At 43.1% G+C, this 72,089-nt stretch overlaps 3 long non-coding RNA genes across 5 annotated transcripts; 1 reads left to right on the top strand and 2 right to left on the bottom strand.

The window, feature by feature from the left end:
• Positions 1 to 18,768: 18,768 nt before the first annotated feature.
• LOC117519869 lies at positions 18,769 to 19,454 on the bottom strand. The gene is made up of 3 exons (XR_004563466.1): positions 19,323 to 19,454; positions 18,957 to 19,292; positions 18,769 to 18,916 (listed from the first exon to the last, which is right to left on the bottom strand). It is a non-coding gene; the product is annotated as an uncharacterized LOC117519869 (long non-coding RNA).
• Positions 19,455 to 27,760: 8,306 nt separating this feature from the next.
• LOC117519853 lies at positions 27,761 to 50,268 on the top strand. 3 transcript variants are annotated; one of them, XR_004563458.1, is made up of 4 exons: positions 34,845 to 34,855; positions 35,504 to 35,506; positions 41,357 to 41,372; positions 50,172 to 50,268. It is a non-coding gene; the product is annotated as an uncharacterized LOC117519853 (long non-coding RNA). The 3 variants fall into 3 exon arrangements; XR_004563463.1 differs by lacking the exons at positions 34,845 to 34,855; positions 35,504 to 35,506; positions 41,357 to 41,372 and adding an exon at positions 27,761 to 27,787; XR_004563460.1 differs by lacking the exons at positions 34,845 to 34,855; positions 35,504 to 35,506; positions 41,357 to 41,372 and adding an exon at positions 46,761 to 46,775.
• A 1,864-nt stretch (positions 50,269 to 52,132) lies between these two features.
• On the bottom strand, positions 52,133 to 52,627 carry LOC117512359. The gene is made up of 2 exons (XR_004561285.1): positions 52,470 to 52,627; positions 52,133 to 52,439 (listed from the first exon to the last, which is right to left on the bottom strand). It is a non-coding gene; the product is annotated as an uncharacterized LOC117512359 (long non-coding RNA).
• Between the last annotated feature and the right edge of the window lie 19,462 nt (positions 52,628 to 72,089).

Below are 72,089 nucleotides of genomic sequence, written 5' to 3'. Positions count from 1 at the left end.
CTCCGTGAGCACACTCCTGTTGAAGCTCGACACTCAGGCCAGCCTGGACCAAGCTATAGGTAGCACCAGTCTCTCTCCGCCTAAAATGCCGACCGTCTTTCCGGCTCCCATACCTGACGCCACCATTTGCACTCAGCTGTCCCGACCTGAGCATTTCTCCGGAGAGACTGGAGATGTTCTAACATTTATCTTACAGTGTGAGCTGCACTACGAGCTAATGTCATCTATGTTTCCGGATGAAGATAGCATACGAGTTTGCACTTCTCTGGTCGGACTGCAGCGTGGGCCATGGGGAGTGGAGCCATCAGTCGGCATCTTGCTCCTCCCTCCAAGCATTGACTACAGCTCTCCAGCAGGTGTTCCAGCACACTTCTCTGTGATGCAAGGTGGCGCACTCCCTTCTGATGTTGAAACAGGGTACTCACTGGGTGGCAGATTACGCCGTGGACTTCTGCATTCTTGCTACCAAGAGCAAGTGGAATTCAGCCGCCCTCCATGATGTCTTCTTCGAAGGGCTGGCCGCCAACGTCCAGGACCAGCTGATCGCTGTTGAGCTTCCCGAAGATTTGGACGAGATGATCGCCCTGGCAGTCCAGATCGACCAGCGCCTATCAGAACATCCATGCCGAGAGACGCGCTACCTGCCGCAACGCGCCTCCATTCCCAACCAGGGCGGAGCTTCATCTCACCACACCCAGGTTATCTCCACACACCATGGATCAAAAGAATCGCTTCGGCTGGGCCGCTCACACCTGTCACGAGAAGAACGACCCTGCAGACGGGATGACGGACTTTGTTTTTATTGTGGACAATCAGGTCACTTGATCTCCTGTTGCCCGGTCAGGGGTGCCTCGGCACAGCGTCAATCCTCAGTACTGGTGACTAGGGATGTCCCGATCAGGTTTTTTTGGCCCCGATCCGATTCCGAGTCATCTGATTTTGAATATCTGCCATTACCAAGGCCCGATCCGATACTTTAAAAAACTGAATGAACAATGAACAAATGCTAAATATATAATATTTTAATTTTAATCACCTTATTTTATTATTTATCACTTAAACAGTGCACTTCTCCTTGAGGTAGCTTGAACAATCAAGTAATAATCTACCAGGCTTAAAAAATGTACAAATTTCCATGTTATTTTATTCGTCTAAAAATAAATGTCCAAGGTTCCTTATGTTAAACACGAAATTATCTAATCTGAAATAACAGGTGGTTTTAATTTACAGATGAAAGGTTTCTAAAGAACCATTTATTAATTTAGCTATTTTAATTACAAGTGTTCTAAACTTTTTTTTTAACAGTAATCAGAAATTTTGAGGTAACAAACAACAACAAAAAACATTTCCAAGGATTTTTCTTCAGAAAACTGCTCTATAAATGAGCAGTCCTGTGACACGTTTCTGTTTTGTACAGATCAGTGGTTTCTGCACCGATCTGTTTTGTAGAGATCAGTGGTTTCTGCCACTAGTCTTCCGTGTTTTGGCCCAACACATCGTTCCTATTGGACAGCGCTAACCTACATCACAGCTCAGAGCGGCGAAATTTGGATTGGGTTGAACTTTAACCGCGTCAGCCTGCCGACAAGCGGCAATGCACGCTCCCGTCAGAAGTGTCGCTTTAGCTCGGCTTTTGACGCGACGCTTCTGACGCCTCTAAAAAACAACGCATCTCATTGAAAATAATGCTTTTTAGACCAATTCCTGATGGCTCTGACGCTTCCGACACACGAAAGGCCCATTAATCTGCAATAATGAGCTTGAAATAGCGTGGATCAAAATAATGAAGATAAAATCTATATCAGATTCCTGATCAGGATGCAACAATCAAGTCTGAAACCATGTGATCAGGCCCGATTTCCGATCACATGATCGGATCGGGACATTCCTACTGGTGACTCAAAGCTCAGTTTCTTCCTCGGCTTCTCAGAATTTTCTTTCTGCTAAATTGGAATCTGATCAGTACACTGAGCCAGTGCACGCATTTGTGGATTCTGGTTCTGACACTAATTTTATACTACCACCTCTTGCCAGGTCCTTGCACCTTAGATTATTTTGCCTCCCACACCTCCTGGTGGTTAGAGCGGTGGATGGCCACGAATTGGGACAAATCTCTCATGAAACTCAGTCCGTCTGTTGTTGCTGTTGACTATCAATGAGAACCATATGGAATCAATTAGTTTCTTTGTTTTTGACAAGATGACTCACCCTGTTATTGTGGGGCACCCCTGGCTGCAACAGCACATCCCAGATTTCAACTGGATCAATGGGACAATAAGCAAGTGGAGATCATCTTGCTCTGGGAAGTGTTTGATCAGGTCCAATTCTCTACCGCTTTCCGTTCCTTCTGATCTCACGGGGGTACCACCCTGTTTTCATGATTTAGCACCAGTGTTTAGCAAGGCTAAGGCTAAGTTGCTTCCGCTTCATCGAGTTTATGACTGCCATAGATCTCTTGCCTGGGGCAAGTCTGCCTCGTGGAAAACTGTATTCTCTGTCGGGTCCTGAACGCACAGCTATGTAGGAATATATTCAGGAGTCTCATGACACCGTGTTGATTCGGCCCTCTCCATCGCCTGCAGGAGCAGGGTTTTTCTTTGTTGAAAAGAAAGATGAAACACTTTGTTGTTGCATAGATTATCACGGGTTAAATGATATCATTGTGGAAAAAACGCGACCCATTACCTTTGATTTCTTCCGCATTTGAGTCACGAGAGGGTGCCAAAGTATTTTCTGCTTGCCTCTACTGGTGGTTGGCTCTCACTGCGGTATTGTATCACTTCCTGTTCCGGAGCACAGCGGTGTTTTTCTGTATCTGTTAGCTGTTTAATCTGCGCAGTTAGATTGATCTAGTTATCTAGATTACGATTTGTTTCCCAGTGTAATCTTTACGTGCCTTAACTAAAGCACTCCTTCTGCTGAATCACCTCTAAATTATTTACACATTATTCACTTTGCGTGTTTTTAGGAATCCGCTAGCTTAGCGTAGCTACTAGCTCTTAGCCGATTTAGCATGGCGGCTTCTCCTGTCTCTCCCGCACTTTTCTGCTCTGGGTGTGAAATGTTTAGTTATTCCTCGGCCTCCTTTAGCAGTAATGGTACTTGTAATAAGTGTAGCTTATTCGTAGCTTTGGAGGCCAGGCTGGGCGAATTGGAGACTCGGCTCCGCACCGTGGAAAATTCTACAGCTAGCCAAGCCCCTGTAGTCGGTGCGGACCAAGGTAGCTTAGCCGCCGTTAGTTACCCCCTGGCAGATCCCGAGCAGCCGGGAAAGCAGGCTGACTGGGTGACTGTGAGGAGGAAGCGTAGTCCTAAACAGAAGCCCCGTGTACACCGCCAACCCGTTCACATCTCTAACCGTTTTCGCCACTCGACGACACACCCGCCGAGGATCAAACTCTGGTTATTGGCGACTCTGTTTTGAGAAATGTGAAGTTAGCGACACCAGCAACCATAGTCAATTGTCTTCCGGGGGCCAGAGCAGGCGACATTGAAGGAAATTTGAAACTGCTGGCTAAGGCTAAGCGTAAATTTGGTAAGATTGTAATTCACGTCGGCAGTAATGACACCCGGTTACGCCAATCGGAGGTCACTAAAATTAACATTGAATCGGTGTGTAACTTTGCAAAAACAATGTCGGACTCTGTAGTTTTCTCTGGGCCCCTCCCCAATCAGACCGGGAGTGACATGTTTAGCCGCATGTTCTCCTTGAATTGCTGGCTGTCTGAGTGGTGTCCAAAAAATGAGGTGGGCTTCATAGATAATTGGCAAAGCTTCTGGGGAAAACCTGGTCTTGTTAGGAGAGACGGCATCCATCCCACTTTGGATGGAGCAGCTCATTTCTAGAAATCTGGCCAATTTTCTTAAATCCTCCAAACCGTGACTATCCAGGGTTGGGACCAGGAAGCAGAGTTGTAGTCTTACACACCTCTCTGCAGCTTCTCTCCCCCTGCCATCCCCTCATTACCCCATCCCCGTAGAGACGGTGCCTGCTCCCAGACTACCAATAACCAGCAAAAATCTATTTAAGCATAAAAATTCAAAAAGAAAAAATAATATAGCACCTTCAACTGCACCACAGACTAAAACAGTTAAATGTGGTCTATTAAACAGGTCTCTCTCTTCTAAGTCCCTGTTGGTAAATGATATAATAATTGATCAACATATTGATTTATTCTGCCTTACAGAAACCTGGTTACAGCAGGATGAATATGTTAGTTTAAATGAGTCAACACCCCCGAGTCACACTAACTGTCAGAATGCTCGTAGCACGGGCCGGGGCGGAGGATTAGCAGCAATCTTCCATTCAAGCTTATTAATTAATCAAAAACCCAGACAGAGCTTTAATTCATTTGAAAGCTTGACTCTTAGTCTTGTCCATCCAAATTGGAAGTCCCAAAAACCAGTTTTATTTGTTATTATCTATCGTCCACCTGGTCGTTACTGTGAGTTTCTCTGTGAATTTTCAGACCTTTTGTCTGACTTAGTGCTTAGCTCAGATAAGATAATTATAGTGGGCGATTTTAACATCCACACAGATGCTGAGAATGACAGCCTCAACACTGCATTTAATCTATTATTAGACTCTATTGGCTTTGCTCAAAAAGTAAATGAGTCCACCCACCACTTTAATCATATCTTAGATCTTGTTCTGACTTATGGTATGGAAATTGAAGACTTAACAGTATTCCCTGAAAACTCCCTTCTGTCTGATCATTTCTTAATAACATTTACATTTACTCTGATGGACTACCCAGCAGTGGGGAATAAGTTTCATTACACTAGAAGTCTTTCAGAAAGCGCTGTAACTAGGTTTAAGGATATGATTCCTTCTTTATGTTCTCTAATGCCATATACCAACACAGTGCAGAGTAGCTACCTAAACTCTGTAAGTGAGATAGAGTATCTCGTCAATAGTTTTACATCCTCATTGAAGACAACTTTGGATGCTGTAGCTCCTCTAAAAAAGAGAGCTTTAAATCAGAAGTGCCTGACTCCGTGGTATAACTCACAAACTCGTAGCTTAAAGCAGATAACCCGTAAGTTGGAGAGGAAATGGCGTCTCACTAATTTAGAAGATCTTCACTTAGCCTGGAAAAAGAGTCTGTTGCTCTATAAAAAAGCCCTCCGTAAAGCTAGGACATCTTTCTACTCATCACTAATTGAAGAAAATAAGAACAACCCCAGGTTTCTTTTCAGCACTGTAGCCAGGCTGACAAAGAGTCAGAGCTCTATTGAGCTGAGTATTCCATTAACTTTAACTAGTAATGACTTCATGACTTTCTTTGCTAACAAAATTTTAACTATTAGAGAAAAAATTACTCATAACCATCCCAAAGACGTATCGTTATCTTTGGCTGCTTTCAGTTATGCCGGTATTTGGTTAGACTCTTTCTCTCCGATTGTTCTGTCTGAGTTATTTTCATTAGTTACTTCATCCAAACCATCAACATGTTTATTAGTCCCCATTCCTACCAGGCTGCTCAAGGAAGCCCTACCATTATTTAATGCTTCGATCTTAAATATGATCAATCTATCTTTGTTAGTTGGCTATGTACCACAGGCTTTTAAGGTGGCAGTAATTAAACCATTACTTAAAAAGCCATCACTTGACCCAGCTATCTTAGCTAATTATAGGCCAATCTCCAACCTTCCTTTTCTCTAGGGTAGTTGTAAAACGGCTAACTGATCATCTGCAGAGGAATGGTCTATTTGAAGAGTTTCAGTCAGGTTTTAGAATTCATCATAGTACAGAAACAGCATTAGTGAAGGTTACAAATGATCTTCTTATGGCTTCGGACAGTGGACTCATCTCTGTGCTTGTTCTGTTAGACCTCAGTGCTGCTTTTGATACAGTTGACCATAAAATTTTATTACAGAGATTAGAGCATGCCATAGGTATTAAAGGCACTGTGCTGCGGTGGTTTGAATCATATTTGTCTAATAGATTACAATTTGTTCATGTAAATGGGGAATCTTCTTCACAGACTAAAGTTAATTATGGAGTTCCACAAGGTTCTGTGCTAGGACCAATTTTATTCATTTTATACATGCTTCCCTTAGGCAGTATTATTAGACGGTATTGCTTAAATTTTCATTGTTATGCAGATGATACCCAGCTTTATCTATCCATGAAGCCAGAGGACACACACCAATTAGCTAAACTGCAGGATTGTCTTACAGACATAAAGACATGGATGACCTCTAATTTCCTGCTTTTAAACTCAGATAAAACTGAAGTTATTGTATTTGGCCCCATAAATCTTAGAAACATGGTGTCTAACCAGATCCTTACTCTGGATGGCATTACCCTGACCTCTAGTAATACTGTGAGAAATCTTGGAGTCATTTTTGATCAGGATATGTCATTCAAAGCGCATATTAAACAAATATGTAGGACTGCTTTTTTGCATTTACGCAATATCTCTAAAATCAGAAAGGTCTTGTCTCAGAGTGATGCTGAAAAACTAATTAATGCATTTATTTCCTCTAGGCTGGACTATTGTAATTCATTATTATCAGGTTGTCCTAAAAGTTCCCTAAAAAGCCTTCAGTTAATTCAAAATGCTGCAGCTAGAGTACTGACGGGGACTAGAAGGAGAGAGCATATCTCACCCATATTGGCCTCTCTTCATTGGCTTCCTGTTAATTCTAGAATAGAATTTAAAATTCTTCTTCTTACTTATAAGGTTTTGAATAATCAGGTCCCATCTTATCTTAGGGACCTCGTAGTACCATATCACCCCAATAGAGCGCTTCACTCTCAGACTGCAGGCTTACTTGTAGTTCCTAGGGTTTGTAAGAGTAGAATGGGAGGCAGAGCCTTCAGCTTTCAGGCTCCTCTCCTGTGGAACCAGCTCCCAATTCAGATCAGGGAGACAGACACCCTCTCTACTTTTAAGATTAGGCTTAAAACTTTCCTTTTTGCTAAAGCTTATAGTTAGGGCTGGATCAGGTGACCCTGAACCATCCCTTAGTTATGCTGCTATAGACGTAGACTGCTGGGGGGTTCCCATGATGCACTGTTTCTTTCTCTTTTTGCTCTGTATGCACCACTCTGCATTTAATCATTAGTGATCGATCTCTGCTCCCCTCCACAGCATGTCTTTTTCCTGGTTCTCTCCCTCAGCCCCAACCAGTCCCAGCAGAAGACTGCCCCTCCCTGAGCCTGGTTCTGCTGGAGGTTTCTTCCTGTTAAAAGGGAGTTTTTCCTTCCCACTGTAGCCAAGTGCTTGCTCACAGGGGGTCGTTTTGACCGTTGGGGTTTTACATAATTATTGTATGGCCTTGCCTTGCAATATAAAGCGCCTTGGGGCAACTGTTTGTTGTGATTTGGCGCTATATAAAAAAATTGATTGATTGATTAAGTTGGATTTCCGGAATGCATATCACTTAGTCAGGGTTAAGCAAGGAGATGAGTGGTAGACGGCATTTAATACACCTATGGGGCATTATGAGTACCTGGTGATGCCATTTGGCCTTATGAACGCACCAGTCATCTTCCAAAATCTCGTGAACGATGTCTTACGTGAATATTTGAACAAATTCATCTTTGTTTATTTAGACGACATTCTGATTTTCTCTTCTGATCTTGAGACCCACATCCAGCATGTAAGGTCTGTGTTATGCATTCTGCTGACGAACGATTTGTACGTTAAAGCCAAAAAGTGTGAATTCCATAGAGCCACTGTGTCTTTTCTGGGGTTCATTATTGTAGAGGGGAGGATCCAGATGAACCCAGATAAGGTAGCGGCAGTACGCGAGTGGGTGGTACCCAGCAGGCATAAGGAAGTGCAGAGGTTACTGGGGTTTGCTAATTTCTATTGTAAATTCATCCATAATTTCAGCTCGGTAGCTGCTCTACTCTACCATGTGACCTCGTCACTTTGAGCGTTCAAGTGGACACTGGAGTGTGATGAGGCATTTGGGGTCCTAAAACAATGCTTTAAGGCAGTACTCGGCTACATGCAACACTGTGTAAATACCGTCACTGTGGACAGACACATCCAGGTGTTTCCCAACCAGAAGCCCTGGATGAACACGGAGGTCGAGGAACTGCTCAGGGAGAGAAACATCGCTTTCAGGTCCAGGGACAGGGACATGTACAGCTGCGCTTGTGCTGCTCTGAAGGAAGGCTTCAGGAATGCAAAGGCAAACTACAAGCAGAGGATTGAAGAGGACTTCAGTAGTAACAACAGCCGGCAGGTGTGGCAGGGGCTCCAGCACATTACCAACTTCAGATCCACCAACACCATGGCATCGTCCAGGGATACTGGGGGAGGAGCTTAACCACTTCTTTGCCTTTTTCGAGGCTGAATCACTATCAAAGTCCACACTGCAGCCCTCATCCCTCCACAGTCAGTCAGTCTTTCACTGTGCAGGTAGAAGAAGTGAGGAGAACCTTGAGGGCAGTGAACCCCCGGAAAGCGGCAGGAAACTGACGGTGTGATGGGGAGGGTATTGAGGAACTGTGCTGACCAGCTAGCTGGGATCGTCACCAGCATCTTTAACCAGTCCCTCAACCAGTGCTCCATCCCACCCTGCTCTTTATCCCACTGCCAAAAAAAGAATAATATAAAGGGTCTCAATAAATACAGGCCAGTAGCACTTACCCCCATCATTATGTATTGCTTCGAAAAATAGTTTGTGGTCATATTACTTCATGTTTGCCCCCCACACTTGACCCCCACCGGTTTGCATACAGAGCAAATCGGTCTATGGAGGACGCCATCGCCACCGCTCTGCACACCACTCTAACACACGTGGAGCAGCAAGAGAGCTATGCGAGGCTTCTCTTCCTGGATGTCAGCTCAGCCTTTAATACCATTTTCCCGAGCAGACTGGTGAGTGAGCTGGGGGACCTGGGTCTCTCCCATAACATCTGCTGCTGGATTATGGAGTTTCTGACAGACCGCCATCAGAGGGTGAGAGGAGGATCCCACCTGTCCTCAGCAATGAGCACTAGCACGGGCTCTCCACAGGGCTGTGTGCTAAGCCCTCTGCTCCACACCCTCTACACCCACAAATGTACCCCCATCCAACTGAACAATATCATCATAAAGTTTGCGGATGACAACATGATGGTGGGTCTCATATCCTCCGGAGATGAAACTGCCTACAGAATGGAGGTGGAGCAACTGGTTTTCCACCAACAATCTCATCCTTAATACACATCTAAAGAACTGACTGCGATCTTTAGGAGGTGTAAATCAGATATACAGCCCATCACAATAAATGGGGACAAGGTGGAGATGGTGTCAGACTTCAGGTTCCTGGGCACCTACATCGGTGAAGATCTGACCTGGACTGTAAACTCCACCTCAATCCTGAAGAAGGCACAGCAGAGACTTTACTTCCTGAGGGTGCTCAGGAAGAACAGCCTGAGAACTAAGCTCTTGGAGTCCTTCTACCGCTGCTCGGTGGAGTCGGTGCTGAGTCACGGCATTTCTCTGTGGTTCTCCAGCTGCACTGCAGCAGAGAGGAAGCAGCTCCAGAGGGTTATAAACACTGCCAAGAGACTGACTGGCTGCTCTCTTCCATCTCTGGAGGAGATCTACAAGACACGCTGCCTTTGGAGAGCCCATAGTATCATCAGGGACCCCTCACATCTCGGTCACCACCTATTTGAACTTTTACCCTCAGGGAGGCATTTCAGGGCAACAAAGAGCAGAACAAACAGACTAAAGAACAGTTTTTATCCTTGAGCTGTTGCTGCCCTGAATGTGCAATATGTTTTTATCAGTCTTTTTCTAATTGTTTTTATCTGTTTTATGGATTTACTGCACATTGATCTTTGCACTGTGTTCGAGGGCTGTCATTTTTTAATTTCGCTGTACTTCTTGTGCAATGACAATAAAAGAATTCAATTCAATTCAGTAATTTGAAAATGGTGAGTGACTGGATTATTAGGTATGAATATACATTTGGTCTCTGGTTTAGTAACTTTTGTTTATTTTTGTTTGTTTATTGCTGAAGGTAAGTACCATGACATTAGTCTAAGGCTTCCAAAAGAAATGGTCTATGCATTTTCTAAAAGGAATAAAAGGTAAAGTGAAATCAGTTATTATTTATTAACATGAGATATGGTTAGCGACAGGGAATAGAATTAAATAAAGTCACTCTGTTAATCTCTGACACCACATCCCGGTCTTACTTGGATGTGCTGTGCAGCTGGTCTCCGTGAGGTCAGATGCTGGCAGCCGTCTCATTTTCAGTCAGTGAACCGTCCGTCTGCACAGCTGTTTCTGGTCCCTTGGCAAAGAGACTCTGCCGGTCACCGCACCCGGTTTTGTTGGTTACCAGGGGCGCTTTCAGTTGTGATCGCTGTGACTTGTGTCGGGGGTTCACTCGCTGTTGCGGCTCAGCTGACTTGGATGTTTTTATCTCTGCAGCGCTTGCCATCTGGGATCGTCAGAATAAAGGCTTGAGTGTCTTTATTTTCTATTCGCCAAAACAAAAATTTGTCTTTCGTCGTCGTCTTTGGAAGCCAGATCAAATCAAAAATTCAATACAAAAATAGCTGACTTTGTAAGAAAAATGTTCACGCGATGAATTTGGAATTCAAGGAGAAAAAGGTTTTACTTTGAAAAATTGTCAAAGGAAGTTAAATGCACCTGCGCGTTTAACTTGACAAAAGTGGAGAAAAAGGTATTTGTAGAAAAAAGTGAAAAAGTAATTTCTCGCTTTGTGCGCACAAGCAAGAAATAAGTTAGACAACACATGGTTGCAGGAACAAAAGCTCATAAAATTTTGGACGGCTAAGGCAGCATCTTGAGACCCAAGTGTAAGAGTCGGCGCGTAAGAGCGAAAAAGAGCAGAAGAGTAGAAGCGTAAGAGTAAGAGAGCGATTCCCCGGGGGCGCATGCTTTTAAAGGGTTAAATGCTCCACCCCCAAGAATTCTGGGTACTGTAGTTTTTCTCTGTGTTTCTTTGTCTAGTTTTATAATGAATCAGTGTCTGCTTTCTTAAATTCCCGCTTAAAACCAATCAAGTCCTGTATTACAAAACTCTAGTACACACTTTCCTTAGAAATATCACACAATACAGTTATATCTGGATAAAGCACACATTTGACAAACTCTCTACAATCTATGATTGGAGTAAAATACAGGATATATAGAAATTTCATGTGTGAGGTAAAACGATCACAGGTTCGTTCCTTTTTCTTTCCTTTTTCTTGGTTTTCTGGTTACAGTAACAAGAGTATGACTTAAAAAAAAATGTGAATTTCAACTTATAACACTCACACGTTAGTTACATGCGCTTCCAGAATTTGCCCAAAAGGCATCACTCTTGCTCCACGGACTGGGAGAGGCTGGTTTTTGGATTTCATCATAAAATGTGAAATCTGTCAATCTGGTATCGATTTTAACCAGACAAACTGTGTTGTGACCACCAAGTTGAGGGTAATCCTTCTGTTGTATGGTCTTATTGGAATTGTGCTGTGAAGGCACAGTTTTTGGACTTTGGGGAAAGTAGGCCTTTCTGCGGTCTGATTTTTAGATGAAAAACCATCTGGTTTTGGGATCTGATAAGGGGTTCACAGCTCCATGAGGAATGCACTTTAAAGAGTCTTAAATCCTGTTAGTGGTGGGGGTTGATGATAGTTGGCTATCCTGTGCTGGACACTTAGATATATTCATGACCTTGAGCTGTAATGGGTTTCCTTTTGAGAAACTTCCTACTTTTAAACTCTGATAAGACTGAAATGATGGTTCTTGGTCCAGTGAGACATCGGCATCAATTTGACCAGTTAACGCTTAGCCGAGGCTTGTGTGTGATACATCACACTGACAAAGTAAGGAACCTTGGGGTAATTTTTGATCCTACATTGTCCTTTGACCCCCCACATTAGAAATATTACAAGGACTGCTTTCTTCCACCTGCGAAATATACCGAAGATTCATCCCATCCTGTCTATGGCTGATGCTGAGACCCTGATCCATGTGTTGATCACTTCTACATTGGACTACTGCAATGTTCTATTTTCTGGTTTACCACAGTCCAGCATTAGGGCTCTCCAAATGGTTCAAAATGCTGCAGCCAGACTTTTGACATGAAGCAGAAAGTTCGACCACATTACACCCATTTTGGCATCCCTTCACTGGCTTCCTGTCCCAGTGAGATCAGATTTTAAGGTTCTGCTACTAGGCCATAAAATTGTTCACTGACTGGCACCTCCCTACCTAGCTGACCTAATTAAACCTTACGTACCGGCCCAGGCTTTGCGTTCTCAGGGTGCAGGACTACTTTGCAGGACTACTTTGTGTCCCTAGGGTGAATAAGAGCTCTGTAGGTCATAGAGCTTTCTCTTATCGTGTCCCTGTTCTGTGGAATAATCTCCCTGCGTCAATAAAATAGTCAGATTCTGTACAGACTTTCAAGTCCATATGGCTGGCATACTGGCGATACTGCGATTTTTACTTTTAATTCATTTTATTAGTAAACGGAGCATGCCACAGCCTCAACTTTACCTAAATTCTGGTTCTTTTAGTGAAGCTTAGGGCTAGTGGCTGGCGATCACCTTTGTATCCTGTTTTTCTTGTTGTCTAGTGCTGGCAAATTATACTGTATTTCTTGTCTTTCTGATGCCTGATTCTGTTTTTCTCTCTGTTTAAGGTGCAGCTCCATCCAGAGATGGGTGTGGTATTTGTGCTGAAAACCCTCCTGTCCTGTGCACCAACAGCATTTCTTGTATATTCGTTTTGTGAATTGTTCTGTAATTTATGTCTGTAGCATGGCCCAAGCAGAGGGTCATCCCTTTGAGTCTGGTCTGCTTGAGGTTTTTTCTTCAGAGGGAGTTTTTCCTTACCACTGCTGTTCTGGGGGTTAGTAAGGTTAGACCTTACTTGTGTGAAGCACCTTGAGGCAACTCTGTTGTGATTTGGCGCTATATAAATGAAAATAAATTGAAAAAAATTGAATTGAAATTGAAATTGCTGATGTGGAGAGAGCAAATCGGGAAGTGCAAGACATTAGTATGGATGAAGTGGCGGCAGCTATGAAGAAGATGAAGGGTGGAAAGGCATTTGGCCCAGATGGCATTCCAGTGGAGGCATGGGAATGTCTAGGAGAGATGGCAGTGGAGTTTATAACCAGATTGTTTAACAAAATCTTGGAAAGTGAGAGGATGTCTGAGGAGTAGAGACAAATTGTGCTGGTTCCTATTTTTAAGAACAAGGGTGATGTGCATAGCTGCAGAGGCATTAAGATAACCAGCCACAGTATGAGGTTATGGGAAAGAGTATCACAAGCTAGACTTAGAAAACAGATGAAGATCTGTGAACAGCAATATGGTCTTATGCAGAGAAAGAGCACCACAGATGGAATGTTTGCTCTGAGAGTACTGACGGAGAAGTATAGAGGTCAGAAGGAGTTACATTGTGTGTTTGTGAATTCAGAGAAAGCTTATGACAGGGTGCCAAGAGAAGAGTTGTGGTATTGTATGAGGAATTCTGGAGTGGCAGAGAAGTATGTTAGGGTAGTACAGGATATGTACAAGCATAGTGTGACAGCGGTGGGATGCTCACTAGAAATGACAGACTCATTCAAGATGGAGGTGGGATTACACCAAGGATCAGATCTGAGTCCTTTCTTGTTCACAATGGTGATGAACAGGTTGACAGATGAGATCAGACAGGAGTCTTCATGGACTATGATGTTTGGAGATGACATTGTGATCTGTAGTGAGTGGAGAGCACAGGTTGAGTCTAACCTGGAAAGGTGGCGATATGCTCTGTACAGCATGGGAATGAATGACAGTAGGCGCAAGACTGAGTACATGTGTGTGAATGCGAGGGAGCCCTGTGGAATAGTGCAGTTACAAGGAGTAGAGGTGGTGAAAGTACAGCCCCAATTCCAATGAAGTTGGGATGTTGTGTAAAATGTAAATAAAAACAGAAAACGTTGGCTCTTGGACAATTCTTCTGACAATTCTTTTCTGTCCCCTGTCAGAAATCCTGCCAGGAGCACCTGGCCTTGGCCATTTTATGGTGAAATGATGTTCTTTCCACATTCAGATTATGGCCCCAACAGTACTCACTGAAGCATTCAGTTTAGAAATCCTGTAACCAATGGCATCAGTATGTTTCGCAACAACAGAGTTGTGAGGATCTTGCGAGAGTGTTATAAAAGTTAATGTTGTTAATGCTCTGTTAAATATAATTGCATTATAATTGTCTTAATAATTGACTGAACAATGCCATGGAAGAGGAAGTGTACAAAGAGCATAGATCAGGGTGGCAAAGTTCATGTACAACCTCAATTCCAATGAAGTTGGGACATTGTGTAAAATGTAAATAAAAACAGAATACAATGATTTGCAAATCCTCTTCAACCTATATTCAATTAAATACACCACAAAGACAAGATATTTAATGTTCAAACTGAAAAACTTTATTGTTTTGTGCAAATATTTGCTCATTTTGAAATGGATGCCTGCAACACGTTTCAAAAAAGCTGGGACAGTGGTATGTTTACCACTGTGTTACATCACCTTTCCTTCTAACAACACTCAATAAGTGTTTGGGAACTGAGGACACTAATTGTTGAAGCTTTGTAGGTGGAATTCTTTCCCATTCTTGCTTGATGTATGACTTCAGGTGTTCAACAGTCCGGGTTCTCCGTTATTGTATTTTGCACTTCATAATGCGCCACACATTTTAAAAGGGCGACAGGTCTGGACTGTAGGCAGGCCAGTCTAGTACCTGCACTCTTTTACTATGAAGCCACGCTGTTGTAACACGTGCAGACTGTGGCTTGGCATTGTCTTGCTGAAATAAGCAGGGACGTCCATGAAAAAGATGTAGCATGTGTTGCTCCAAAGCCTGGATGTACCTTTCAACATTGTTGGTGCCATTACAGATGTGTAAGTTGCCCATGGCATGGGCACTAACACACCCCCATACCGTCACAGATGCTGGTGTTGTGTGGGCCGCTGAAGAGGAGGTACTGCTGGCCCACCACCACCAGATGGCGCCCTGCTTGGAGTGCGGGCTTCAAGCACGAGAGGGCGCCGGAGCCACTGGGAGTGACAGCTGTCGCTCTTCATCAGCACCAGCTGTCAATCATTCAACCCATCACCATCACCATAAAGGCCGGACTGCAACTCCACCTCCTCGCCGAGAAATCATCTACCATACAGGTAATTTCTCTGCTTAAACTGAACAAGAGTCTGATCTCATTTACAGCCGTTTTCCTGTGACGTGTCCTTGTCTGCTGTATTGGCATTTGGTGTGGACTGCGATGGCTTCGCCTCACACCCCAACCAGATAAGTGGTTTCACAAGGAGCTGTACGAGTGTGTGATTGGAGGTGGACGTTCTCCCTCCTAACTGAACACAGACTGTGGGATTACTGAGTGTGCGTACTCACACTCATCAAACTGTTTCTGTTCTCTGCCAGCAGTACCGGGTCTGACTGCTGAAGACAGTGGCCACCTGGGGCGCAGGGCTTGGCGGCTCCGGTGTTCTTCAGATCCGTTGGTGGTGGAAGCTGTGTGGGTTCCGGCTCTTCTATCACCAGATGTCTCCTATCTTCGAGCCTGCCACACGCCACCTTGTGTATGATTGACATTCCGCACTATTGTTATTGTCTGTACTTCGTTGTGCGCTTCACAACATTAAATTGTTACTTTTTGGCTTATCCATTGTCCGTTCATTAATGCCCCCTGTTGTGGGTCCGTGTCACGACACCTTCCCAACAGCTGGCTTACCATCACAGATATTCTGGAACTCTGGAAAAGAGAGGATAAAATCTGTCAAATTCTTGGCGACTTTAATATAAATTTGTTCAATACTTCAGTACTAATTGTTCAATACTCATTGTGCAACGAATGATTTCTTAGATAATCTTCATGCAAATTACCTTTTTTCCTTAGTTACCAAATCGACAAGAGTTACAGAATATTCTGATACATTAATAGATAATATTTTATTTAATAACTTAAATTATGCAGTGAAATCTGGAATATTGTTTACGGATATTTCAGATCATTTTCTAATATTTCAAATTGTGGAATTGGAAAATTGTTATATGCCAAATAGGAAGTCTACTACTTACTATAGAAATTTCAATACTACTAATAAAATGAAATTTAAGAGACTAATTGAAAACATATCCTTTGAAAAAATATATACGTAAACAGATCCCGATTTAGCCTATCGGGTCTTCATGCAAATGTTTAATGAAGCTTACAAAAAATCATTCCCAATCATTAAGTTTAATAATTTCTTGTTCAAATGTTGGTGCTTCTCTTGCAAAGAAAATTGACTCCACAAATATAAATCCTGTTGATTACATTAAAGGTTCATTTCCTTCTATGGTTGAATTTGAACCCACAAATTCCAATGAGGTTTGTGAAATCATTGCTGGTCTGCGTCCATCTGCAGCTGTCCATGATGGAATAAGTACATCTGTTGTTAAATCTGTTATATGTGAAATTTCTGAACCACTTACACATATTTTTCTTTGTCTTTGAAAACGGGCAAATACCTTCTGATTTAAAGATTACTAAAATCATACCTCTGTTTAAAAAAGGTGATTCTGCATATTTTTCAAATTATCGCCCTATCTCAGTCTTGCCATGTTTTTCAAAGATCTTGGAGAAACTTGTTTATAAGAGATTAAATAATCATTTGCTTAAGAACTCAATTTTATATAATTATCAATATGGTTTTTTGAAAAATCATTCTACTTCTATGGCTTTGATCAAATTATTGGATAGAATTCATTTAGCTTTGGAAAATAATGAGTTTGGTACTGGTGTGTTTTTAGATCTTTCAAAAGCATTTGATACAGTAAATCATGAAATTTTGCTTTCAAAGTTAAACAAATATGGATTTAAGGCAACTGTACATACATGGCTTAGTAATTATTTATCTGTAAGAAAACAGTATGTTTCTTTAAACCTGGATTCGGCTATCAATTGTGTAGAGTGTGGAGTACCTCAAGTTTCAATTCTGGGACTGTTATTGTTCATAATATATATTAATGAATTTGCATCTGTTTCTACTACTACATTCCAGTGGCGATTTTGGTATGGAAATTCTGGTGGGGCCACACAATATTCACGCAAGAAAATCTGATGCAATCCAAACATATTACCACTCTCATATCATCACAGCATATAAAGTGCAGAAGAGAGGAGATCACATCACATTTGATGAGAAAATCCAAGCTCAATAATACTGTCTTGAATCACATAATCTGACCAGATAGCCTATTACCATATCAACACCACCACCAAAGAACGGTGTTAAAACTTTCCCAAGATTAAATACTTAATATTGAAACAACAATGTGATAATAACAAAACAATGAAGAAACCACTGCGTAAACAGCCCACAGCCAATACATAACAATCAATAAATCAGTCAGTCAGAAAGCATTTCAGCACCACAGACAGGTGATCAGCTCCTTTGGGGAGCATGCTTGAGGTTATGCGTCCTCTAACACACCCACACACACCAGCAACCCATTACTCCAACTCCGCTACAATTGTACAACATGTTATATATAAACAATTAAGTCACCCTCTGACACTTGTGCGTCAAACTTCTCATGCTTAAACCAATGCCTAAACACAGCACAGCAGTCAATATGTCATAGTTAAGAATAAAAATAAATAAGAGTCACCATGGTTCAGTTTTTGAAGAGGAATGAAGCTCGGCGGTCCTTCATGGTGGCGAACTTCTCAATGACCTTGCTGTTAAAATCTGACAGTCCATGGATGAATCCATTTTCAATAGAAAGCATCGCAGGCCTCTGTCATGACTGTAGCTGTGTCAGTTTTCCTCCTTTTATTTCCGTCTGCTACACTTTCTTGCACAATCACATCAGCTCATTCCCTGAGACGTCCCACGTTCTTCTTAAAAGTACCCATCACCTGGTTGATGCCGGCTGCGTCGATTTCCCTCTTTTGCACCACAGTGTACAAAATGTCCACTTCTGGCATGAGCTCAGAAAAAAAACTGCAAGAAGTGTAGCAACTTTGGGTCCTACAGGTGCATGGACAGGCCATAGGCCTCGCTGATGATCACCCTGTACCATCCCTCTTGTGTGTGCATGTTGTCCAAACACTCTATCTCCTGGCGGCATTCCCACACAGCATTGACTGTTCTGCTTTTGAAATTCCACGGCGTGGCTGGAGATCTCGGGATGCGCCTCTCCGATGTTGCGTCAAGAGCAGCTGTTCTCTTTGGTGAGTTAGAGAAAAACACTGCGAATGCTGACAGATCAGAAAAAAACACTTTCAGCTTGGAAATTCTTGCTGAGCAGGTTTGTTGGAGTGTCAGGTTTAATTGGTGTGCGTAACAGCGCACAAAATGCGCATTTGGATAGCGCACCTTGACAAGAGTCTGAACTCCGCACACACCTCCACTCATTACTGCTGCACCGTCATATGTTTGCACTATGAGCTTGTTTCCCAGGTTCAGGGGCTCAAGAGATGCCATTATAGCAGCTGACAGACCAGCAGCCATTTTGTCCTTTACCTCAATAAACTCCCAAAACCTCTCTGTCACTGTGTTGTTGACCATGTAGCGCAGCACTATGACCGTCTGTGATTTGCAGGAGATGTCAGTGGTCTCATCTGCCTGCACAGCAACTAAAGGTGCGTCTACCAACTATTGAGTAACCTCATCCTTGTAAACACTGTACATGCAATCCAAAAGTTCATTCTGGATTATTGCTGAAGTGCCCTTAAAATAAGGTTGAGAATTGTAGTGTCCTCTGAGCCTGGAGTCTCCCTCACACATCGTCTCAAAATACACCTGAAAATGCCGGGGTTTAAGGAGTTGGCAGACTCATGTCCATGCAGGGCAAGTTCACACTTCCCGCACAGTTTTAAACAGGTTATAATTCTGCCAAGAACATACCTGTTTTCTTCAGTCTGGCAATTGTGCTCTTCAATGTCACGTCTGTATGCACTGTCAAGCTGAGATGCAATATTTGTAGTACCTAATAAGCCGAGCTTGATGGCATTATCCACATGTGATGCGCAGCTCTCATGTTTTACGAGCCTTTCTGATAGATGTTTCAAGTCCTTAAATCCAGTCATTGTCCAGACAGTTTCCCCTCCAGAAAGAAGGCATGGAAAACAGAAGAGTGCTTTTTTTGATTGGCTAGCCGTTAGCCATTTTTTATGTTTGAACCATTCATGGTTGAATGATCTATTTTTATCCTTTCCTTCTTGACAAAGGGTGAAATCTTCTGGTCTATGGGGTCCCAGACGTTTAATCTCTAATTTATGTTCAATCGGTAGAGTACCAAATCGCACAGCCACTAAATAATCTACTTGGTTCATTGTTTTTCTAAACAGCAAACTAGTTAATTGACAAGTTAGCAATGCCCAGTACCCGCCCTCACACCAAATCAACCAATAGGAAAGCATGCGGGGCCCTGGCTGTCAGGCCCCACTGGCCAAACTGACGTGTGCGTGAAGCACGTGCATACACATGCAACGTGTCCATTTCAGAGCGCTGCAGGCATGGCCTTCTCTTGCCGTGCCCCACTGAGCGGAAACAGGTGAGCAGCAGAGACAAATCCATACAGAACAACATTACAAAGAAGTCTAGAGAAGAAATACACTCTGCAAATGAAATCTTCAATCTTCAAATCTTTTATTTGGCGAACCAAATTCAGTTTGTTACTTGAAGTTTTGCTGAACAACATAATTGTGATGAGGATAATTATCCTTTGCACAACAGCGATATCTGGTGGGGCCGAGCCCCACGGGCCCCTAATGCAAAAATGCCACTACTACATTCCCTTTGTTGTTCGCTGATGATACTACTCTTTTTATTTCCAGCAAAGATATTGATAGTTTGGTTAGTACTTTAAATGATGATCTTTGTAATTATTCAACCTGGTTCAAAGCCAGTAGATTATCATTAAATATAAAAAGTCTAATTTTATGTTATTTGCTGGCAATAAAAAATGTAATCATGGTGTAATGAAAATTTGCATTGATAATGAAATAATATCAAGGGTCTCATCTATATGTTTTTTGGGTGTGTGGGTAGATGAGAAACTGTCTTGGAGAGAACATATTGATTATGTTTGTAAAAAATAACCAAGTCAGTAGGAATCATAAGCAAAATGTTGTGTGGGCCGCTGAAGAGGAGGTACTGCTGGCCCACCACCACCAGAGGGCGCCCTGCCTGGAGTGCGGGCTCCAGGCACCAGAGGGCGCTGCCGCCTAATGGGAGTAGCCGGGGTGACAGCTGTCACCCATCACCAGACTCAGCTGTTCCACTCAGCACAGAGGTATATCAGGAGGACGGCGTCTCCACCTCAGTGCCGAGATATCGCCTTACGTTAAAGGTAACGTTCTCTGCATTAATATTCTGAGTAACTGGCTAAAAGATTTGTTAAACCTTTGCAGGACAGCTGATTATTGTGAGCTAAATTGCTTGGAGAAGTACTCACCTTTCTGCAGTATTGACGTGAGGTGGAGTCAGCTTCTTCCCTCTCTGTGTACTGGGTGCAGCCGCATCCACACCTGTGTGTTTGTTCTCTTGCCAGCAGTACCGGATCCGACGAGCGGAGGCAGTGGCCACCTGGGAATTCGGGACTTGGCGGTTCCAGTATTTCCAGGGTTCGGTGGCAGGGGAAATCTGGGTGGTTCCGGCTCGACTTGGACGGACGTCTCCTACCTTTGAGCCTGCCCACACGACACCAGTGGAATTCGGTGTAAACCCAAATTGTCAATTGTTGTATTGGTTGTACACTTTCACAACAGGATATCTCGGCCAGCGTCATGGACCCCGAGGGGCGTCAACCGGCTGTTGAACGGCCAATGGAAGACCAAGGCGCGGCGGAGGCTTCGGGAGGGGTAATCGGTGAGTTGCAGCGGATTCTCACCGCTTTCACCTCTCGGATCGACTTAATGACCGAGCAGCACGTTCTCCTGAACCGCAGGATGGAGGCTCTCGCCGCACAAGTGGAGGCGCGCCCTTTGGGCGCCGCTGCGGCTCTCCCTCCCGAGGACCCTGCGCGCGAAAGTGACGTTCCACTGGTCGTTCAACGGTCCCTTCCTCCGTCCCCAGAAGCATACATAAGCCCTCCAGAGCCGTACGGAGGCTGTGTGGAGACGTGCGCGGACTTTCTGATGCAGTGTTCGCTCGTCTTCGCACAGCGTCCCGTGATGTACACGACTGATGCTAGCAAAGTAGCTTATGTGATAAATCTGCTTCGCGGGGAGGCACGCGCTTGGGCTACAGCGCTCTGGGAGCAGAACTCACGGCTCCTTCACACATACGATGGGTTTGTACGGGAGCTCAGAACGGTGTTCGATCATCCCAATAGAGGAGAGTCCGCTTCAACCGCACTACTGTCAATAAGACAGGGGCGTCGGAGCGCAGCTGCCTATGCAGTCGCCTTCCGCATCGCGGCGGCGAGATCCGGCTGGAATAGCACTGCCCTCCGCGCTGCCTTTGTAAACGGACTGTCACTGGTCCTAAAAGAGCACCTGGTGGCTAAGGACGAACCGCGGGATTTAGATGGGCTCATCGATCTAGTTATACGACTCGACAACCGGTTAGAAGAACGCCGTCGGGAACGAGGCGAAGGGCGTGGCCAGGCACGCGTCGTCCCTTTCCCTTCCGGGTCCGATCGAGCTCCGCCCTCCCCACGCTCCTCTGTTCCTGCGCTCCGTGCGCCTATGGCTCCCCCTGCTGACAAAGCTATGGACACAAGCAGGGCAACATTTAGGGCACCTGGAGCACAAAGGAGGCGGGCCCACGGAGCTTGTTATGTTTGTGGCTCGAGTGAGCATTTCGCAAACGACTGCCCCGAGCGGTTAAAACTCCAACGCCCGCCCCTAGAGACTGGGCCAGGGGTGGGCCAAAATATTCACGTGGGACACACCCACATTGCTACACGACTCCCAGTCACGATCCTGTTTGAGGATTCGACCCTGAAGGCCCCAGCACTGGTGGACACAGGCTCTGAGGGGAATCTGCTTGACAGTAGATGGGCCAGGGAGATAGGGCTCCCTCTGGTGGCTCTTACCTCGCCTGTGCAGGTTCGGGCGCTAGATGGCTCCCTACTCCCACCAATCACACATAAGACACCTCCAGTAACTCTGGTGGTGTCAGGTAACCACCGGGAGGTGATCGAGTTCTTTGTGACTCAGGCCACCTCCCATGTGGTTTTGGGGTTTCCATGGATGCTAAAGCACAATCCCCGGATCGATTGGCCGTCCGGGGTAGTGGTTCAGTGGAGCGAAACCTGCCATCGGGAGTGTCTAGGTTCCTCGGTTCCTCCCGGCTCCCAAGCTAAGGAGGAGGTCCGAGTCCCGCCCAATCTGAAGGCGGTGCTGGCGGAGTACCATGACCTCGCTGACGTGTTCAGCAAGGATCTGGCTCTCACGCTTCCTCCCCACCGCCCGTATGATTGTGCCATTGATTTGGTTCCAGGCAGTGAGTTTCCGTCCAGTAGGCTGTACAACCTCTCACGGCCGGAGCGTGAATCAATGGAGACCTACATCCGGGACTCATTAGCTGCCGGGTTGATCCAGAATTCCACCTCTCCGATGGGTGCTGGTTTCTTTTTTGTGGGTAAAAAGGATGGCGGGCTTCGTCCATGCATTGATTACAGGGGGTTGAACGAAATCACGGTTCGCAATCGATACCCGTTGCCCCTGTTGGATTCGGTGTTCACCCCCTTGCATGGAGCCAATATCTTCACCAAACTTGATCTTAGGAATGCGTATCATTTGGTTCGGATCCGGAAGGGAGACGAATGGAAGACGGCATTTAACACCCCGTTGGGCCATTTTGAGTACCTGGTCATGCCGTTCGGTCTCACTAATGCTCCCGCGACCTTCCAAGCGTTGGTAAACGATGTCCTGCGGGACTTCCTGCACCGGTTCGTCTTCGTGTATCTGGATGATATACTCATCTTTTCCCCGGATCCTGAGACTCATGTCCGGCATGTCCGTCAGGTTCTGCAGCGGTTGTTGGAGAACCGCCTGTTTGTGAAGGGCGAGAAGTGTGAATTCCACCGCACTTCTTTGTCCTTCTTGGGGTTTATCATCTCCTCTAACTCCGTCGCCCCTGATCCGGCCAAGGTTGCGCCGGTGAGAGATTGGCCCCAACCCACAAGCCGTAGGAAGCTGCAACAGTTCCTCGGTTTTGCTAATTTCTATAGGAGGTTCATTAAGGGCTATAGTCAGGTAGTTAGCCCCCTGACAGCCCTGACCTCACCAAAAGTTCCCTTCACCTGGTCGGATCGGTGCGAAGCCGCGTTCAAGGAGTTGAAACGGCGCTTCTCGTCTGCACCAGTTCTGGTGCAGCCCGATCCTAGCCGCCAGTTAGTGGTTGAAGTGGATGCCTCGGACTCAGGGATAGGAGCGGTGCTCTCCCAGAGCGGGAAGACCGATAAGGTCCTTCACCCGTGTGCCTATTTTTCTCGCAGGTTGACCCCCGCTGAACGGAACTATGACGTCGGCAATCAGGAACTCCTTGCTGTGAAAGAGGCCCTCGAAGAGTGGAGACATCTGTTGGAGGGAACAGCCGTGCCATTCACGGTTTTCACTGACCATCGGAACCTGGAGTACATCAGGACCGCCAAGCGACTGAACCCCAGGCAAGCCCGCTGGTCACTGTTCTTTGGCCGTTTTGACTTCCGGATTACCTACCGTCCCGGGACCAAGAATCAGAGGTCGGATGCATTGTCCCGGGTGCACAAAGACGAAGTCAAAACGGAACCGTCGGATCCCCCGGATCCCATCATCCCGGAGTCCGCTATCGTGGCCGCCCTCACCTGGGACGTGGAGAAGACCGTCCGGGAGGCCCTGACCCGTGTCCCGGATCCCGGAAACGGACCAAAGGACAAACTATACGTCCCACCAGAGGCTAGGGCTGCAGTCCTGGACTTCTGTCATGGTTCTAAGCTCTCCTGTCACCCAGGGGTGCGAAGGACCGTGACAGTCGTCCGGCAACGCTTCTGGTGGGCATCCCTGGAGGCCGACGTCCGGGACTACGTCCAGGCCTGTACCACCTGCGCCAGGGGCAAGGCCGATCACAGAAAGACCTCAGGGCAGCTACAGCCACTGCCCGTGCCTCATCGCCCCTGGTCCCACATCGGTCTGGACTTCGTCACGGGTCTCCCGCCGTCCCAGGGAAACACTGTCGTGTTCACGATAGTGGACCGTTTCTCCAAGGCGGCCCACTTCGTGGCCCTCCCGAAGCTCCCAACGGCCCAGGAGACAGCGGACCTCCTGGTCCACCACGTCGTCCGTCTGCATGGCATACCATCAGACATCGTCTCCGATCGCGGTCCCCAGTTCACCTCACATGTCTGGAGGAGCTTCTGCCGGGAACTGGGGGCCACGGTCAGCCTCTCGTCTGGGTACCACCCCCAGACCAACGGGCAGGCAGAGCGGGCGAATCAGGAGCTGGAGCAGACACTTCGCTGTGTGACAGCCGCGCACCCGACGGCCTGGAGTACCCACCTGGCCTGGATCGAGTACGCCCACAACAGCCAAGTGTCATCAGCCACCGGCCTCTCCCCGTTTGAGGTGTGCTTGGGGTATCAGCCCCCCTTGTTTCCGGTGGTTGAGGGAGAGGTCGGTGTGCCCTCGGTCCAGGCCCACCTACGGAAGTGCCGTCGGGTGTGGCGGGCCGCCCGCTCTGCCTTGTTGCAGGCCCGGACGAGGGCGAAGAAACATGCAGACCGGCGGCGAGCCCCGGCTCCCAAGTATCGTCCTGGGCAGGAGGTCTGGTTGTCCACCAAGGACATTCCTCTACAGGTTGACTCACCAAAACTACAAGAACGGTACATCGGACCTTATAAGATCCTCAAGGTCATCAACCCCGCCGCAGTGAGGCTCCAGCTTCCGGCCTCACTGCGGATCCATCCAGTTTTTCATGTTTCCCGGATCAAGCCTCTTCACACCTCACCCCTCTGCACCCCGGGTCCGGCGCCACCTCCTGCCCGGATCATCGACGGAGCACCGGCTTGGACAGTCCGCCGGCTCCTTGATGTCCGTCGGATGGGCCGGGGTTTTCAGTATCTGGTGGACTGGGAGGGGTACGGACCCGAGGAGCGCTCCTGGGTGAAGAAGGGCTTCATCCTGGACCCGGCCCTCCTGGCCGACTTCTACCATCGCCATCCGGACAAGCCCGGTCGTGCGCCAGGAGGCACCCGTTGAGGGGGGGGTCCTGTTGTGTGGGCCGCTGAAGAGGAGGTACTGCTGGCCCACCACCACCATAGGGCGCCCTGCCTGGAGTGCGGGCTCCAGGCACCAGAGGGCGCTGCCGCCTAATGGGAGTAGCCGGGGTGACAGCTGTCACCCATCACCAGACTCAGCTGTTCCACTCAGCACAGAGGTATATCAGGAGGACGGCGTCTCCACCTCAGTGCCGAGATATCGCCTTACGTTAAAGGTAACGTTCTCTGCATTAATATTCTGAGTAACTGGCTAAAAGATTTGTTAAACCTTTGCAGGACAGCTGATTATTGTGAGCTAAATTGCTTGGAGAAGTACTCACCTTTCTGCAGTATTGACGTGAGGTGGAGTCAGCTTCTTCCCTCTCTGTGTACTGGGTGCAGCCGCATCCACACCTGTGTGTTTGTTCTCTTGCCAGCAGTACCGGATCCGACGAGCGGAGGCAGTGGCCACCTGGGAATTCGGGACTTGGCGGTTCCAGTATTTCCAGGGTTCGGTGGCAGGGGAAATCTGGGTGGTTCCGGCTCGACTTGGACGGACGTCTCCTACCTTCGAGCCTGCCCACACGACACCAGTGGAATTCGGTGTAAACCCAAATTGTCAATTGTTGTATTGGTTGTGCATTTTCACAACAGTAAAACTTGTTATTTACTTTCTCCATTGTCCGTTCATTGCGCCCCCTGTTGTGGGTCCGTGTTCCAACACTTTCACAACACAAAATAAGATATTTAATACATCACAAATGTCTTTTAACATTATATTATAGTTTAGTTTATCCATTATTTAAGTTATTGTAATATTGTATGGGGAAGTACCTTTGCAACCTATATAAACAAAATATTTCTTCAACAGAAAAAATTTGCTTGAATAGCTACTCGTTCAAAACCTTGTGCTCCAAGTGCACCTCTGTTTTTTAAATTGCAGCTCTTAAATATTTCCCATATAAATATTTTCTTGACTTGTACGTTTGTTTTCAGAGCTCTTAGCCTTCCTTCATTAAATATTATTTTGTGCATAACCATCAAATTCATAATTATCCGACCAGGCAGGCTGCACATTTGCATTTACCTTTGCATAGAGCGACTCGTTATCAGCATCACATCAGATATCATGGCGTTAAATCTTGGAATGATAATGTATATCTTGAGAATCTATCACTTTATATACATATAAAAGTGGTCTATAAGCGAAGATCCTGCAGGAGTATTTACAATGATTTGTTTTAATCTAGAAAAAAAAAATGGTGTAATTCCTTTGTATTCTGTTATGTTTGCTTTGTTTGGGAGTGGATTCTTTATAAGCCTTTTGGCTTCCACCACTCTCTTGCACTTTATTTATATTGTATTTTTTTCTCTCTCCCTCTCTGTTTATTTTAATTTTATGTGTTTTATTTTGTTCTAAATAAACAAATCAATCAATCAAAATCTTTTGCACTTTGCGCTGGTAACAATCTGGGTGGTCTTTTTCCTCTAATGTCCGGAGGACATGATGTCCATGATTTCCAAAAACAATTTGAAATGTGGACTCATCAGACCACAGCACACTTTTCGACTTTGCTTCTGTCCATTTCAAATGATCTTGGGCCCAGAGAAGGTGGCAGCGTTTCTGGATGTTGTTGATGTATGGCTTTCACTTTGCATGGTAGAGTTTTAACTTGCACTTGTAGATGTAGCGACGAACTGTGTTAACTGACAATGGTTTTCTGAAGTGTTAAAGTTTATTAGTTTGAACATTAAATATCTTGTCTTTGTGGTGTATTCAATTGAATACATGTTGAAGAGGATTTGCAAATCATTGTATTCTGTTTTATTTACATTTTACACAACGTCCCAACTCGGCTTCGCCTCGTTGAATGGTATGTTCCAGCTTTCACCTCATGAAATATTCGTACCATTGAACTCATAAACATTCATTATTTGTATATTAATTTGCATGAACCTGCATGAACCAGCATTCTAGTTGATAATGAGTTAAAAGTAGAAGACTAAATTTTTTTTAAATTTTAGGTCAAAATGTTTTTGTTTTTTTGTTTTTTAGAGGGAGGGAGTAATTTCAACAAGATAGCTGCTTGTTTCCTTTATTTTATCTGGCAACCGGTGCTCTCGCTTACTTATGTAAGGAAAACAAAATACCCAGAGGGAAACATGTCTGAAATCTGAATCACCTTAGCTCAGGATTTGGGATGCAGCGTGGCCACCTGTGGTGTCGGGAATCCATGTAAAGGGCAGTGGAGGATGAATTATAGAGCTCGCAGTCGTTACAACAAGGGAGCAGACTCATGAGGGGAATAGAACAGGGAATGTTCACCTGTGTGTGAGAAGGAACAGCAAGCGCTGGCTACAAAAAGTACATATGCAGCAGAAATCTACTCCCTGGTTGCCGTTTGGCCTCCAGCAGTGAAGGATAAGTGAATTACAGCTGCAGCAAAAAGCTGACCTGACTTCCTCAGGAGGGGGGTGATGTGTGCGCACTCTCGGCCTGTGGGATGCTGTGTTTATGCTGCAAGGCCGTGTGTATGAGATCAGGTCCAGCGTGAATAATCCTGACAGCGAGAGCGTGCATCTTCTACGAGCACGTGGAGCAGTGAGTGTGTGTGTAGAGTGACTGTATGCAGGTGCAAATGTGTCTGCAAAAGTTGTAAAACATCCATAGATTGTCTAGACTCTAGAGGATGGAGAGCTGTGGAATCTGCAAATGTAAAAGATTCCACACAACATGATGATACAGGAAGTAAAGACAGAAATGTCATATGCACTGGATGTACAGAGGTGAAGAACAGACATTATACCCTTATAGTTTGAATGCATTTCTTACTACTATTTTAAATACCCCATTGCATAGTAAGCATAAAACATATTTTTTGAATTATGTCATAAATCAGAAATGAATGAAGCTTGTGCAGAGGTTACAGATTAAAGTCACTCTGCAGAGGGTCAGTGCTGGACAGAGTTAGAGTCTGTTTTCCCACAGGTGGGCTACATTAGAGTTGTTACAGCCAAGGGTGTCAACTATGGACTGTACATAAATGATGGACAAACCCTGAGTGACGTAACCCATAGCTTTTCTGTAGAGACCTGGAAGAGCCTGTGGGCAGGAGCCAAGTCCTGCTGGAAAAGGAAATCAGTATCTTCATAAAGCTTGTCAGCAGATGGAAGCATAGCGAGCTCAAAGATCTCATGACAGACGACTGTGTTGACTTTGGACTTGTTAAAATACAGTGAACCAACACCAGCAGATGACAGAACACCACAAATCATCAGGACTGTGGAAACGTCACACTGGACTCAAACAGCTTGGATTCTGGGCCTCTCAACTCTTCCTCCAGACTCTGGGATCTTAATTTCCAAATGAAATGCAAAATTTACTTTCATCTGAAAGAGAACTTTGGGACCACTGAGTGATGCTTGAGATCTTTTTCTCCTTAGTCCAGGTAAGATGCTTCTGACATTGTCTTTGGTTCAGGAGTGGCATGACATTATGAATACAACACTTTTGGCTCATATCCTGGACATGTCTGTGTGTGGTGGTTCTTGATGCACTGACTCCATCCTCAGTCCACTCTGTCTGAAGCTCCCCCAAGTTCTTTTATTGGCTTTGTTTTGAGAATCTTCTCAAGGTTGCTTTCGTAGCACTTTTTTCCACTCTAGGCAACTACTGTGCCCCTCACTCCTACACATATACGTTTTAGACACACTTCCTCACTCCTCATCACTGCACCTGTGCTTTTCAACCAGCCCTCACTCATCTGCCTTGATTGTTTATCAGAGTTTAAAGGGAGTCTTCTCCATTCAATCTCTCCTAGATGGTAAGCCAAACTTTTTACCCAGTGTTTCAGTTTTTGCTCTCTATGTTCATCCTGACTTTGCTGCATTTTTTTTTACCTTGAACTTTGCCTCTTGTTTTGGTACTGTTGCCTGCTTTGTGGTGATATGGGCTGTCCTTTTTGACCTGCGAGCATTGCATGTGATGGAATGACATGCTGCACTTTGTACTTGTCAGAATAATTAAAATAAAGTGAACTTTGTTCCACTGCTGATGTGATGACAGTCTTAAAAGACCAAAATCACCTCCCATGACACCTGCTCTAAGCCTGTGCATGTGTATTTCTATTTTGATTGCCATTTGGTTGTCCAGCTTCACAATGCATATGCAGTTAAAAGAAAATAATGTTGGGGATACTTTTGGTGACCACAAAAGTTGTGGGGCAAAGTTGCCAATGCTCCAACATAAATTATGCCCATGGTAACAGCAGGTTTATGTCCTGTGGTTGGGTTGTAATTTTAATTCAGTATGAGGAGAGAACTCTGGCAGCTCATATCGCAGTAGGAGTGGGAGCTTGATGGGGGACAGCAGGCTGGGCTCTCTCGGGAGCGGCAGTGGCCATCACCATCGGCACAGTTGGAAGAGGCAGGACCATCGGGCCAGACTTGGTCAGCAGCAGTGTGAGCGGCGGCATTCATCATCAGGCTGGGCTTTGTCTGCAGCGGCAGGAGCAGCGGCTGCCACCGCCGTTAGCAGCGGGAGTGGCGGCAACCACCACTAACGGCTCTGTCAGTGATAGCAGCTGGGGCAGCAATAACCATCATCAGGCCAGGCTCTGCCAGCAGCGGAGGTGGGATCAGCGGACACCTCCGTCGGCTGGATTCTGGTGGTGTGGCAGTGGCAGGTGCTGCTTCAGCCGGTTTTGTGTAAAAGTGAGTGCATGATATAATTTTTTTCATATTTAGTTATGGGGCCTAAATCAAAGAGGACTGCAGTTTTGGAGGAAGAACTGGAGGAAATCAGGAAAATGTTAAATGAAATGACCAGTGCAAATGAAACCAATCAAAGATGTATATGATCAACTGAAGTTATTTCATTGCAACAAGAAAAATACTGGAACTAACAAAGCAATTGCAGTTCTACAAAAGGAGAATGAGGAGAAGGACAAGACAGTAAAACTCATGGATAAGCCTATTGCAGAACTCGAGCAATCTGCTCGAATAAAATACCTCATTATTACTGGCCTGGACATAAAACCTCGGACCTATGCCAGAGCTGTGGCATCAGGAGGGGAACCAGAGATGGACAATCACTCTGTGGAGGAGCAGGTGATTTCTTTTTTGAATGGAAAAAGAATATCAATAAACTCAAGAGACACTGAAACTTGTCACCTTCTACCCCGGAGATGTCAAAATACATTAAAAACTACAATCCTGAGGTTTGTAAATAGAAAACTAAAGATTGCTGTTCTCAAGCAGGCAAAGAAATTAAAAGGAACAAATGTGTATATTAATGAACATCTAACCAAAAAAAAAACTCAGACCTTGCAAGACAGGCTCGATTTATGAAAAAGCAAAACAAGATACAGGCTACATGGACATCAAATTGTAAAATCTATATTAAACTATATGGATCACCAGAAGAAGCTAAAACACTGTGTATTAGAGAAGAACAAGATCTGGAGAAGTATAATTGAAGGAAGGCGCAAAAAAAGGAAACAAAATGGTGACATCATATAAAATCAATGTCTAATCCTATAGATTGCTTTTCTTTATCTGATGATGAAATTCCTGTTCATGCGCTTAATTTAAGAATTTTTGAAGATACTGAACATGGATTTCACGACTTTGAAAATAATATTGATCCTGATTGTTTTTTTCTTGAAAATATTAGTGACTACATTTACATGCAGCCAATAACCCTTTCATAACCGGAATATTAGCAATAACCTGGTTGCGCACGGCAAAAACCCGAATATGCTCATATTCCGGTTTTTAAAAACCCGAATATGACCCCTGGGTTTACTCCTTTTCTAACCCGAATATCAGGTCATATAAACACGCATCAGAATATCCATATAGAAAGGAACATTATTTTGTGTTCTGTGCATGTCCTATCTGCAAGGAATCTTGGTCTTTTGAGTACGGCAACTACTTGTATGCGGCGCGCGCAACCCACCGGACACCACAGAAGCAGAGGTAAACAAGTATGGTGAAATCCAGACGTGGCAGCACAGCACCATACATTTGGAGTGAGGAGGAAACCGAGTACTTCATTAGTATTGTGAAAGACATGAATATAATGTCTTTTATTGATGGTAGAAAGTACCGAGATAGCGACATTTACAAGAAGGTGGCCGAAAAGTTATGCGAAGCAGGATTTGAATGAACGCCAGACTAAATCAAGCACCGGTGGAAGACGTGCCTCGCTGTTTAGATGGGGATATTCCAAATGATACCAATGACCATGTATACAGGAGTATACTGGGGAAAGTGTAAGACACGGACCCACACCAGGGGGCATAAATGAACGGACAATACAGATGCCAATAAATACAATTTAATACTGCAAATGTGTACTACAGGTCAAGATACTGCTTTAGTCTGTCAATTAAAGTTCCACAAAAGGTGACGTGTGAGCAGGCCCGAGGGTAGGAGATGCCTATCCAGAGAAGAGCCGGGACCCACAAGGTTCCACCGCCAACAGAGGTTTTTTAAAATCCGTATGGTCAGGTACCAATAACTGAATTTATAAACTGTGTTAGTAATCACACACCCAACCAGGATAACTACGAACACATCAACACTTACTGATAATATATTGACAAATACTACTGCAGGGAATATAACAGGTGGAATACTCATTAGTGATGTCAGTGATTATATGCCGTTTTTTTTTTTTTTGTTTTTTTTTTTGCAGCTTTCCAGGTCTTAGTTGATGGATATGACCAGAAAGAACCTGTACATTTCAAAAGAAAATTAACTGAAGTTACCCTTGAGAATCTTAGAAGAGCCTTAATGCAGCAGGATGGGTGTGATATTTATAATGATGACATCGACAAATCATATGAATCTTTTATCACCATTATTTCTAATTTGTACGATAAATATTGTCCACTGGTGCCACAAAGTAAAAATGCACAAAAAACTGACAAACCTGACAAAAGGACTCCAGAATGCATGCAAAAAAAAAAATCTTTTGTACAAGCAGTTTATAAAATTCAGAACTAAGGAGGCTGAAAGTAAATTTAAGATATACAAAAATAAATTAACGAATATCATGCGATCATGTAAGAAGCAATATTATTGTGATTTATTGGTAAAAAAAAACAAAACAACAACATTACTGGCACCTGGAAGATATTAAATGAAATTATTAACAATAGGAAAACAGTTAAAGATTATCCAACTTATTTTTATACAGGTTCTCATAAAACCATAAAAACAATAAGGCTATTGCAGATCATTTCAATAATTATTTGTTTAACATGGGTACAAAATGATCAAATTCAGTTATATCTTGTAAAACACATTCTATGGACAACAATAAATTAATTAATACTGTTTTGGATTCAATATACATTAGAGAAGTGGATGGAAATGAAATTATCAACATTGTTTCTAAATTAAAGGGGAAAAAAATCAACTGACTGTGATAACTTTAGTATGTTTTTGATCTAAAATATTATTCATTGTATCATTAAACCTTTAACTTATATTTGCAGTTTGTCACTAATGACTGGGAAATTCCCTTCTAAAATGAAAATAGCTAAGGTGATACCTTTGTTTAAATCTGGTGACAAGCATGTTTTTTTCAAATTATAGGCCAATTTCTTTGTTATCACAGTTTTCTAAAATTCTGGAAAAAATATTTGTAAAGAGCCTGAATGATTTTATATCCAAACATCATATACTTAGTGAACAGCAGTATGGTTTTAGAAAAGACTCACCACTTCTCTGGCTATAATTTATTTTGTTGAACAAGTTACAAATGCAATAGAGAAGAAGCAATATACTGTAGGGGTTTTCTTTGATTTACAGAAAGCATTTTATACCATAGATCATTCTTTATTATGGACAAATTACAGAAGTACAGCATTAAAGTATTAGCCCTTGATTGGTTAGCTAGTTATTTATCAAATAGGTATCAGTGTGTTCATTCTGGAGGGACAAATTCAGAATTATTGAGGATCACATGTAGGGATGGGTATTGATAGATTTTATCGATATCGATGCCATTATCGATTCTGCTTATCGATCCGATTCCTTATCGATTCCCTTATCAATACCTCGTGAATTTTGTACTAAAAGTAGGCTTTACAGGTTTTCTATGTATTTCATTGAGTCTTAAAGTAAATAAATATGAAATTGGTCACTGTACCCTTGATCTCTGGACATAAATAAAAATAAACAAAACGGTGTTTCACTTTGAAGTTATTAATTCAGACTGGACTCTATTGTTCTAACTTGACTCGGCAGAGAGCCGCGCAGCATTTGGAGCTGTGTGAACAGAACGGAGGACGATTCTCGTTTCTTTTCACAACAAGACAGGAGTCCCAGTTAGTAACTTTAATCCGCACAAACGTGACTCACGATTGACATATTCAGGGATGAAAGTGGTGAAAAACAAAAAAAGCTGAAACCCAAAATTACCCCCCAACACCACCCGCATGAAAATGTTTGAATTCTAGAAGCTCTGAAATGCAATCTGGGACTATTCCAGACAATAAACTGCAGTGAGTGCAGCATCCATTTAGGTGAGAAAAAAACAAAACAACTTTCCTTATTCAAATTCATTCCAGTAGTATTCTGCTCTTACTAGGATGCAGCAGTTTTCTAGTTTGGCAGATAGTTCTGGAGGAAATCACTGAAGAAATAACACATTAAAAATATGGTTTGACCGAAACAAACTGTCAAACTTAAATAAGACAGGGATGAAATGGAGGTGTAAGAGTCACTAGGTTTTCACAGGAAACATTTATTTCTGTATGTATGTATTTATTTATTTATGTATGTTCATTGTTAGTTGCTTTTATATTTTCTGTTGTGTTTCTATTCAGGTTCTTTTTGTCTCTTTCTCTAATATTGTATATAATAAGCATTAGATTATTAATATATAAACAAAAATAAATTAAGAAATATTCCAATTTGAAAACAAATGCATCCGAACGTGATGACAGCTGCAAATGCGTAATGCTAACTTTTAACATTGAAAATGCCATAGACATGCTAACGCGTTAGCATCGCTCCCGTTTTTAAGTTATAAAATATAAGTTTTAAGTTAAAAAATATAAAAATAAAATCTATCAACTGTTTCAGAAGACCATAACAGGTCGGTTTAACATAGAAAAGGTAAATAATACTCACAGACGTATGCTCTTTAGGGTTTTAGCGGGGGAAAATTAAGCGAAAGAAAGAAAGTATAAACAAAGCAACAGATTGAAGCATTGCTTCAATCTGCGAACCACTGCTTCGATTGGTGCAAGGTTCAGAGCAAAGCTGCGCTGCAGAAAAGTTGATCACAGACCCACTGCAGGGTCTGTAATCAATGTAGAGAAATTATCATTTTCCTGACAAACACCCCCCAAAACAATGGCCACTCTGAAGGACCGCTAACTGAATCGTTAAGCACAAAGCTTATTGATGTCGGTGGATCGAATCATTTCTTAACGATACCCGAAAGGAACCGGTTCTCGATACCCATCCCTAGTCACATGTGGGGTGCCCCAAGGGTCAGTCGTTGGGCCATTGCTGTTTTTGTTGTATGTTAATGATATAAGTTTGGTGTCAAAGTCTGTGCATTGTATTTTGTTTGCTGATGACACAACTGTGTTCAGTAGTGGAGAAAATTTGGGACAACTTTTGGAAAGGATGGAGAAGGAATTATTAAATTTTAAATATTAGTTTGATTCTAATAAATTGTCACTTCATTTTGGTAAGACTAAGTGTATTATATTTTGAAATAAGCCTAGGAATTTAAATAGAAACTTATCATTGAACAATGTTGAAACTGAAATTGTATCTGAAACTAAATGTCTTGGCATTTTATTGATGATAAATTAAGTTGAAAAACTCACATAAATTATGTCAATCAATCAATCAATCAATTTTTTTATATAGCGCCAAATCACAACAAACAGTTGCCCCAAGGCGCTTTATATTGTAAGGCAAGGCCATACAATAATTATGTAAAACCCCAACGGTCAAAACGACCCCCTGTGAGCAAGCACTTGGCTACAGTGGGAAGGAAAACTCCCTTTTAACAGGAAGAAACCTCCAGCAGAACCAGGCTCAGGGAGGGGCAGTCTTCTGCTGGACTGGTTGGGGCTGAGGGAGAGAACCAGGAAAAAGACATGCTGTGGAGGGGAGCAGAGATCGATCACTAATGATTAAATGCAGAGTGGTGCATACAGAGCAAAAAGAGAAAGAAACAGTGCATCATGGGAACCCCCCAGCAGTCTACGTCTATAGCAGCGTAACTAAGGGATGGTTCAGGGTCACCTGATCCAGCCCTAACTATAAGCTTTAGCAAAAAGGAAAGTTTTAAGCCTAATCTTAAAAGTAGAGAGGGTGTGTCTCCCTGATCTGAATTGGGAGCTGGTTCCACAGGAGAGGAGCCTGAAAGCTGAAGGCTCTGCCTCCCATTCTACTCTTACAAACCATAGGAACTACAAGTAAGCCTGCAGTCTGAGAGCGAAGCGCTCTATTGGGGTGATATGGTACTATGAGGTCCCTAAGATAAGATGGGACCTGATTATTCAAAACCTTATAAGTAAGAAGAAGAATTTTAAATTCTATTCTAGAATTAACAGGAAGCCAATGAAGAGAGGCCAATATGGGTGAGATATGCTCTCTCCTTCTAGTCCCCGTCAGTACTCTAGCTGCAGCATTTTGAATTAACTGACACATGTCAAATCTAAAATTTCAAAAGTTATTTCAATTTTGTACAAAGCACATTATTTTCTCCCCCAACATTCATTGGTCATGTTGTATCATTCATTACTTGTCCCATATATGACCTATTATATTAAGGTTTGGGGAAACATGTATAAAACAAAACAAATTACTGTTACAAAAGAAAGCTGAGTTATAAGTAAAAAAAAAACATATTACGAACCAACAAACCAATTTCTTGGCATTTTATTAATGATAAATTAAGTTGGGAAAACTCACATAAATTATGTCAAATCTAAAATTTCAAAAATTACAAAAGAAAACTATAAGATTTATAAGTAAAAAAAAAACATATTACAAACCAAAACTTGCTTGTCTGGGTATTTTGAAATTTCAAGATTTGGTGGATTATTTTACAATACAGATCATGTACAAAGTAAAAAATAATCTTTTGCCTCTACACATTCAGGAGTTGTTTAAAATGAGGGAGTCCAGTTATCATTTGCGAGGAACACTGATATTTGAAAGAAGAAAGATTAGAACTACTGTTAAAAGTCATTGTATTTCTGTAAAAGGTGTTAGAATTTGGAATAATTGTTTTGATAGTATTAAATTATGTGGTACATTGGTAGGTGTTATAAGGCTCTATAAAAACAATGCAATTTGTTACTATAGTATGTTATATTAGGCTAATTGTTTTTGTGGTTCTTGTTTATTTGCACATCATATTATTGATTGTTCTCTTCTGTTCAGTTGCATTATTTTATGATTGTTACCTTGTTTTGAGTGTATTTAAATGTGTATAGTAACTGGTGTACTGGGTGGGCGTTTATAAGCTTTTGCTTCAGCCCATGTCCTTTTGGCTGCACCCAATTGGGAAATCGTTGAGTTATTGTTGTATTTTCTTTTGTTTTTTTGATTGTTATGTTAGTAAGAGATTTTTATGTTGGTATTTTGTTTATGTGCATGCTGAATAAAACTCATTCATTCATTCATTCATTCATTCATTCATTCAGTGCTCCTGGATTTTAAAATTAGTGTTAGTTGTTTTTCCGGAAGTATATTTTGAGTTACTGACACTGGACTAGATTTGATTGGCCTCCTTTGATTGGCTGCTTCTGTTACAGACCTAGCAACCCCTGACCAGGCCAAATCAGCATCCAGCCTTCACCTGGCTGATAGATGGTACACTGTGGCTTAAACAATGATATAGCTAATTTATGGATTTTTACAGGCTTTCTCATAAGTCAAAATACATCAATTGATGCTGTCCATTGATTGCCTGAAAGCTGTGGTCCTCATGCAAAGTAAATTCACACTCAAGGTAAATATAAAGTCTTACTCGTTTGTTTTAGTGGATTCATCATCACATAAAGCCTCCTGATTTTGGAAAACGACAGCTAAAAATATTTTAATTCCTTGTCGTGGCTAAAGAAAAGTCCCTCTCGGGCACTTTGCGTCACAGTTGCTCCAAATCAGTTAGCGGAGCCTTCTCTCTCTTTCCCTCCCCCACTGGGTCTCTGTCTTTGCGCCACAAGTTGAAAAAGTCACAGCATTAACATCTCATTTACCATAGACACCAGATGATCCTGGCTGCATGCAATGAAATTATCTCATGATCCACAAAGAAAAAAAAGTTAAAGTTGCTCAGTTCTCCGTGTGGAGCGGATGCCATGCTGGTCAATATTTACGCGCAACACCTTCAGGAAAAAAAAAAAGCATTTACGGTACATATTTAATTAAAAGTTAAAAAAAAAATCTTTCTATCTAACATCTTTCTGTGTAAATATCTCATGTTACAACGTGGAGACCTGCGGCTTATAGACAAGTGCAGCCTATTATGTACTTTTTTTTTTTCTTTTTAGAACTGCTGAGTGTGGCTTATCTTCAGGTACATGCTATAGTCTGGAAATTACAGTATTTTATACCATCCTCAACTGCAGGTATGTTAAAGAAGCACACAAATGGATTAGATTTTTTTTTACCTGATCAATGTTTGTACTTGATTGAATGAAACATTTAACAACCTCTGGATACTTGTTATGAGGACTGGGTGATTCCAGATGTCTTTTTGCACCTAATTAGTCCTGAGACACACACATGCACATTAGGCATGTGAATCTTATTGCTGACAATGATTCGATATGCATCTCGGTACACTACCAGCGATACGATACATATAGTGATACAATTCAGCTCTGTTTTCAATTTGATGTGATTTGATATGTATTTGATGGCGATTCAATTCCTCACAATGCGATTTGGTGCGATACAATGCGATTCAACGTGATGCAAAAATTATACCAAAAAATTTAAATAGAAAATAACAAGCTGCAATTCAGTATGGTACTATGCTATTCTTCTTATTCTTCTGATTCCACTAGAGGCAGAGGATTTGTTTTACTTCTTATAAGCAGCAAATTACCAGATTCAACATTATGGAACAGGAATCAGTTCCCTCATATGTGGAACCTGTTTGATCACACTGTCAGAACTTAAACAGTAAACAATAACTCTCAATGAGTGACTTAACCTCTGGGGTCCGGGGGCATTTTTGGACAGTTCACTCGCCTGGCATAAATGTTTTATTATTGCTGTTAAAAGCTCACCCTGCATCCCACAATGAAGTGGTATATCTCTTTTTTTCAGGACAAACCTGTATTTGCAGATATATATGCATAGTAGTGTTTTATAAGTGTAATAAAGTTTACAGTCAGAAATAAGAAAAGAAAAAAATAAGCGAAAAATAATTTTCACACATATTTATTCAAAAACACACAGCAAACTATAATAAACAACTATTTGACACGTTATAAAGGTAAGTTGGGGTCTTGGACAAAGATGTACAAAAATAAACATTTTAAAATAAACTCAAATGCACATTTTGAACAATATATACAAAATAGTCTAGCGTTTTGTTTGTCTTTATGCCACATCTCAAAGCAATTTCTGTCCTATTATACAAAGCTTACACAAACTTTTTACCTAAATGGAGTTTGACTCTCTCTTGGAATGTGTTTCAGAATGTAAACAACCTTTCTTCATAGTTTGAGACCCTGTTAACACCCCCCCCCCCCCCCCTTCAAATGCGTAATTGGCACTTTACGAGTGAGAGCGAAAGAAGCTTATTCAACAATATTCTCTGGCGAACTTGCGAATCATTCTCTCAGTGACAATCTCGTTCGACCACATGAGGTTGTAAGAGACCCTCTTATGCTGATCTCCTTCATTCATATGCACATGGAACCAGCAGCCAGGGGGCTATTCAGAAAGCATTCACATGCCACAGAGTAACACATAACACCTAAAAACGATCTTTGGGATACCATGTGAGACTGTTCTGCCCTATGATTGGATATTGGAAAACCATGTGACGTGAACCAATTCCGACTGGACACTCGTATTGCGCATGTGATCACACAGCTTCTATGAGGAGTACAAAGATGGTGGATGGTTGGCTGAAAGTCCGCGTTGCTAACTTTTCAGCAAAAAAAAAAGTAAGTTTCTATCTTATATCATTAAAATTATTTATATTTTAGTAAAACGTGTACCTAGCCGTCGCCCCCAGAGGGTTAAAGTGAGTTACTCATTGACAGAGTACCGCCTCTTGTAATTTGAGATACTTTCTTACCAGTTTTTGGTGTGCAGCGGCAGCCACTGCATTTTTTCCAAATGACCTGTGTCTTATCAAGTTTGCCATCTTTTTTTTTTTTTTTTAAGCCTAAATAATTCCAAACACCTGATTTAAATGTTTTAGGTGCATCAAAAATCTCCTACAACTGCTTGCGCCATTGTTGTGGGCCTCCATTTTGAAATAGATTTGTTGCGGTAAAAATCTGCTTTCAGGCTTCTGTCTGTGGTAGCTACATTCAGTGTGTTTCGGAAAAAAAAATCTATGCTAGTATGCAGCAACCGGTCCATCGCGATTTCATCCATCATTTGAATCAATGCACACTGAATGAATCGATACACTCGCATTGCGCACATTTGTATCTAGATACCGATTCATATTGCTTAAGCTCCACATCCCTAATGCACATACACTCACACACACACACACACAGTTCTATAGCTCTCTATCCTGTAGCAGCTTTTATTCTGCTGGGGACCCCTGAGCAGAAAACAACTCTGATGGAAAGCCCACACACTCTGTAGTCACAGCTGAACAGGGCTGGCAGCAAATTACAACTAGCCGTTAGCAGTCTGTTCTCAACAGTGTCCATGTGGAAACAATAGATGGCATGGTCAGTAACACAAGACGACCTTCAGCACAGGATAATCCACTGGAAAGACAAAGGTGTCAGTGAGGGCAGCAGCAACAAGAGAATCCAATAAGTTAGCAGAGGATCAGTAAACAGTAATCAAACATATCACATCAGGTGTCCAGGCTGATCCCATAAGAACAGACCGTCAGCAGAGGTTGGTAACTGGTGATGACAACACTGGGAGCAGAATGTGAGAAAGGTGATTACACAAATGAAACGATCTGGTGAGAAGTGAGGGATTTGTGATGGTTAAATGGTGTATAATCCAGTCATCTGGGAAATGAGGGTGCATGTGAACCAGTGCACACATAAGCACGCAGGCCACATGAGGAGCACAGACATTAATGTGGGAGCTAGCTAAGATTTAATTCACATCTCAAGTACAAAAGGTTTGGTCTATGGAATTGTTAGGATGACGGCTGGGGACCAAAAAAAATGCATCTCTTAAGTAACACTTTTGGGGACACCACCAGGGGGAGCTGCTGACAGACCATTCAGAAATTGGTTTGTAACACATCTCTGAGTACATTCATCATCCTGTTTTAAATGACTCCCTGATAGGGAAGGAACAACATGATATACTTCTTTAGCGGTCGCCATGGGGACAAGTCCATTTCTGAGTGACCAGTAGAGGGCGCCCCTGCAACATTTAAATCACATCTTGAGTACATCCATAAAACCTGTTTTAAAATGTTCCTTGGGTCTAACTGCATCCATAACAATCCATCTGAGTTGTCATTTTTGGGGATTAACCCATTTCTGAGGGGGTCAAATGTGATTGTGGAGCGACCACGCCCACATCTCATTTTAAAGCGCACACCATGTACATCCTCAAAACATGTGCTAAACTGTTCTCTGGGGTGTCCTTAACCAATAGTACTTCTGAGTTGTCAGTTTTGGAGATAAACATTTCTGAGGGGGTGAAATGAGACAAAGACCTTGCTGTTATTCTGATGTACCATTCGGCACACTTATAGGCTGCTTTATGGATGGAAGTTGGCACAGTTGCAAAAAACAACAGACGCTACATCGACATCACTGGAATTGCAAACAAACTAGGTCCCCAGCTGTGTTCAGCTCTTCCTGCTTTTCAAACCAGAAGCCCTGGATGAACACGGAGGTCGAGGAACTGCTCAGGGAGAGAAACATCGCTTTCAGGTCCAGGGACAGGGACATGTACAGCTGCGCTTGTGCTGCTCTGAAGGAAGGCTTCAGGAATGCAAAGGCAAACTACAAGCAGAGGATTGAAGAGGACTTCAGTAGTAACAACAGCCGGCAGGTGTGGCAGGGGCTCCAGCACATTACCAACTTCAGATCCACCAACACCATGGCATCGTCCAGGGATACTGGGGGAGGAGCTTAACCACTTCTTTGCCTTTTTCGAGGCTGAATCACTATCAAAGTCCACACTGCAGCCCTCATCCCTCCACAGTCAGTCAGTCTTTCACTGTGCAGGTAGAAGAAGTGAGGAGAACCTTGAGGGCAGTGAACCCCCGGAAAGCGGCAGGAAACTGACGGTGTGATGGGGAGGGTATTGAGGAACTGTGCTGACCAGCTAGCTGGGATCGTCACCAGCATCTTTAACCAGTCCCTCAACCAGTGCTCCATCCCACCCTGCTCTTTATCCACTGCCAAAAAAAGAATAATATAAAGGGTCTCAATAAATACAGGCCAGTAGCACTTACCCCCATCATTATGTATTGCTTCGAAAATAGTTTGTGGTCATATTACTTCATGTTTGCCCCCCACACTTGACCCCCACCGGTTTGCATACAGAGCAAATCGGTCTATGGAGGACGCCATCGCCACCGCTCTGCACACCACTCTAACACACGTGGGAGCAGCAAGAGAGCTATGCGAGGCTTCTCTTCCTGGATGTCAGATCAGCCTTTAATACCATTTTCCCGAGCAGACTGGTGAGTGAGCTGGGGGACCTGGGTCTCTCCCATAACATCTGCTGCTGGATTATGGAGTTTCTGACAGACCGCCATCAGAGGGTGAGAGGAGGATCCCACCTGTCCTCAGCAATGAGCACTAGCACGGGCTCTCCACAGGGCTGTGTGCTAAGCCCTCTGCTCCACACCCTCTACACCCACAAATGTACCCCCATCCAACTGAACAATATCATCATAAAGTTTGCGGATGACAACATGATGGTGGGTCTCATATCCTCCGGAGATGAAACTGCCTACAGAATGGAGGTGGAGCAACTGGTTTTCCACCAACAATCTCATCCTTAATACACATCTAAAGAACTGACTGCAATCTTTAGGAGGTGTAAATCAGATATACAGCCCATCACAATAAATGGGGACAAGGTGGAGATGGTGTCAGACTTCAGGTTCCTGGGCACCTACATCGGTGAAGATCTGACCTGGACTGTAAACTCCACCTCAATCCTGAAGAAGGCACAGCAGAGAGACTTTACTTCCTGAGGGTGCTCAGGAGAACAGCCTGAGAACTAAGCTCTTGGAGTCCTTCTACCGCTGCTCGGTGGAGTCGGTGCTGAGTCACGGCATTTCTCTGTGGTTCTCCAGCTGCACTGCAGCAGAGAGGACGCAGCTCCAGAGGGTTATAAACCACTGCCAAGAGACTGACTGGCTGCTCTCTTCCATCTCTGGAGGAGATCTACAAGACACGCTGCCTTTGGAGAGCCCATAGTATCATCAGGGACCCCTCACATCTCGGTCACCACCTATTTGAACTTTTACCCTCAGGGAGGCATTCAGGCAACAAAGAGCAGAACAAACAGACTACAGAACAGTTTTTATCCTTGAGCTGTTGCTGCCCTGAATGTGCAATATGTTTTTATCAGTCTTTTTCTAATTGTTTTTATCTGTTTTATGGATTTACTGCACATTGATCTTTGCACTGTGTTCGAGGGCTGTCATTTTTTAATTTCGCTGTACTTCTTGTGCAATGACAATAAAAGAATTCAATTCAATTCAGTAATTTGAAAATGGTGAGTGACTGGATTATTAGGTATGAATATACATTTGGTCTCTGGTTTAGTAACTTTTGTTTATTTTTGTTTGTTTATTGCTGAAGGTAAGTACCATGACATTAGTCTAAGGCTTCCAAAAGAAATGGTCTATGCATTTTCTAAAAGGAATAAAAGGTAAAGTGAAATCAGTTATTATTTATTAACATGAGATATGGTTAGCGACAGGGAATAGAATTAAATAAAGTCACTCTGTTAATCTCTGACACCACATCCCGGTCTTACTTGGATGTGCTGTGCAGCTGGTCTCCGTGAGGTCAGATGCTGGCAGCCGTCTCATTTTCAGTCAGTGAACCGTCCGTCTGCACAGCTGTTTCTGGTCCCTTGGCAAAGAGACTCTGCCGGTCACCGCACCCGGTTTTGTTGGTTACCAGGGGCGCTTTCAGTTGTGATCGCTGTGACTTGTGTCGGGGGTTCACTCGCTGTTGCGGCTCAGCTGACTTGGATGTTTTATCTCTGCAGCGCTTGCCATCTGGGATCGTCAGAATAAAGGCTTGAGTGTCTTTATTTTCTATTCGCCAAAACAAAAATTTGTCTTTCGTCGTCGTCTTTGGAAGCCAGATCAAATCAAAAATTCAATACAAAATAGCTGACTTTGTAAGAAAAATGTTCACGCGATGAATTTGGAATTCAAGGAGAAAAAGGTTTTACTTTGAAAATTGTCAAAGGAAGTTAAATGCACCTGCGCGTTTAACTTGACAAAAGTGGAGAAAAAGGTATTTGTAGAAAAAAGTGAAAAGTAATTTCTCGCTTTGTGCGCACAAGCAAGAAATAAGTTAGACAACACATGGTTGCAGGAACAAAAGCTCATAAAATTTTGGACGGCTAAGGCAGCATCTTGAGACCCAAGTGTAAGAGTCGGCGCGTAAGAGCGAAAAAGAGCAGAAGAGTAGAAGCGTAAGAGTAAGAGAGCGATTCCCCGGGGGCGCATGCTTTTAAAGGGTTAAATGCTCCACCCCCAAGAATTCTGGGGTACTGTAGTTTTTCCTCTGTGTTTCTTTGTCTAGTTTTATAATGAATCAGTGTCTGCTTTCTTAAATTCCCGCTTAAAACCAATCAAGTCCTGTATTACAAACTCTAGTACACACTTTCCTTAGAAATATCACACAATACAGTTATATCTGGATAAAGCACACATTTGACAAACTCTCTACAATCTATGATTGGAGTAAAATACAGGATATATAGAAATTTCATGTGTGAGGTAAACGATCACAGGTCGTTCCTTTTTCTTTCCTTTTTCTTGGTTTTCTGGTTACAGTAACAAGAGTATGACTTAAAAAAAAATGTGAATTTCAACTTATAACACTCACACGTTAGTTACATGCGCTTCCAGAATTGCCCAAAAGGCATCACTCTTGCTCCACGGACTGGGAGAGGCTGGTTTTTGGATTTCATCATAAAATGTGAAATCTGTCAATCTGGTATCGATTTTAACCAGACAAACTGTGTTGTGACCACCAAGTTGAGGGTAATCCTTCTGTTGTATGGTCTTATTGGAATTGTGCTGTGAAGGCACAGTTTTTGGACTTTGGGGAAAGTAGGCCTTTCTGCGGTCTGATTTTTAGATGAAAACCATCTGGTTTTGGGATCTGATAAGGGGTTCACAGCTCCATGAGGAATGCACTTTAAAGAGTCTTAAATCCTGTTAGTGGTGGGGTTGATGATAGTTGGCTATCCTGTGCTGGACACTTAGATATATTCATGACCTTGAGCTGTAATGGGTTTCCTTTTGAGAAACTTCCTACTTTTAAACTCTGATAAGACTGAAATGATGGTTCTTGGTCCAGTGAGACATCGGCATCAATTTGACCAGTTAACGCTTAGCCGAGGCTTGTGTGTGATACATCACACTGACAAAGTAAGGAACCTTGGGGTAATTTTTGATCCTACATTGTCCTTTGACCCCCCACATTAGAAATATTACAAGACTGCTTTCTTCCACCTGCGAAATATACCGAAGATTCATCCCATCCTGTCTATGGCTGATGCTGAGACCCTGATCCATGTGTTGATCACTTCTACATTGGACTACTGCAATGTTCTATTTTCTGGTTTACCACAGTCCAGCATTAGGGCTCTCCAAATGGTTCAAAATGCTGCAGCCAGACTTTTGACATGAAGCAGAAAGTTCGACCACATTACACCCATTTTGGCATCCCTTCACTGGCTTCCTGTCCCAGTGAGATCAGATTTTAAGGTTCTGCTACTAGGCCATAAAATTGTTCACTGACTGGCACCTCCCCTACCTAGCTGACCTAATTAAACCTTACGTACCGGCCCAGGCTTGCGTTCTCAGGGTGCAGGGACTACTTTGCAGGACTACTTTGTGTCCCTAGGGTGAATAAGAGCTCTGTAGGTCATAGAGCTTTCTCTTATCGTGTCCCTGTTCTGTGGAATAATCTCCCTGCGTCAATAAATAGTCAGCTTCTGTACAGACTTTCAAGTCCATATGGCTGGCATACTGGCGATACTGCGATTTTTACTTTTAATTCATTTTATTAGTAAACGGAGCATGCCACAGCCTCAACTTTACCTAAATTCTGGTTCTTTTAGTGAAGCTTAGGGCTAGTGGCTGGCGATCACCTTTGTATCCTGTTTTTCTTGTTGTCTAGTGCTGGCAAATTATACTGTATTTCTTGTCTTTCTGATGCCTGATTCTGTTTTTCTCTCTGTTTAAGGTGCAGCTCCATCCAGAGATGGGTGTGGTATTTGTGCTGAAAACCCTCCTGTCCTGTGCACCAACAGCATTTCTTGTATATTCGTTTGTGAATTGTTCTGTAATTTTATGTCTGTAGCATGGCCCCAAGCAGAGGGTCATCCCTTTGAGTCTGGTCTGCTTGAGGTTTTTTCTTCAGAGGGAGTTTTTCCTTACCACTGCTGTTCTGGGGGTTAGTAAGGTTAGACCTTACTTGTGTGAAGCACCTTGAGGCAACTCTGTTGTGATTTGGCGCTATATAAATGAAAATAAATTGAAAAAAATTGAATTGAAATTGAAATTGCTGATGTGGAGAGAGCAAATCGGGAAGTGCAAGACATTAGTATGGATGAAGTGGCGGCAGCTATGAAGAAGATGAAGGGTGGAAAGGCATTTGGCCCAGATGGCATTCCAGTGGAGGCATGGGAATGTCTAGGAGAGATGGCAGTGGAGTTTATAACCAGATTGTTTAACAAAATCTTGGAAAGTGAGAGGATGTCTGAGGAGTAGAGACAAATTGTGCTGGTTCCTATTTTTAAGAACAAGGGTGATGTGCATAGCTGCAGAGGCATTAAGATAACCAGCCACAGTATGAGGTTATGGGAAAGAGTATCACAAGCTAGACTTAGAAAACAGATGAAGATCTGTGAACAGCAATATGGTCTTATGCAGAGAAAGAGCACCACAGATGGAATGTTTGCTCTGAGAGTACTGACGGAGAAGTATAGAGGTCAGAAGGAGTTACATTGTGTGTTTGTGAATTCAGAGAAAGCTTATGACAGGGTGCCAAGAGAAGAGTTGTGGTATTGTATGAGGAATTCTGGAGTGGCAGAGAAGTATGTTAGGGTAGTACAGGATATGTACAAGCATAGTGTGACAGCGGTGGGATGCTCACTAGAAATGACAGACTCATTCAAGATGGAGGTGGGATTACACCAAGGATCAGATCTGAGTCCTTTCTTGTTCACAATGGTGATGAACAGGTTGACAGATGAGATCAGACAGGAGTCTTCATGGACTATGATGTTTGGAGATGACATTGTGATCTGTAGTGAGTGGAGAGCACAGGTTGAGTCTAACCTGGAAAGGTGGGCGATATGCTCTGTACAGCATGGGAATGAATGACAGTAGGCGCAAGACTGAGTACATGTGTGTGAATGCGAGGGAGCCCTGTGGAATAGTGCAGTTACAAGGAGTAGAGGTGGTGAAAGTACAGCCCCAATTCCAATGAAGTTGGGATGTTGTGTAAAATGTAAATAAAAACAGAAAACGTTGGCTCTTGGACAATTCTTCTGACAATTCTTTTCTGTCCCCTGTCAGAAATCCTGCCAGGAGCACCTGGCCTTGGCCATTTTATGGTGAAATGATGTTCTTTCCACATTCAGATTATGGCCCCAACAGTACTCACTGAAGCATTCAGTTTAGAAATCCTGTAACCAATGGCATCAGTATGTTTCGAGTTGTGAGGATCTTGCGAGAGTGTTATAAAAATTAATGTTGTTAATGCTCTGTTAAATATAATTGCATTATAATTGTCTTAATAATTGACTGAACAATGCCATGGAAGAGGAAGTGTACAAAGAGCATAGATCAGGGTGGCAAAGTTCATGTACAACCTCAATTCCAATGAAGTTGGGACATTGTGTAAAATGTAAATAAAAACAGAATACAATGATTTGCAAATCCTCTTCAACCTATATTCAATTAAATACACCACAAAGACAAGATATTTAATGTTCAAACTGAAAAACTTTATTGTTTGTGCAAATATTTGCTCATTTGAAATGGATGCCTGCAACACGTTTCAAAAAAGCTGGGACAGTGGTATGTTTACCACTGTGTTACATCACCTTTCCTTCTAACAACACTCAATAAGTGTTTGGGAACTGAGGACACTAATTGTTGAAGCTTTGTAGGTGGAATTCTTTCCCATTCTTGCTTGATGTATGACTTCAGGTGTTCAACAGTCCGGGTTCTCCGTTATTGTATTTTGCACTTCATAATGCGCCACACATTTTAAAAGGGCGACAGGTCTGGACTGTAGGCAGGCCAGTCTAGTACCTGCACTCTTTTACTATGAAGCCACGCTGTTGTAACACGTGCAGACTGTGGCTTGGCATTGTCTTGCTGAAATAAGCAGGGACGTCCATGAAAAAGATGTAGCATGTGTTGCTCCAAAGCCTGGATGTACCTTTCAACATTGTTGGTGCCATTACAGATGTGTAAGTTGCCCATGGCATGGGCACTAACACACCCCCATACCGTCACAGATGCTGGTGTTGTGTGGGCCGCTGAAGAGGAGGTACTGCTGGCCCACCACCACCAGATGGCGCCCTGCTTGGAGTGCGGGCTTCAAGCACGAGAGGGCGCCGGAGCCACTGGGAGTGACAGCTGTCGCTCTTCATCAGCACCAGCTGTCAATCATTCAACCCATCACCATCACCATAAAGGCCGGACTGCAACTCCACCTCCTCGCCGAGAAATCATCTACCATACAGGTAATTTCTCTGCTTAAACTGAACAAGAGTCTGATCTCATTTACAGCCGTTTTCCTGTGACGTGTCCTTGTCTGCTGTATTGGCATTTGGTGTGGACTGCGATGGCTTCGCCTCACACCCCAACCAGATAAGTGGTTTCACAAGGAGCTGTACGAGTGTGTGATTGGAGGGTGGACGTTCTCCCTCCTAACTGAACACAGACTGTGGGATTACTGAGTGTGCGTACTCACACTCATCAAACTGTTTCTGTTCTCTGCCAGCAGTACCGGGTCTGACTGCTGAAGACAGTGGCCACCTGGGGCGCAGGGCTTGGCGGCTCCGGTGTTCTTCAGATCCGTTGGTGGTGGAAGCTGTGTGGGTTCCGGCTCTTCTATCACCAGATGTCTCCTATCTTCGAGCCTGCCACACGCCACCTTGTGTATGATTGACATTCCGCACTATTGTTATTGTCTGTACTTCGTGTGCGCTTCACAACATTAAATTGTTACTTTTTGGCTTATCCATTGTCCGTTCATTAATGCCCCCTGTTGTGGGTCCGTGTCACGACACCTTCCCAACAGCTGGCTTACCATCACAGATATTCTGGAACTCTGGAAAAGAGAGGATAAAATCTGTCAAATTCTTGGCGACTTTAATATAAATTTGTTCAATACTTCAGTACTAATTGTTCAATACTCATTGTGCAACGAATGATTTCTTAGATAATCTTCATGCAAATTACCTTTTTTCCTTAGTTACCAAATCGACAAGAGTTACAGAATATTCTGATACATTAATAGATAATATTTTATTTAATAACTTAAATTATGCAGTGAAATCTGGAATATTGTTTACGGATATTTCAGATCATTTTCTAATATTTCAAATTGTGGAATTGGAAAATTGTTATATGCCAAATAGGAAGTCTACTACTTACTATAGAAATTTCAATACTACTAATAAAATGAAATTTAAGAGACTAATTGAAAACATATCCTTTGAAAAAATATATACGTAAACAGATCCCGATTTAGCCTATCGGGTCTTCATGCAAATGTTTAATGAAGCTTACAAAAAATCATTCCCAATCATTAAGTTTAATAATTTCTTGTTCAAATGTTGGTGCTTCTCTTGCAAAGAAAATTGACTCCACAAATATAAATCCTGTTGATTACATTAAAGGTTCATTTCCTTCTATGGTTGAATTTGAACCCACAAATTCCAATGAGGTTTGTGAAATCATTGCTGGTCTGCGTCCATCTGCAGCTGTCCATGATGGAATAAGTACATCTGTTGTTAAATCTGTTATATGTGAAATTTCTGAACCACTTACACATATTTTTTCTTTGTCTTTGAAAACGGGCAAATACCTTCTGATTTAAAGATTACTAAAATCATACCTCTGTTTAAAAAAGGTGATTCTGCATATTTTTCAAATTATCGCCCTATCTCAGTCTTGCCATGTTTTTCAAAGATCTTGGAGAAACTTGTTTATAAGAGATTAATAATCATTTGCTTAAGAACTCAATTTTATATAATTATCAATATGGTTTTTTGAAAAATCATTCTACTTCTATGGCTTTGATCAAATTATTGGATAGAATTCATTTAGCTTTGGAAAATAATGAGTTTGGTACTGGTGTGTTTTTAGATCTTTCAAAAGCATTTGATACAGTAAATCATGAAATTTTGCTTTCAAAGTTAAACAAATATGGATTTAAGGCAACTGTACATACATGGCTTAGTAATTATTTATCTGTAAGAAAACAGTATGTTTCTTTAAACCTGGATTCGGCTATCAATTGTGTAGAGTGTGGAGTACCTCAAGTTTCAATTCTGGGACTGTTATTGTTCATAATATATATTAATGAATTTGCATCTGTTTCTACTACTACATTCCAGTGGCGATTTTGGTATGGAAATTCTGGTGGGGCCACACAATATTCACGCAAGAAAATCTGATGCAATCCAAACATATTACCACTCTCATATCATCACAGCATATAAAGTGCAGAAGAGAGGAGATCACATCACATTTGATGAGAAAATCCAAGCTCAATAATACTGTCTTGAATCACATAATCTGACCAGATAGCCTATTACCATATCAACACCACCACCAAAGAACGGTGTTAAAACTTTCCCAAGATTAAATACTTAATATTGAAACAACAATGTGATATAACAAAACAATGAAGAAACCACTGCGTAAACAGCCCACAGCCAATACATAACAATCAATAAATCAGTCAGTCAGAAAGCATTTCAGCACCACAGACAGGTGATCAGCTCCTTTGGGGAGCATGCTTGAGGTTATGCGTCCTCTAACACACCCACACACACCAGCAACCCATTACTCCAACTCCGCTACAATTGTACAACATGTTATATATAAACAATTAAGTCACCCTCTGACACTTGTGCGTCAAACTCTCATGCTTAAACCAATGCCTAAACACAGCACAGCAGTCAATATGTCATAGTTAAGAATAAAAATAAATAAGAGTCACCATGGTTCAGTTTTTGAAGAGGAATGAAGCTCGGCGGTCCTTCATGGTGGCGAACTTCTCAATGACCTTGCTGTTAAAATCTGACAGTCCATGGATGAATCCATTTCAATAGAAAGCATCGCAGGCCTCTGTCATGACTGTAGCTTGTGTCAGTTTTCCTCCTTTTATTTCCGTCTGCTACACTTTCTTGCACAATCACATCAGCTCATTCCCTGAGACGTCCCACGTTCTTCTTAAAAGTACCCATCACCTGGTTGATGCCGGCTGCGTCGATTTCCCTCTTTTGCACCACAGTGTACAAAATGTCCACTTCTGGCATGAGCTCAGAAAAAAAAACTGCAAGAAGTGTAGCAACTTTGGGTCCTACAGGTGCATGGACAGGCCATAGGCCTCGCTGATGATCACCCTGTACCATCCCTCTTGTGTGTGCATGTTGTCCAAACACTCTATCTCCTGGCGGCATTCCCACACAGCATTGACTGTTCTGCTTTTGAAATTCCACGGCGTGGCTGGAGATCTCGGGATGCGCCTCTCCGATGTTGCGTCAAGAGCAGCTGTTCTCTTTGGTGAGTTAGAGAAAAACACTGCGAATGCTGACAGATCAGAAAAAAACACTTTCAGCTTGGAAATTCTTGCTGAGCAGGTTTGTTGGAGTGTCAGGTTTAATTGGTGTGCGTAACAGCGCACAAAATGCGCATTTGGATAGCGCACCTTGACAAGAGTCTGAACTCCGCACACACCTCCACTCATTACTGCTGCACCGTCATATGTTTGCACTATGAGCTTGTTTCCCAGGTTCAGGGGCTCAAGAGATGACATTATAGCAGCTGACAGACCAGCAGCCATTTTGTCCTTTACCTCAATAAACTCCCAAAACCTCTCTGTCACTGTGTTGTTGACCATGTAGCGCAGCACTATGACCGTCTGTGATTTGCAGGAGATGTCAGTGGTCTCATCTGCCTGCACAGCAACTAAAGGTGCGTCTACCAACTATTGAGTAACCTCATCCTTGTAAACACTGTACATGCAATCCAAAAGTTCATTCTGGATTATTGCTGAAGTGCCCTTAAAATAAGGTTGAGAATTGTAGTGTCCTCTGAGCCTGGAGTCTCCCTCACACATCGTCTCAAAATACACCTGAAAATGCCGGGGTTTAAGGAGTTGGCAGACTCATGTCCATGCAGGGCAAGTTCACACTTCCCGCACAGTTTTAAACAGGTTATAATTCTGCCAAGAACATACCTGTTTTCTTCAGTCTGGCAATTGTGCTCTTCAATGTCACGTCTGTATGCACTGTCAAGCTGAGATGCAATATTTGTAGTACCTAATAAGCCGAGCTTGATGGCATTATCCACATGTGATGCGCAGCTCTCATGTTTTACGAGCCTTTCTGATAGATGTTTCAAGTCCTTAAATCCAGTCATTGTCCAGACAGTTTCCCCTCCAGAAAGAAGGCATGGAAAACAGAAGAGTGCTTTTTTTGATTGGCTAGCCGTTAGCCATTTTTTATGTTTGAACCATTCATGGTTGAATGATCTATTTTTATCCTTTCCTTCTTGACAAAGGGTGAAATCTTCTGGTCTATGGGGTCCCAGACGTTTAATCTCTAATTTATGTTCAATCGGTAGAGTACCAAATCGCACAGCCACTAAATAATCTACTTGGTTCATTGTTTTTCTAAACAGCAAACTAGTTAATTGACAAGTTAGCAATGCCCAGTACCCGCCCTCACACCAAATCAACCAATAGGAAAGCATGCGGGGCCCTGGCTGTCAGGCCCCACTGGCCAAACTGACGTGTGCGTGAAGCACGTGCATACACATGCAACGTGTCCATTTCAGAGCGCTGCAGGCATGGCCTTCTCTTGCCGTGCCCCACTGAGCGGAAACAGGTGAGCAGCAGAGACAAATCCATACAGAACAACATTACAAAGAAGTCTAGAGAAGAAATACACTCTGCAAATGAAATCTTCAATCTTCAAATCTTTTATTTGGCGAACCAAATTCAGTTTGTTACTTGAAGTTTTGCTGAACAACATAATTGTGATGAGGATAATTATCCTTTGCACAACAGCGATATCTGGTGGGGCCGAGCCCCACGGGCCCCTAATGCAAAAATGCCACTACTACATTCCCTTTGTTGTTCGCTGATGATACTACTCTTTTTATTTCCAGCAAAGATATTGATAGTTTGGTTAGTACTTTAAATGATGATCTTTGTAATTATTCAACCTGGTTCAAAGCCAGTAGATTATCATTAAATATAAAAAGTCTAATTTTATGTTATTTGCTGGCAATAAAAATGTAATCATGGTGTAATGAAAATTTGCATTGATAATGAAATAATATCAAGGGTCTCATCTATATGTTTTTTGGGTGTGTGGGTAGATGAGAAACTGTCTTGGAGAGAACATATTGATTATGTTTGTAAAAAATAACCAAGTCAGTAGGAATCATAAGCAAAATGTTGTGTGGGCCGCTGAAGAGGAGGTACTGCTGGCCCACCACCACCAGAGGGCGCCCTGCCTGGAGTGCGGGCTCCAGGCACCAGAGGGCGCTGCCGCCTAATGGGAGTAGCCGGGGTGACAGCTGTCACCCATCACCAGACTCAGCTGTTCCACTCAGCACAGAGGTATATCAGGAGGACGGCGTCTCCACCTCAGTGCCGAGATATCGCCTTACGTTAAAGGTAACGTTCTCTGCATTAATATTCTGAGTAACTGGCTAAAAGATTTGTTAAACCTTTGCAGGACAGCTGATTATTGTGAGCTAAATTGCTTGGAGAAGTACTCACCTTTCTGCAGTATTGACGTGAGGTGGAGTCAGCTTCTTCCCTCTCTGTGTACTGGGTGCAGCCGCATCCACACCTGTGTGTTTGTTCTCTTGCCAGCAGTACCGGATCCGACGAGCGGAGGCAGTGGCCACCTGGGAATTCGGGACTTGGCGGTTCCAGTATTTCCAGGGTTCGGTGGCAGGGGAAATCTGGGTGGTTCCGGCTCGACTTGGACGGACGTCTCCTACCTTTGAGCCTGCCCACACGACACCAGTGGAATTCGGTGTAAACCCAAATTGTCAATTGTTGTATTGGTTGTACACTTTCACAACAGGATATCTCGGCCAGCGTCATGGACCCCGAGGGGCGTCAACCGGCTGTTGAACGGCCAATGGAAGACCAAGGCGCGGCGGAGGCTTCGGGAGGGGTAATCGGTGAGTTGCAGCGGATTCTCACCGCTTTCACCTCTCGGATCGACTTAATGACCGAGCAGCACGTTCTCCTGAACCGCAGGATGGAGGCTCTCGCCGCACAAGTGGAGGCGCGCCCTTTGGGCGCCGCTGCGGCTCTCCCTCCCGAGGACCCTGCGCGCGAAAGTGACGTTCCACTGGTCGTTCAACGGTCCCTTCCTCCGTCCCCAGAAGCATACATAAGCCCTCCAGAGCCGTACGGAGGCTGTGTGGAGACGTGCGCGGACTTTCTGATGCAGTGTTCGCTCGTCTTCGCACAGCGTCCCGTGATGTACACGACTGATGCTAGCAAAGTAGCTTATGTGATAAATCTGCTTCGCGGGGAGGCACGCGCTTGGGCTACAGCGCTCTGGGAGCAGAACTCACGGCTCCTTCACACATACGATGGGTTTGTACGGGAGCTCAGAACGGTGTTCGATCATCCCAATAGAGGAGAGTCCGCTTCAACCGCACTACTGTCAATAAGACAGGGCGTCGGAGCGCAGCTGCCTATGCAGTCGCCTTCCGCATCGCGGCGGCGAGATCCGGCTGGAATAGCACTGCCCTCCGCGCTGCCTTTGTAAACGGACTGTCACTGGTCCTAAAAGAGCACCTGGTGGCTAAGGACGAACCGCGGGATTTAGATGGGCTCATCGATCTAGTTATACGACTCGACAACCGGTTAGAAGAACGCCGTCGGGAACGAGGCGAAGGGCGTGGCCAGGCACGCGGTCGTCCCTTTCCCTTCCGGGTCCGATCGAGCTCCGCCCTCCCCACGCTCCTCTGTTCCTGCGCCTCCGTGCGCCTATGGCTCCCCCTGCTGACAAAGCTATGGACACAAGCAGGGCAACATTTAGGGCACCTGGAGCACAAAGGAGGCGGGCCCACGGAGCTTGTTATGTTTGTGGCTCGAGTGAGCATTTCGCAAACGACTGCCCCGAGCGGTTAAAACTCCAACGCCCGCCCCTAGAGACTGGGCCAGGGTGGGCCAAAATATTCACGTGGGACACACCCACATTGCTACACGACTCCCAGTCACGATCCTGTTTGAGGATTCGACCCTGAAGGCCCCAGCACTGGTGGACACGGCTCTGAGGGGAATCTGCTTGACAGTAGATGGGCCAGGGAGATAGGGCTCCCTCTGGTGGCTCTTACCTCGCCTGTGCAGGTTCGGCGCCTAGATGGCTCCCTACTTCCCACCAATCCCACATAAGACACCTCCAGTAACTCTGGGTGGTGTCAGGTACCACCGGGAGGTGATCGAGTTCTTTGTGACTCAGGGCCACCTCCCATGTGGTTTTGGGGTTTCCATGGATGCTAAAGCACAATCCCCGGATCGATTGGCCGTCCGGGTAGTGGTTCAGTGGAGCGAAACCTGCCATCGGGAGTGGTCTAGGTTCCTCGGTCCTACCGGCTTCCCAAGCTAAAGGAGGAGGTCCGAGTCCCGCCCAATCTGAAGGCGGTGCTGGCGGAGTACCATGACCTCGCTGACGTGTTCAGCAAGGATCTGGCTCTCACGCTTCCCTCCCCACCGCCCGTATGATTGTGCCATTGATTTGGTTCCAGGCAGTGAGTTTCCGTCCAGTAGGCTGTACAACCTCTCACGGCCGGAGCGTGAATCAATGGAGACCTACATCCGGGACTCATTAGCTGCCGGGTTGATCAGAATTCCACCTCTCCGAGGGTGCTGGTTTCTTTTTTGTGGGTAAAAAGGATGGCGGGCTTCGTCCATGCATTGATTACAGGGGGTTGAACGAAATCACGGTTCGCAATCGATACCCGTTGCCCCTGTTGGATTCGGTGTTCACCCCTTGCATGGAGCCAATATCTTCACCAAACTTGATCTTAGGAATGCTATCATTTGGTTCGGATCCGGAGGGAGACGAATGGAAGACGGCATTTAACACCCCCGTTGGGCCATTTGAGTACCTGGTCATGCCGTTCGGTCTCACTAATGCTCCCGCGGACCTTCCAAGCGTTGGTAAACGATGTCCTGCGGGACTTCCTGCACCGGTTCGTCTTCGTGTATCTGGATGATATACTCATCTTTTCCCCGGATCCTGAGACTCATGTCCGGCATGTCCGTCAGGTTCTGCAGCGGTTGTTGGAGAACCGCCTGTTTGTGAAGGGCGAGAAGTGTGAATTCCACCGCACTTCTTTGTCCTTCTTGGGGTTTATCATCTCCTCTAACTCCGTCGCCCCTGATCCGGCCAAGGTTGCGCCGGTGAGAGATTGGCCCCAACCCACAAGGCCGTAGGAAGCTGCAACAGTTCCTCGGTTTTGCTAATTTCTATAGGAGGTTCATTAAGGGCTATAGTCAGGTAGTTAGCCCCCTGACAGCCCTGACCTCACCAAAAGTTCCCTTCACCTGTCGGATCGGTGCGAAGCCGCGTTCAAGGAGTTGAAACGGCGCTTCTCGTCTGCAACCAGTTCTGGTGCAGCCCGATCCTAGCCGCCAGTTAGTGTTGAAGTGGATGCCTCGGACTCAGGGATAGGAGCGGTGCTCTCCCAGAGCGGGAAGACCGATAAGGTCCTTCACCCGTGGTGGCCTATTTTTCTCGCAGGTTGACCCCCGCTGAACGGAACTTGACTCGGCCAATCAGGAACTCCTTGCTGTGAAAGAGGCCCCGAGAGTGGGAGACATCTGTTGAGGGACAGCCGTGCCATTCACGGTTTTCACTGACCATCGACCTGGAGTACATCAGGACCGCCAGCGCTGAACCCCAGGCAAGCCCTGGTCACTGTTCTTTGGCCGTTTGACTTCCGGATTACCTACCGTCCCGGGACCAGAATCAGAGGTCGGATGCATTGTCCCGTGTGCACAAAGACGAAGTCAAAACGTAACCGTCTGATCCCCCGGATCCCATCATCCCGGAGTCCGCTATCGTGCCGCCCTCACCTGGGACGTGGAGAAGACCGTCCGGGAGGCCCTGACCCGTGTCCCGTATCCCGGAAACGGACAAAGGACAACTATAACGTCCCACCAGAGGCTAGGGCTGCAGTCCTGGACTTCTGTCATGGTTCGAAGCTCTCCTGTCACCCAGGGGTGCGAAGGACCGTGACAGTCGTCCGGCAACGCTCTGGGGGGCATCCCTGGAGGCCGACGTCCGGGACTACGTCCAGGCCTGTACCACCTGCGGCCATGGGCAAGGCCGATCACAGAAAGACCTCAGGGCAGCTACAGCCACTGCCCGTGGCCTCATCGCCCCCTGGTCCCACATCGGTCTGGACTTCGTCACGGGTCTCCCGCCGTCCCAGGGAAACACTGTCGTGTTCACGATAGTGGACCGTTTCTCCAAGGCGGCCCACTTCGTGGCCCTCCCCGAAGCTCCCAACGGCCCAGGAGACAGCGGACCTCCTGGTCCACCACGTCGTCCGTCTGCATGGCATACCATCAGACATCGTCTCCGATCGCGGTCCCCAGTTCACCTCACATGTCTGGAGGAGCTTCTGTCCGGGAACTGGGGGCCACGGTCAGCCTCTCGTCTGGGTACCACCCCCAGACCAACGGGCAGGCAGAGCGGGCGAATCAGGAGCTGGAGCAGACACTTCGCTGTGTGACAGCCGCGCACCCGACGGCCTGGAGTACCCACCTGGCCTGGATCGAGTACGCCCACAACAGCCAAGTGTCATCAGCCACCGGCCTCTCCCCGTTGAGGTGTGCTTGGGGTATCAGCCCCCCTTGTTTCCGGTGGTTGAGGGAGAGGTCGGTGTGCCCTCGGTCCAGGCCCACCTACGGAAGTGCCGTCGGGTGTGGCGGGCCGCCCGCTCTGCCTTGTTGCAGGCCCGGACGAGGGCGAAGAAACATGCAGACCGGCGGCGAGCCCCGGCTCCCAAGTATCGTCCTGGGCAGGAGGTCTGGTTGTCCACCAAGGACATTCCTCTACAGGTTGACTCACCAAAACTACAAGAACGGTACATCGGACCTTATAAGATCCTCAAGGTCATCAACCCCGCCGCAGTGAGGCTCCAGCTTCCGGCCTCACTGCGGATCCATCCAGTTTTTCATGTTTCCCGGATCAAGCCTCTTCACACCTCACCCCTCTGCACCCCGGGTCCGGCGCCACCTCCTGCCCGGATCATCGACGGAGCACCGGCTTGGACAGTCCGCCGGCTCCTTGATGTCCGTCGGATGGGCCGGGGTTTTCAGTATCTGGTGGACTGGAGGGGTACGGACCCGAGGAGCGCTCCTGGTGAAGAAGGGCTTCATCCTGGACCCGGCCCCTCCTGGCCGACTTCTACCATCGCCATCCGGACAAGCCCGGTCGTGCGCCAGGAGGCACCCGTTGAGGGGGGGTCCTGTTGTGTGGGCCGCTGAAGAGGAGGGTACTGCTGGCCCACCACCACCATAGGGCGCCCTGCCTGGAGTGCGGGCTCCAGGCACCAGAGGGCGCTGCCGCCTAATGGGAGTAGCCGGGGTGACAGCTGTCACCCATCACCAGACTCAGCTGTTCCACTCAGCACAGAGGTATATCAGGAGGACGGCGTCTCCACCTCAGTGCCGAGATATCGCCTTACGTTAAAGGTAACGTTCTCTGCATTAATATTCTGAGTAACTGGCTAAAAGATTTGTTAAACCTTTGCAGGACAGCTGATTATTGTGAGCTAAATTGCTTGGAGAAGTACTCACCTTTCTGCAGTATTGACGTGAGGTGGAGTCAGCTTCTTCCCTCTCTGTGTACTGGGTGCAGCCGCATCCACACCTGTGTGTTTGTTCTCTTGCCAGCAGTACCGGATCCGACGAGCGGAGGCAGTGGCCACCTGGGAATTCGGGACTTGGCGGTTCCAGTATTTCCAGGGTTCGGTGGCAGGGGAAATCTGGGTGGTTCCGGCTCGACTTGGACGGACGTCTCCTACCTTCGAGCCTGCCCACACGACACCAGTGGAATTCGGTGTAAACCCAAATTGTCAATTGTTGTATTGGTTGTGCATTTTCACAACAGTAAAACTTGTTATTTACTTTCTCCATTGTCCGTTCATTGCGCCCCCTGTTGTGGGTCCGTGTTCCAACACTTTCACAACACAAAATAAGATATTTAATACATCACAAATGTCTTTTAACATTATATTATAGTTTAGTTTATCCATTATTAAGTTATTGTAATATTGTATGGGGAAGTACCTTTGCAACCTATATAAACAAAATATTTCTTCAACAGAAAAAATTTGCTTGAATAGCTACTCGTTCAAAACCTTGTGCTCCAAGTGCACCTCTGTTTTTTAAATTGCAGCTCTTAAATATTTCCCATATAAATATTTTCTTGACTTGTACGTTTGTTTTCAGAGCTCTTAGCCTTCCTTCATTAAATATTATTTTGTGCATAACCATCAAATTCATAATTATCCGACCAGGCAGGCTGCACATTTGCATTTACCTTTGCATAGAGCGACTCGTTATCAGCATCACATCAGATATCATGGCGTTAAATCTTGGAATGATAATGTATATCTTGAGAATCTATCACTTTATATACATATAAAAGTGGTCTATAAGCGAAGATCCTGCAGGAGTATTTACAATGATTTGTTTTAATCTAGAAAAAAAAAAATGGTGTAATTCCTTTGTATTCTGTTATGTTTGCTTTGTTTGGGAGTGGATTCTTTATAAGCCTTTTGGCTTCCACCACTCTCTTGCACTTTATTTATATTGTATTTTTTTCTCTCTCCCTCTCTGTTTTATTTTAATTTTATGTGTTTTATTTTGTTCTAAATAAACAAATCAATCAATCAAAATCTTTTGCACTTTGCGCTGGTAACAATCTGGGTGGTCTTTTTCCTCTAATGTCCGGAGGACATGATGTCCATGATTTCCAAAAACAATTTGAAATGTGGACTCATCAGACCACAGCACACTTTTCGACTTTGCTTCTGTCCATTTCAAATGATCTTGGGCCCAGAGAAGGTGGCAGCGTTTCTGGATGTTGTTGATGTATGGCTTTCACTTTGCATGGTAGAGTTTAACTTGCACTTGTAGATGTAGCGACGAACTGTGTTAACTGACAATGGTTTTCTGAAGTGTTAAAGTTTATTAGTTTGAACATTAAATATCTTGTCTTGTGGTGTATTCAATTGAATACATGTTGAAGAGGATTTGCAAATCATTGTATTCTGTTTTATTTACATTTTACACAACGTCCCAACTCGGCTTCGCCTCGTTGAATGGTATGTTCCAGCTTTCACCTCATGAAATATTCGTACCATTGAACTCATAAACATTCATTATTTGTATATTAATTTGCATGAACCTGCATGAACCAGCATTCTAGTTGATAATGAGTTAAAAGTAGAAGACTAAATTTTTTTTAAATTTTAGGTCAAAATGTTTTTGTTTTTTGTTTTTTAGAGGGAGGGAGTAATTTCAACAAGATAGCTGCTTGTTTCCTTTATTTTATCTGGCAACACGGGTGCTCTCGCCTTACTTATGTAAGGAAAAAAAAAATACCCAGAGGGAAACATGTCTGAAATCTGAAATCACCTTAGCTCAGGATTTGGGATGGCAGCGTGGCCACCTGTGGTGTCGGGAATCCATGTAAAGGCAGTGGAGGATGAATTATAGAGCTCGCAGTCGTACAACAAGGGAGCAGACTCATGAGGGGAATAGAACAGGGAATGTTCACCTGTGTGTGAGAAGGAACAGCAAGCCGCTGGCTACAAAAAGTACATATGCAGCAGAAATCTACTCCCTGGTTGCCGTTTGGCCTCCAGCAGTGAAGGATAAGTGAATTACAGCTGCAGCAAAAAGCTGACCTGACTTCCTCAGGAGGGGGTGATTGTGTGCGCACTCTCGGCCTGTGGGATGCTGTGTTTATGCTGCAAGGCCGTGTGTATGAGATCAGGTCCAGCGTGAATAATCCTGACAGCGAGAGCGTGCATCTTCTACGAGCACGTGGAGCAGTGAGTGTGTGTGTTAGAGTGACTGTATGCAGGTGCAAATGTGTCTGCAAAAGTTGTAAAACATCCATAGATTGTCTAGACTCTAGAGGATGGAGAGCTGTGGAATCTGCAAATGTAAAAGATTCCACACAACATGATGATACAGGAAGTAAAGACAGAAATGTCATATGCACTGGATGTACAGAGGTGAAGAACAGACATTATACCCTTATAGTTTGAATGCATTTTCTTACTACTATTTTAAAATACCCCATTGCATAGTAAGCATAAAACATATTTTTTGAATTATGTCATAAATCAGAAATGAATGAAGCTGTGCAGAGGTTACAGATTAAAGTCACTCTGCAGAGGGTCAGTGCTGGACAGAGTTAGAGTCTGTTTTCCCACAGGTGGGCTACATTAGAGTTGTTACAGCCAAGGGTGTCAACTATGGACTGTACATAAATGATGGACAAACCCTGAGTGACGTAACCCATAGCTTTTCTGTAGAGACCTGGAAGAGCCTGTGGGCAGGAGCCAAGTCCTGCTGGAAAAGGAAATCAGTATCTTCATAAAGCTTGTCAGCAGATGGAAGCATAGCGAGCTCAAAGATCTCATGACAGACGACTGTGTTGACTTTGGACTTGTTAAAATACAGTGAACCAACACCAGCAGATGACAGAACACCACAAATCATCAGTGACTGTGGAAACGTCACACTGGACTTCAAACAGCTTGGATTCTGGGCCTCTCAACTCTTCCTCCAGACTCTGGGATCTTAATTTCCAAATGAAATGCAAAATTTACTTTCATCTGAAAAGAGAACTTTGGACCACTGAGTGATGCTTGAGATCTTTTTCTCCTTAGTCCAGGTAAGATGCTTCTGACATTGTCTTTGGTTCAGGAGTGGCATGACATTATGAATACAACACTTTTGGCTCATATCCTGGACATGTCTGTGTGTGGTGGTTCTTGATGCACTGACTCCATCCTCAGTCCACTCTGTCTGAAGCTCCCCCAAGTTCTTTTATTGGCTTTGTTTTGAGAATCTTCTCAAGGTTGCTTTCGTAGCACTTTTTCCACTCTAGGCAACTTACTGTGCCCCTCACTCCTACACATATACGTTTAGACACACTTCCTCACTCCTCATCACTGCACCTGTGCTTTTCAACCAGCCCTCACTCATCTGCTTGATTGTTTATCAGAGTTTAAAGGGAGTCTTCTCCATTCAATCTCTCCTAGATGGTAAGCCAAACTTTTTACCCAGTGTTTCAGTTTTTGCTCTCTATGTTCATCCTGACTTTGCTGCATTTTTTTTTACCTTGAACTTTGCCTCTTGTTTTGGTACTGTTGCCTGCTTTGTGGTGATATGGGCTGTCCTTTTTGACCTGCTGAGCATTGCATGTGATGGAATGACATGCTGCACTTTGTACTTGTCAGAATAATTAAAATAAAGTGAACTTTGTTCCACTGCTGATGTGATGACAGTCTTAAAAGACCAAAAATCACCTCCCATGACACCTGCTCTAAGCCTGTGCATGTGTATTTCTATTTTGATTGCCATTTTGGTTGTCCAGCTTCACAATGCATATGCAGTTAAAAGAAAATAATGTTGGGGATAACTTTTGGTGACCACAAAAGTTGTGGGGCAAAGTTGCCAATGCTCCAAACATAAATTATGCCCATGGTAACAGCAGGTTTATGTCCTGTGGTTGGGTGTAATTTTAATTCAGTATGAGGAGAGAACTCTGGCCAGCTCATATCGCAGTAGGAGTGGGAGCTTGATGGGGACAGCAGGCTGGGCTCTCTCGGGAGCGGCAGTGGCCATCACCATCGGCACAGTTGGAAGAGGCAGGACCATCGGGCCAGACTTGGTCAGCAGCAGTGTGAGCGGCGGCATTCATCATCAGGCTGGGCTTTGTCTGCAGCGGCAGGAGCAGCGGCTGCCACCGCCGTTAGCAGCGGGAGTGGCGGCAACCACCACTAACGGCTCTGTCAGTGATAGCAGCTGGGGCAGCAATAACCATCATCAGGCCAGGCTCTGCCAGCAGCGGAGGTGGGATCAGCGGACACCTCCGTCGGCTGGATTCTGGTGGTGTGGCAGTGGCAGGTGCTGCTTCAGCCGGTTTGTGTAAAAGTGAGTGCATGATATAATTTTTTTCATATTTAGTTATGGGGCCTAAATCAAAGAGGACTGCAGTTTTGGAGGAAGAACTGGAGGAAATCAGGAAAATGTTAAATGAAATGACAGTGCAAATGAAACCAATCAAAGATGTATCTGATCAACTGAAAGTTATTTCATTGCAACAAGAAAAAATACTGGAACTAACAAAGCAAATTGCAGTTCTACAAAAGGAGAATGAGGAGAAGGACAAGACAGTAAAACTCATGGATAAGCCTATTGCAGAACTCGAGCAATCTGCTCGAATAAATTACCTCATTATTACTGGCCTGGACATAAAACCTCGGACCTATGCCAGAGCTGTGGCATCAGGAGGGGAACCAGAGATGGACAATCACTCTGTGGAGGAGCAGGTGATTTCTTTTTTGAATGGAAAAAGAATATCAATAAACTCAAGAGACACTGAAACTTGTCACCTTCTACCCCGGAGATGTCAAAATACATTAAAAACTACAATCCTGAGGTTTGTAAATAGAAAACTAAAGATTGCTGTTCTCAAGCAGGCAAAGAAATTAAAAGGAACAAATGTGTATATTAATGAACATCTAACCAAAAAAAAAACTCAGACCTTGCAAGACAGGCTCGATTTATGAAAAAGCAAAACAAGATACAGGCTACATGGACATCAAATTGTAAAATCTATATTAAACTATATGGATCACCAGAAGAAGCTAAAACACTGTGTATTAGAGAAGAACAAGATCTGGAGAAGTATAATTGAAGGAAGGCGCAAAAAAAGGAAACAAAATGGTGACATCATATAAAATCAATGTCTAATCCTATAGATTGCTTTTCTTTATCTGATGATGAAATTCCTGTTCATGCGCTTAATTTAAGAATTTTTGAAGATACTGAACATGGATTTCACGACTTTGAAAATAATATTGATCCTGATTGTTTTTTTCTTGAAAATATTAGTGACTACATTTACATGCAGCCAATAACCCTTTCATAACCGGAATATTAGCAATAACCTGGTTGCGCACGGCAAAAACCCGAATATGCTCATATTCCGGTTTTTAAAAACCCGAATATGACCCCTGGGTTTACTCCTTTTCTAACCCGAATATCAGGTCATATAAACACGCATCAGAATATCCATATAGAAAGGAACATTATTTTGTGTTCTGTGCATGTCCTATCTGCAAGGAATCTTGGTCTTTTGAGTACGGCAACTACTTGTATGCGGCGCGCGCAACCCACCGGACACCACAGAAGCAGAGGTAAACAAGTATGGTGAAATCCAGACGTGGCAGCACAGCACCATACATTTGGAGTGAGGAGGAAACCGAGTACTTCATTAGTATTGTGAAAGACATGAATATAATGTCTTTTATTGATGGTAGAAAGTACCGAGATAGCGACATTTACAAGAAGGTGGCCGAAAAGTTATGCGAAGCAGGATTTGAATGAACGCCAGACTAAATCAAGCACCGGTGGAAGACGTGCCTCGCTGTTTAGATGGGGATATTCCAAATGATACCAATGACCATGTATACAGGAGTATACTGGGGAAAGTGTAAGACACGGACCCACACCAGGGGGCATAAATGAACGGACAATACAGATGCCAATAAATACAATTTAATACTGCAAATGTGTACTACAGGTCAAGATACTGCTTTAGTCTGTCAATTAAAGTTCCACAAAAGGTGACGTGTGAGCAGGCCCGAGGGTAGGAGATGCCTATCCAGAGAAGAGCCGGGACCCACAAGGTTCCACCGCCAACAGAGGTTTTTTAAAATCCGTATGGTCAGGTACCAATAACTGAATTTATAAACTGTGTTAGTAATCACACACCCAACCAGGATAACTACGAACACATCAACACTTACTGATAATATATTGACAAATACTACTGCAGGGAATATAACAGGTGGAATACTCATTAGTGATGTCAGTGATTATATGCCGTTTTTTTTTTTTTTGTTTTTTTTTTTGCAGCTTTCCAGGTCTTAGTTGATGGATATGACCAGAAAGAACCTGTACATTTCAAAAGAAAATTAACTGAAGTTACCCTTGAGAATCTTAGAAGAGCCTTAATGCAGCAGGATGGGTGTGATATTTATAATGATGACATCGACAAATCATATGAATCTTTTATCACCATTATTTCTAATTTGTACGATAAATATTGTCCACTGGTGCCACAAAGTAAAAATGCACAAAAAACTGACAAACCTGACAAAAGGACTCCAGAATGCATGCAAAAAAAAAATCTTTTGTACAAGCAGTTTATAAAATTCAGAACTAAGGAGGCTGAAAGTAAATTTAAGATATACAAAAATAAATTAACGAATATCATGCGATCATGTAAGAAGCAATATTATTGTGATTTATTGGTAAAAAAAAACAAAACAACAACATTACTGGCACCTGGAAGATATTAAATGAAATTATTAACAATAGGAAAACAGTTAAAGATTATCCAACTTATTTTTATACAGGTTCTCATAAAACCATAAAAACAATAAGGCTATTGCAGATCATTTCAATAATTATTTGTTTAACATGGGTACAAAATGATCAAATTCAGTTATATCTTGTAAAACACATTCTATGGACAACAATAAATTAATTAATACTGTTTTGGATTCAATATACATTAGAGAAGTGGATGGAAATGAAATTATCAACATTGTTTCTAAATTAAAGGGGAAAAAAATCAACTGACTGTGATAACTTTAGTATGTTTTTGATCTAAAATATTATTCATTGTATCATTAAACCTTTAACTTATATTTGCAGTTTGTCACTAATGACTGGGAAATTCCCTTCTAAAATGAAAATAGCTAAGGTGATACCTTTGTTTAAATCTGGTGACAAGCATGTTTTTTTCAAATTATAGGCCAATTTCTTTGTTATCACAGTTTTCTAAAATTCTGGAAAAAAATATTTGTAAAGAGCCTGAATGATTTTATATCCAAACATCATATACTTAGTGAACAGCAGTATGGTTTTAGAAAAAGACTCACCACTTCTCTGGCTATAATTTATTTTGTTGAACAAGTTACAAATGCAATAGAGAAGAAGCAATATACTGTAGGGGTTTTCTTTGATTTACAGAAAGCATTTTATACCATAGATCATTCTTTATTATGGACAAATTACAGAAGTACAGCATTAAAGTATTAGCCCTTGATTGGTTAGCTAGTTATTTATCAAATAGGTATCAGTGTGTTCATTCTGGAGGGACAAATTCAGAATTATTGAGGATCACATGTAGGGATGGGTATTGATAGATTTTATCGATATCGATGCCATTATCGATTCTGCTTATCGATCCGATTCCTTATCGATTCCCTTATCAATACCTCGTGAATTTTGTACTAAAAGTAGGCTTTACAGGTTTTCTATGTATTTCATTGAGTCTTAAAGTAAATAAATATGAAATTGGTCACTGTACCCTTGATCTCTGGACATAAATAAAAATAAACAAAACGGTGTTTCACTTTGAAGTTATTAATTCAGACTGGACTCTATTGTTCTAACTTGACTCGGCAGAGAGCCGCGCAGCATTTGGAGCTGTGTGAACAGAACGGAGGACGATTCTCGTTTCTTTTCACAACAAGACAGGAGTCCCAGTTAGTAACTTTAATCCGCACAAACGTGACTCACGATTGACATATTCAGGGATGAAAGTGGTGAAAAACAAAAAAAGCTGAAACCCAAAATTACCCCCCAACACCACCCGCATGAAAATGTTTGAATTCTAGAAGCTCTGAAATGCAATCTGGGACTATTCCAGACAATAAACTGCAGTGAGTGCAGCATCCATTTAGGTGAGAAAAAAACAAAACAACTTTCCTTATTCAAATTCATTCCAGTAGTATTCTGCTCTTACTAGGATGCAGCAGTTTTCTAGTTTGGCAGATAGTTCTGGAGGAAATCACTGAAGAAATAACACATTAAAATATGGTTTGACCGAAACAAACTGTCAAACTTAAATAAGACAGGGATGAAATGGAGGTGTAAGAGTCACTAGGTTTTCACAGGAAACATTTATTTCTGTATGTATGTATTTATTTATTTATGTATGTTCATTGTTAGTTGCTTTTATATTTTCTGTTGTGTTTCTATTCAGGTTCTTTTTGTCTCTTTCTCTAATATTGTATATAATAAGCATTAGATTATTAATATATAAACAAAAATAAATTTAAGAAATATTCCAATTTGAAAACAAATGCATCCGAACGTGATGACAGCTGCAAATGCGTAATGCTAACTTTTAACATTGAAAATGCCATAGACATGCTAACGCGTTAGCATCGCTCCCGTTTTTAAGTTATAAAATATAAGTTTTTAAGTTAAAAAATATAAAAATAAAATCTATCAACTGTTTCAGAAGACCATAACAGGTCGGTTTAACATAGAAAAGGTAAATAATACTCACAGACGTATGCTCTTTAGGGTTTTAGCGGGGGAAAATTAAGCGAAAGAAAGAAAGTATAAACAAAGCAACAGATTGAAGCATTGCTTCAATCTGCGAACCACTGCTTCGATTGGTTCAAGGTTCAGAACAAAGCCGCGCTGCAGAAAAGTTGATCACGGACCCACTGCAGGGTCTGTAATCAATGTAGAGAAATTATCATTTTCCTGACAAACACCCCCCAAAACAATGGCCACTTTGAAGGACCGATAATAGAATCGTTAAGCACAAAGCTTATTGATGTCGGTGGATCGAATTATTTCTTAACGATACCCGAAAGGAACCGGTTCTCGATACCCATCCCTAATCACATGTGGGGTGCCCCAAGGGTCAGTCGTTGGGCCATTGCTGTTTTTGTTGTATGTTAATGATATAAGTTTGGTGTCAAAGTCTGTGCATTGTATTTTGTTTGCTGATGACACAACTGTGTTCAGTAGTGGAGAAAATTTGGGACAACTTTTGGAAAGGATGGAGAAGGAATTATTAAATTTTAAATATTAGTTTGATTCTAATAAATTGTCACTTCATTTTGGTAAGACTAAGTGTATTATATTTTGAAATAAGCCTAGGAATTTAAATAGAAACTTATCATTGAACAATGTTGAAACTGAAATTGTATCTGAAACTAAATGTCTTGGCATTTTTATTGATGATAAATTAAGTTGAAAAACTCACATAAATTATGTCAATCAATCAATCAATCAATTTTTTTATATAGCGCCAAATCACAACAAACAGTTGCCCCAAGGCGCTTTATATTGTAAGGCAAGGCCATACAATAATTATGTAAAACCCCAACGGTCAAAACGACCCCCTGTGAGCAAGCACTTGGCTACAGTGGGAAGGAAAAACTCCCTTTTAACAGGAAGAAACCTCCAGCAGAACCAGGCTCAGGGAGGGGCAGTCTTCTGCTGGGACTGGTTGGGGCTGAGGGAGAGAACCAGGAAAAAGACATGCTGTGGAGGGGAGCAGAGATCGATCACTAATGATTAAATGCAGAGTGGTGCATACAGAGCAAAAAGAGAAAGAAACAGTGCATCATGGGAACCCCCCAGCAGTCTACGTCTATAGCAGCGTAACTAAGGGATGGTTCAGGGTCACCTGATCCAGCCCTAACTATAAGCTTTAGCAAAAAGGAAAGTTTTAAGCCTAATCTTAAAAGTAGAGAGGGTGTGTCTCCCTGATCTGAATTGGGAGCTGGTTCCACAGGAGAGGAGCCTGAAAGCTGAAGGCTCTGCCTCCCATTCTACTCTTACAAACCATAGGAACTACAAGTAAGCCTGCAGTCTGAGAGCGAAGCGCTCTATTGGGGTGATATGGTACTATGAGGTCCCTAAGATAAGATGGGACCTGATTATTCAAAACCTTATAAGTAAGAAGAAGAATTTTAAATTCTATTCTAGAATTAACAGGAAGCCAATGAAGAGAGGCCAATATGGGTGAGATATGCTCTCTCCTTCTAGTCCCCGTCAGTACTCTAGCTGCAGCATTTTGAATTAACTGACACATGTCAAATCTAAAATTTCAAAAGTTATTTCAATTTTGTACAAAGCACATTATTTTCTCCCCCAACATTCATTGGTCATGTTGTATCATTCATTACTTGTCCCATATATGACCTATTATATTAAGGTTTGGGGAAACATGTATAAAACAAAAACAAATTACTGTTACAAAAGAAAGCTGAGTTATAAGTAAAAAAAAAAACATATTACGAACCAACAAACCAATTTCTTGGCATTTTATTAATGATAAATTAAGTTGGGAAAACTCACATAAATTATGTCAAATCTAAAATTTCAAAAATTACAAAAGAAAACTATAAGATTTATAAGTAAAAAAAAACATATTACAAACCAAAACTTGCTTGTCTGGGTATTTTGAAATTTCAAGATTTGGTGGATTATTTTACAATACAGATCATGTACAAAGTAAAAAATAATCTTTTGCCTCTACACATTCAGGAGTTGTTTAAAATGAGGGAGTCCAGTTATCATTTGCGAGGAACACTGATATTTGAAAGAAGAAAGATTAGAACTACTGTTAAAAGTCATTGTATTTCTGTAAAAGGTGTTAGAATTTGGAATAATTGTTTTGATAGTATTAAATTATGTGGTACATTGGTAGGTGTTATAAGGCTCTATAAAAACAATGCAATTTGTTACTATAGTATGTTATATTAGGCTAATTGTTTTTGTGGTTCTTGTTTATTTGCACATCATATTATTGATTGTTCTCTTCTGTTCAGTTGCATTATTTTATGATTGTTACCTTGTTTTGAGTGTATTTAAATGTGTATAGTAACTGGTGTACTGGGTGGGCGTTTATAAGCTTTTGCTTCAGCCCATGTCCTTTTGGCTGCACCCAATTGGGAAATCGTTTGAGTTATTGTTGTATTTTCTTTTGTTTTTTTGATTTGTTATGTTAGTAAGAGATTTTTATGTTGGTATTTTGTTTATGTGCATGCTGAATAAAACTCATTCATTCATTCATTCATTCATTCATTCATTCAGTGCTCCTGGATTTTAAAATTAGTGTTAGTTGTTTTTCCGGAAGTATATTTTGAGTTACTGACACTGGACTAGATTTGATTGGCCTCCTTTGATTGGCTGCTTCTGTTACAGACCTAGCAACCCCTGACCAGGCCAAATCAGCATCCAGCCTTCACCTGGCTGATAGATGGTACACTGTGGCTTAAACAATGATATAGCTAATTTATGGATTTTTACAGGCTTTCTCATAAGTCAAAATACATCAATTGATGCTGTCCATTGATTGCCTGAAAGCTGTGGTCCTCATGCAAAGTAAATTCACACTCAAGGTAAATATAAAGTCTTACTCGTTTGTTTTAGTGGATTCATCATCACATAAAGCCTCCTGATTTTGGAAAACGACAGCTAAAAATATTTTAATTCCTTGTCGTGGCTAAAGAAAAGTCCCTCTCGGGCACTTTGCGTCACAGTTGCTCCAAATCAGTTAGCGGAGCCTTCTCTCTCTTTCCCTCCCCCACTGGGTCTCTGTCTTTGCGCCACAAGTTGAAAAAGTCACAGCATTAACATCTCATTTACCATAGACACCAGATGATCCTGGCTGCATGCAATGAAATTATCTCATGATCCACAAAGAAAAAAAAGTTAAAGTTGCTCAGTTCTCCGTGTGGAGCGGATGCCATGCTGGTCAATATTTACGCGCAACACCTTCAGGAAAAAAAAAAGCATTTACGGTACATATTTAATTAAAAGTTAAAAAAAAAATCTTTCTATCTAACATCTTTCTGTGTAAATATCTCATGTTACAACGTGGAGACCTGCGGCTTATAGACAAGTGCAGCCTATTTATGTACTTTTTTTTTTTCTTTTTAGAACTGCTGAGTGTGGCTTATCTTCAGGTACATGCTATAGTCTGGAAATTACAGTATTTTATACCATCCTCAACTGCAGGTATGTTAAAGAAGCACACAAATGGATTAGATTTTTTTTTACCTGATCAATGTTTGTACTTGATTGAATGAAACATTTAACAACCTCTGGATACTTGTTATGAGGACTGGGTGATTCCAGATGTCTTTTTGCACCTAATTAGTCCTGAGACACACACATGCACATTAGGCATGTGAATCTTATTGCTGACAATGATTCGATATGCATCTCGGTACACTACCAGCGATACGATACATATAGTGATACAATTCAGCTCTGTTTTCAATTTGATGTGATTTGATATGTATTTGATGGCGATTCAATTCCTCACAATGCGATTTGGTGCGATACAATGCGATTCAACGTGATGCAAAAAATTATACCAAAAAATTTAAATAGAAAATAACAAGCTGCAATTCAGTATGGTACTATGCTATTCTTCTTATTCTTCTGATTCCACTAGAGGCAGAGGATTTGTTTTACTTCTTATAAGCAGCAAATTTACCAGATTCAACATTATGGAACAGGAATCAGTTCCCTCATATGTGGAACCTGTTTGATCACACTGTCAGAACTTAAACAGTAAACAATAACTCTCAATGAGTGACTTAACCCTCTGGGGTCCGGGGGCATTTTTGGACAGTTCACTCGCCTGGCATAAATGTTTTATTATTGCTGTTAAAAGCTCACCCTGCATCCCACAATGAAGTGGTATATCTCTTTTTTTCAGGACAACCTGTATTTTCAGAATATATATGCCATAGTAGTGTTTTATAAGTGTAATAAAGGTTTACAGTCAGAAATAAGAAAAGAAAAAATAAAGCGAAAAATAATTTTCACACATATTTATTCAAAACACACAGCAAACTATAATAAACAACTATTTTGACACTTTATAAAGGTAAGTTGGGGTCTTGTACAAAGAATGTACAAAAATAAACATTTTAAAATAAACTCAAATGCACATTTTGAACAATATATACAAAATAGTCTAGCGTTTTGTTTGTCTTTATGCCACATCTCAAAGCAATTTCTGTCTGCTATTATACAAAGCTTACAACACAAACTTTTTACCTAAATGGAGTTTGACTCTCTCTTGGAATGTGTTTCAGAATGTAAACAACCTTTCTTCATAGTTTGAGACCCTGTTAACACCCCCCCCCCCCCCCCCATTCAAATGCGTAAT

The sequence above is a fragment of the Thalassophryne amazonica genome, chromosome 1 (assembly GCF_902500255.1).
Source record: "Thalassophryne amazonica chromosome 1, fThaAma1.1, whole genome shotgun sequence".
Taxonomy (NCBI): Eukaryota; Metazoa; Chordata; class Actinopteri; order Batrachoidiformes; family Batrachoididae; genus Thalassophryne; species Thalassophryne amazonica.
The sequence above is the reverse complement of the archived record's forward strand: the minus strand, read 5'-3'. Positions and strand labels throughout refer to the sequence as shown.